At 39.7% G+C, this 53,344-nt stretch overlaps 4 protein-coding genes and 1 pseudogene across 4 annotated transcripts; all 5 read left to right on the top strand.

Moving 5' to 3' along the window:
• The first annotated feature begins 1,333 nt into the window (after positions 1-1,333).
• LOC115825542 (class I histocompatibility antigen, F10 alpha chain-like) lies at positions 1,334-5,354 on the top strand. The gene is made up of 6 exons (XM_030789326.1): positions 1,334-1,697; positions 3,731-3,985; positions 4,173-4,457; positions 4,664-4,942; positions 5,131-5,241; positions 5,341-5,354. Exons 1-6 carry the CDS (start codon positions 1,334-1,336, stop codon positions 5,352-5,354), a joined length of 1,308 nt encoding a protein of 435 aa, XP_030645186.1.
• Positions 5,355-6,747: 1,393 nt separating this feature from the next.
• Positions 6,748-22,450, top strand: LOC115825540 (uncharacterized). Its single transcript, XM_030789324.1, has 12 exons — positions 6,748-6,958; positions 8,581-8,657; positions 12,880-12,946; positions 13,561-13,815; positions 14,006-14,293; positions 14,514-14,523; positions 14,616-14,743; positions 20,503-20,700; positions 20,824-21,105; positions 21,568-21,846; positions 22,085-22,135; positions 22,446-22,450. Exons 1-12 carry the CDS (start codon positions 6,748-6,750, stop codon positions 22,448-22,450), a joined length of 1,851 nt encoding a protein of 616 aa, XP_030645184.1.
• Positions 22,451-26,043: 3,593 nt separating this feature from the next.
• LOC115825538 (major histocompatibility complex class I-related gene protein-like) lies at positions 26,044-29,042 on the top strand (annotated as a pseudogene).
• A 994-nt stretch (positions 29,043-30,036) lies between these two features.
• Positions 30,037-35,351, top strand: LOC115825537 (class I histocompatibility antigen, F10 alpha chain-like). The gene is made up of 4 exons (XM_030789320.1): positions 30,037-30,100; positions 34,158-34,412; positions 34,535-34,822; positions 35,068-35,351. Exons 1-4 carry the CDS (start codon positions 30,037-30,039, stop codon positions 35,349-35,351), a joined length of 891 nt encoding a protein of 296 aa, XP_030645180.1.
• Positions 35,352-37,991: 2,640 nt separating this feature from the next.
• LOC115825536 (class I histocompatibility antigen, F10 alpha chain-like) lies at positions 37,992-41,148 on the top strand. The gene is made up of 6 exons (XM_030789319.1): positions 37,992-38,021; positions 38,156-38,179; positions 38,496-38,514; positions 39,734-39,988; positions 40,150-40,431; positions 40,826-41,148. The coding sequence occupies exons 1-6, from the start codon at positions 37,992-37,994 to the stop codon at positions 41,146-41,148; spliced, it is 933 nt and encodes a 310-aa protein (XP_030645179.1).
• The last annotated feature ends 12,196 nt before the right edge of the window (positions 41,149-53,344 follow it).

Here is a 53,344-nt window from a genome sequence, read left to right as displayed (position 1 = left end):
GGCCCAAAGTTCTCATCACTATTTCTGCGCTTCTTACATTTCAGGCCTCGCTTTATGGGAAAAATACGGTTTAACCTGTTTACCTCTCATCAGCAAAGTCCTTCAGATCCTGTTTTACTATTAACCTACCTCAGGAGGGATCTGCTGGAGAAGGCAGTGAGGCATTGAAGTAGAAGACACTAAATAGCAAAAGAAGAATTAAATATTACCTTTATATTTGTCTTTGACTTGCATATTACTTTTGAAGTAAAACACCTGTATTAGTGACTTAAATGTACAGTCCAGGTACTGTGCTTGGAAATCGTTGTGGATCATGATTTTCCAGTATCTAAGCATGTTTACATGAGTGAAAATGAGGTAGCGTGTTGTTTCAGTTCTTAGTAACGAAATGGTACATTAACTGTAAGAAAGACTCTCATGATTGTTTTGATCTGTTCAGTTACATGTTTACATAATGTGTTTTTTGTACTGTAATTTGGCACACTTACCACAGATGTACTTTTGACTGTCCTGACACTCTGAACAAATATTTAGAATGCTTTTACTTAGTTCTTTGTCAAATGGATGTGTCCTGTGCTTTGCTGTAGCTTTGCTATCTGCCATACTTTAGTATAGCTTACATTACACTTGTACAGAGCTGAAAACTGTGGCTGTCAGCAGTGGATAAGTCAGGACTTCCAGGGAAGTTCAAGGCATGGGTTTATCAGCATGGTATCCTGAGAATACTTCTCTGGCCACTGCTGATATGTGAAGTTCCAATGACCATTGTGGACGGCTTTGAGCAAAACATCAGGCAGTTCTTCTACAGGTGGCTGGGCCTACTGACGAGCCTAAGTCAATGTATGATGTCCTTCCAAGCCAACTCAACCTGCATTGCTGAGGTCTAGCCAACACCCCAGCATGCCCAATATGCCTGGCAAGAGGTTCCGTGGAGGCCTGGGAGAGGGGAGGAACAGGTGGCACCATGACCAGGTGCTGAAGGCAGCAGCTGACACCACGTGCACTGGAATCCAACAGAGCAAACATAAGCTCCCAACAAGGCACAACACCGCTTTTGTCAGGGCAGGAGAAAAAGTTCAGGTGGAACTCAGGGCCTCAACTGGGCTTTTAGCCTCAGCTTGTGATTGGCAGCTGAAGGTGGACCTAGGGAAGCAGCTGAAGTTTCCGGAACACATTGCAAGGACAACACTCAGGCCGGATTTGGTCTTAACTTCTAATGGTTCTAAGCAAGTGGTCATGATGGAACTCACTGTCCCCTGAGAAGACTGGATAGAGGAGGCCCACAAGCGTAAGAAGGCCAAATATCTCGAACTGGTAGAGGAATGTAGAGGGCATGGATGGAAGCCCCGCTGCAAGCCCATTGAGGTGGGCTGCAGCAGCTCTACAGGGCAGCCTCAATGTGGGTCACTCAGTCTCCTTGGCATTAGAGGGTCGCAGGAAAGAAGAGGCACCAAGAACATCTTTGAAGCTGCAGAAAAAGCATCGAGGTGGCTGTGGATCAAGAGGGGTGATCCGTGGTGTTGCGTACTACTTTTACACAAGCCGGGGGCTGATCACCCCCGGCTGGGTCGCCCAGGTGAGGGTGTCTGATGATCTAAGACCCAAAACATCCTATGATCCTGGGTTCATCACTGACGATGTGTCCAAGTCACGCCACCTGGTGTTTCAAGAAACACTTATGGTTACTAAGATGCACAGTGTAGAGTTATGTTATTCAGCTCTGTGGTTTTCTCTTTTGTTGGATTTTGAACTGGTCGTGCAGATACAGGCATTTTAAACAACATCAATGCACAGTATGTTTTCTTACCTGCTATATACTTGTTTACAATGCTTTCTTTATTGAGGCCACTTTTCAAAAAGCTTCTAAATTCTATGTAACACTCCAGTGTGGACAGGACAGGCATCAGAGTGGCCTATGTCTAATGTAACACTGTAAATAAAAGTGGTGTCTTATTTTGCTATGTCCTTTATCTGAGGTGGATGAATTTGATTTTAAACGGTTGCAGTCATTTTGGATGAGACTCCATTAACTCAGAACACGGTGGTAAATGGTGTGTAAAGTTTATGCATTGGAGCCATTTGAGAAAACACTCTGACAACAATAAGGCTCAGAGAGATTTCAAGACCTTGTGAATTAAAAATTAAATAAAATCCTCAGATTTTTACCGATGCAAATGGATTCAAATTCTTTATCGATGTCTGTATACGATTCGGGTAAACATAGTGAGCTGTTAATATTACAGATCTTGAAGAATGCTTGTGTGCTGTGGGAACTTTTGTTTTGTTAAGTAGTTGGAATTCACCTCATGACGACAGGCATTCTGCAGTCTGCGTTTGAAACTGATCAGCTGATGTGTCAAGGAGAGATGTAACATATCAACAAACCCCGTTAACACCCTGATATCCGCTACAGGGATCTTTTTTACTTTCGTTTTCATTTCCAGTCGTGTCAGAGACGTCACGAGAAAAGGACTGTAAATATGATTTATTTAATGTGGTTCTGTCTTCTGCTGCGAGGTCTTCAACAATCGTATGGAAGTGAGTGAGCTGTAAAATTAAAAACATTACAGAAAATCTATGCGAAATATTAAAATATGACTTGTCCTAGCACTTAGAGTCGCAGACTGACAACATCCAGCGAACACCCCACAACTCCACGAGCCATCAGCCAACACGATCGTACTATTTATTTACATTGCATGTCTCTTCTGATATAGGCCTGCGTTAATATTTCGGGACAGTATAAAACGCTTAACGACGCTTAACGTGGAAACACTTAACGCGTTTAAAGTATAAAATATGACAGGTAGACGCTCCAGACTGCCCAGATTTATATCGATTCCATCCTACTAAACACATTTAAAAAGCTTGAGAACGCAGTCAGAGGGTAAATATTTTAAATACTGATTATGCGTTTTCTTTGCGCATGCAAACCGCCTGGCGAGCGAAAACATACATAATAATATAACGAGAGACTCAAACTCTTCCAAGATTACAGCTGTCCTTCAGCACTAACTATATCCAAAAACTGGATGCTCCCTTCATTTTAGCAGAGATAGCGTGTTTAAGGATAAGCCTGGCTTTGAAAGACTTATCTGGCTATGTTTTGCATTGTCGATGTATGTTGTTTGAAATCAACAGGCACAACACAGTTGTTTGGCACGAGAGGAATGTTGTCTCTTGAATGCGTTGTCAGTGACGAAAATATCACCTTTTCATTCTTCTTCATCCCTTTTTATTGCTTTTATTAGTACTTTAGTGGAATACATGTATTAAACAACATTTATTTTAAACTTCTCACGCCCTGGTGCTCTCTTCCCCCCTCTGCTGGTCATTGTGTTACTTCCTGTTTCCCCCTTCTTAGTGAATCGTGAGTTCCACCTGGTTTCAGTCTTGTTCCGTTCACTATAAATACTCCTGGTTTCCCCATCTTTAGTTGCGTGGAATCGCATTATCAACCGTGATGCCTGAATCCTGTTTCAAATGTCTTGTTGCTCTCTGTACTTCACACATGAGGGGATCCGTGGTGACAGTTACCAGGTGGCAGTGTTCACCAGTCTCCTAGAGGATGAGGCACTGATATGGGCAGTTGAGAAAACCCTGCACATGCATGCAGCTAAACATATAAATTGTCAAAGGGGGAGTATATGCTACTTTAACATCAAAAAACAGTGATGATGGTAGTGGTCTATGGTCACATTCTCATGGCTAATTCTGTTTTATTTTACAGATGCACATTCTTTTAACTGCTACTTTGTTGGAACACAAGGCCTTCACCTACCAGAATATTTTGAGGTGTTTGCTGTGGATGATGTGACAGTCTTCTACTATGACAGTAATATGAAAGAAGCAGTACCTGTCCCTGAATGGATGAATAGCACAGCTGCCCAACAGCTTTGGAAGGAACTTAATGTTGGTGCAGAGGACAATATGAATATAATGGAAACGGCAATGAAATCTGCCACTCAGCAGTTCAATTTGACAGGTAAATGGCTTGTTTGATCTTAAAAAAAAAGAAAAAAAGAAATTGACCCCAATGTTCATTATATTCAATAAACCCTCTACATTGTTCATTGTAGCTTATATAGAAATCCTGTTGGTAGACTGTTAAACACTGCTAAATGGTAAAACATTTGCAAATGTAAACTATTAAAATACTCTTCACATTTTAGGTATTTCCCCTGTTAAAATTTATCAGGCCCACGGTGGATGCGACCTCCATCCAGATGGAACTGTGCAAGGCTCTTTAACACATGCGTTTAACGGCAAGGACTTTTTAAGTTTCGACATGGACAGTGAAACATTTATAGCCTCTGTTCCCCAAGCTTTCATCTATAAGAGGCTGAGGGAGAGAGATCCAGCCAACCTTGAAATCATCTCCTCTTTTTACAAAAGGAGATGTACTAGGATCATGGAGATCTTCCTGCAACACGTTCCAGAACTAGGCAGTAAGAAAGGTAAGACATTTTACAGTAAAAACAAATTAAAGAAAAACAAACCCATATAAATTTAAAAAATTCTGAATGAGTTCATCAACATGCAGCCGTTCATGAAATGCCAATAGATGAGGTTTGCACTGTAGAGGTCAACTGCAGCTTTCTTTGAGATATCGAGAGATTATGCTTACTGTTCTTATTGGTGGTGCTGTTTGTTCATTCCACAGTTCCAGAGGTCAGTCTGTTTGAAAAGCAAAGCTCTGCCTTCACAGAGATCACATGTCATGTGACTGGGTTTTATCCACGAACAGTGCAGGTTCAGTGGTTTGGGTCAGACATGCAGCCTGTGGTTGAGGGGGTCATTGAAGGTGAAGTGTTACCAAATGGAGATGGTTCTTATCAGATAAGAAAGAGTGTTGTGATACCAGCAGAACACACAGACATACATCACTACAGCTGTGTGGTCCAGCATAGTAGCATCCCTGGAAATATCACCAAAACTTGGGGTAAGATCCTGCTGAATCCAATACTGATTTATCACTTTAAAGTTTTATTCCTGGGCATGTTAGTTTAAATTTTTAATTTGGAATCTCATAAATATTAACATTAGACAGAAAAAAAAATTTTGTTTTCTGTATGTGCTCCCTTTAAACAATTACTGATAAAATCAAATTATTTCATTTTAAACCCACAGTTGGTAAACAGGACTCATCTGTCATGTTTGCTGTGGTAATACCTGTTGTTGTGGGTGTTTTGGTAATGATTGGATTTGGACTCATGTTCTGGTGGTACCGTAAACGTGAGAGTAAGTATATTTGAGCAGCCTCAGTTATTCTTGAATTTTTGAAATAAAACTTGAGTTTTATAAGTCATTGACTAATCTGTGGTTTTTCTTTTTTTGCAGCCGGCATGCTATAAAATTATTTATATTCATCGCAGGTATGTTTTTAAATCATATTTCCCCCTTATATCTGTTTGTTTTTCTCAGTTTAACATGTTTATGGTGTGAGAGAAAAAATTTCTTCCCTCTAATATTTTTCCTCCTCCTCCTTTGTCCTCTCATACAGCCATCTGACTCATGTAGGACTATTCTCATGTTGTGAATGAGTGACCCGCCTTCCCCTGCAAACAGGAGCATCTTTATCTCTGTTTCTAACTGTGGGTCATCTGCTGTGTTACAAGAAGACGTATGTGTTTTCTGTGTCAGAGATCACAGTGAAAACAGTTGACTATGGTTTCTTTGCTTTTAAATATATATATATAAATATGACACTACCACTCCACTACCACGCCACTACCATGTCACTACCACTCCACTACCACGCCACTACCACTCCACTACCATGTCACTACCATGTCACTACCACTCCACTACCATGTCACTACCACTCCACTACCACGCCACTACCATGTCACTACCACTCCACTACCACGCCACTACCATGTCACTACCACTCCACTACCACGCCACTACCATGTCACTACCACTCCACTACCACGCCACTACCATGTCACTACCACTCCACTACCACGTCACTACCACTCCACTACCATGTCACTACCACTCCTCTACCACGCCACTACCACGCCACTACCATGTCACTACCACTCCTCTACCACGCCACTACCACGCCACTACCATGTCACTACCACTCCACTACCACTCCACTACCATGTCACTACCATGCCACTACCATGTCACTACCACTCCACTACCATGTCACTACCATGCCACTATCATGTCACTACCACTCCACTACCACGCCACTACCATGTCACTACCACTCCACTACCACTCCACTACCATGTCACTACCATGCCACTACCACTCCACTACCACTCCACTACCACTCCACTACCATGTCACTACCACTCCACTACCACTCCACTACCATGTCACTACCACTCCACTACCACTCCACTACCATGTCACTACCACTCCACTACCACTCCACTACCATATCACTACCACTCCACTACCATGTCACTACCACGCCACTACCATGTCACTACCATGTCACTACCACTCCACTACCACTCCACTACCATGTCACTACCACTCCACTACCATGTCACTACCACTCCACTACCATGTCACTACCACGCCACTACCACGCCACTACCATGTCACTACCACTCCACTACCATGTCACTACCACGCCACTACCATGTCACTACCACTCCACTACCACTCCACTACCATGTCACTACCACGCCACTACCATGCCACTACCACGCCACTACCATGTCACTACCACTCCACTACCACTCCACTACCATGTCACTACCATGTCACTACCACTCCACTACCATGTCACTACCACTCCACTACCACGCCACTACCACGTCACTACCACTCCACTACCACGCCACTACCATGTCACTACCACTCCTCTACCACGCCACTACCACGCCACTACCATGTCACTACCACTCCACTACCACGCCACTACCACGCCACTACCACGCCACTACCACGCCACTACCATGTCACTACCACTCCACTACCACGCCACTACCATGTCAGCATTACTGTTGTGTTGAGAATTGTCTGCCGCCCAAGTAATATCTGTTCAGAAACTGACTATAGATGAAAGGGTAGAGGACAGGTATGTACAATGTGTGCCAAACAGTATGTCCCATGTTTAAAAAAAAGGAAAAAGAAAATACGACTATTTTTTAATCCTTAGTAACACAAAGGCACGTAGACTTTAAAAAGTCCCACTTGATTGTTCTGATGTATCTCTGTGCAGATGACCAGTTGTTTGTGCTGTCATTTGGTAGTTACCAGAGTAGAACAGTGCTGACTGTTTGTCTGAACCTCTAAACATACTGCTTTAATCATGTCACTATGTTCATTGTTTCATTTAGATTTGTTCAGTTATTCTGCATCAGTGAGGACATATACTATCGGTTGCCATATTTTAGTGTAGAATACATTATATTCATGGCCGTGTTGTACTTTTCACTGAGGGATTTTTGTAGTGGTTGCAAACACACATCCATTTCAAATACATACACACACACAAGTCATGGACTCATGTAAGTCACTACCACACTGCTGAAATAGTGCCAAAGTGCAATTTGTTTTCTTTTGACACTGTACGTACTTGTTTTGTGTGCTTACTTTATGAAAAGATTTTTCAGATTTAATAATATACAGTAGTATAGAACATGGACAGACTTTACAGTGTTTTAACAAAATTGTGTGAATAAGAGAGCTTTCTGTTTTTGTCTCTTTTATTTGAGCTGGGCGATTTCAGTGTGAAACACGTGTAGTCACGTGTCCCCCTCCCACGATAACCGAAGGCAAACCAAACCGAGACACAATCCAAAATCAAAGTCAACAAATGATGCAAGGTCAAAACATGGTACAGGCAGGTTTGGTAAATAGCAAAGCACGACAAGCCCAAACGGTCAAAACAGCGAGATCTGCACAATACCTATCCGGTATCTTTAAATTCGAGCGCTCCGTCCCTGGCCGAACAGAGGAGGCGGGTCGCAACGCCAGGCCAGATGGTGATTGACAGCTGCTTCCCGCCGCAGCTGGATACCTGTGTCTGGGGAGTATAGTGAGAGAAGAGAGAGAGAGAGAGAGAGGGAGAGAGAGAGAGAGAGGAAAACAAGACGCAAGCAAAACAAATGGATGAAAACAAAACCCAGGCAAAACACATGCACAGTATAAATATTATACTCAAATCAAGAGTGCAGCTCCAGTAAAATTCAGCATTTCTGGTACAAGATTTTTATATCAGATTTTTTGTCCTTTTTAAAGTCATGCAGCAGGTGTTCAAAGAATCCATGTAAAATGCATGTATCGAAAACTTGTGTCACGTTTCAAAAAAGAAAATATGCCTCCATTAGCTCATTGATGCCAGCCCTGAGCACTGTGGTGGTGGATCAGCAGTTGGAACTAACACGACAAGGCTCAGCCCTGAATGAAGTCGTAAGGCAGACTAAAATAACTTACCCAGTCACATCCTCCGCCAGTGCCTTCAGCTCCACTATGGCTCCTGTCCTCTCTCTCCATGTCCTTCTGAAACGCCAGTGAAACTCATTGATTGCTACAAGGATGGTGCATCTGAATATAAAGGTTTCCTGTTGCAGTGTGACTTATGCTTTACTTGCTACCCTTCTCTTTCAGACACCACAAAAGTGGCCACTGTGATTTCCAAATTATCTGGACAAACCTCAGAGGGGTCCACCACAGCTGGGCAGAGAGTAGGTGAGGAGGTCTGATCCCGTGCCTGTTTTGAGTCCCAGTTTCAAGCTGCGTTCAATCATCCTATTGATGTAAAAGAGGGAGGAGAGAGGCTAATCCAGCCAACCCAGGGCGGCTGAACCACTGCCTATCATGTGCCGTCTTTCAGAAATGCTGAGATGAGCCTGCTTTCTGCACCATCTATCGACAGGGTTTGAGGAAAGATATTCAAATGGAGCACCTTTATCTAATTGGAGTGAATTTCTCGTGAAACACTCGCAGCTACCTTGGACAAGACTCTAGTGACGACCCTATGCATGGTGTGCCAGGCTTAGGTATTGGAGCCACGTGTAGGAAACACTCTGTGTATGTCATCATCATGTATCCTTGGCATTAGAGGGTTGCAGGAAAGAAGAGGCACCAAGAACATCTTTGAAGCTGCAGAAAAAGCGTTGAGGTGGCTGTGGATCAAGAGGGGTGATCCGTAGTGTTGCGTGCTACTTGGACACAAGCCGGGGACTGATCACCCCCGGCTGGGTCGCCCAGGTGAGGGTGTCTGATGATCTAAGACCCAAAACATCCTATGATCCTGAGTTCATCACTGATGATGTGTCCAAGTCACACCACCTGGTGTTTCAAGAAACACTTATGGTTACTAAGATGCACAGTGTAGAGTTATGTTATTCAGCTCTGTGGTTTTCTCTTTTGTTGGATTTTGTACTGGCCGTGCAGATACAGGCATTTTAAATATCACTTGTTTACAATGCTTTCTTCATTGAGGCCACTTTTCAAAAAACTTCTAAATTCTATGTAACATTCCAGTGTGGACAGGATGGGCATCAGAGTGGCCTATGTCTAATGTAATACTGTAAATAAAAGTAGTGTCTGATTTTGCGATGTCCTTTATCTGAGGTGGATGAATTTGATTTCATACATTTCCAGTCATCTTGAGTGAGACTCCATTAACCCAATACATGGCAGTAAATGGTGTGTAAAGTTTATGCATTGCAGCCATTTGAGAAAACACTCTGCATTATCAGATTGGAAATACTTAGATTGAAAATAATTTTGTAAATAAATAAGAATTTATTAAATGTCATAGTAGGAGTTTATTAAATATTTCCTGATTACTTAAATAATCGGTATGTAACTGGCCTAGGTCACTAAAGGCATGCAGTCCACTTATTAGTGATCCAAACCTAAGCTTGTATCCTGACAATTGTTAGGATTTATTAAAACATATTTTAATCAGTATTAGCCAGAGCATGCAGCCCAACTCCATGTGCAGGAACTTGCGATCTCAAGACTGGTCTACTGCAACTCTCCACAGACGAGCCTACCAGCCTCTACTATAAACCACTGCCGGTGATCCATAACGCTGTAGTACATTTGGACTTGAATCAAACAAGCACACGCCACACCCCTCCTCGTCTCCCTCAACCGGTTCCCTGAGTCTGCAATTTGCTATTTCGACGAAGCTTTTAAACCAAAGCGACTTACATTTAGTGCATCAATCAGGTTTAACTACCTCATAAGCAAAAGATCGCAGCAGGAATGCAAATGAGTGATTTTTAGTACCCCGCTCCTGTATATCCCGCAACGCTAAAGCAAATATCTGCGAACAAAACCTGCAGTACAGTACGCATAGTACAGAGGATTTTTTTTTTTTTTTTTTACATTTTATAGCATAAAATATAAAACATAAGAGAGGTTACACATCTGCTTGCATTCGGTTACATTCAGAGCAACCAGTGGAACTGCACCTACCTACATAAGGTCCCCCTCGCGACCTATGAACCATACCACCCACCACATTAGGCGAGGGAATGACATTTGGTGATTCCACCACTGCACAGCAGAGAGTCAAAATCTCATCTCTTTTCATGTGTGGTTCTTCAATGGTGGAATCCCATCTATACTGCAGAGTCCTTCACAACTTTCAAGAAACACCTAAACACTTGTTTCTTCTATGAAAAACTTACCAACAGGTCTGCAGACTAACTCATTCCCTTACACTTGACCCCTTACTAGGCCAACTGATCAAATGTAAATTGCTTTTAGATATAATCTCCCTCTTCTGGTTCTTTCGATTAAAATGTTTGGTAAGATGGGCACAGTACAGAATACTTAAGTTTGTTTTTAAGTTAATTTTGTTTTGAACAGAATGATTAGGTTTGTAGGGTGGCAAGGTGGCACAGTGGGCAGCCTCGCAACAAGAAGGTCTCGGGTTCAACTCCTGGCTGGGCGGCCCGGGTCCTCTCTGTGTGGAGTTTGCATGTTCTCCCTGTGACTGCAAGGGTTTCCTCTAGGAGCTCCGGTTTCCTCCCACAGTCCAAAGACATGCAGGTTAGGCGAATTGGAGACACTAAATTGCCCCTAGATATGAATGTGTGTTTGTCTGTGTGTCTGCGATGGACTGGCGACCTATCCAGCGTGTTTCCCCGCCTTTCGCCCTATGAGCGCTGGGATAGGCTCCAGCACCCCCCGCGACCCTAAACTGGGATAAGCGGCTTAGATAATGAGTGAGGGTGAATGATTAGGTTTGTCTGTACATCGATTACACTGACCGTATAGCCTGGGCTTTCTGGTACGCCCGCCGTTCCACCTCCTTTCGGCCCCTCACCAAGCATTCCACAGCTGCTAAAGTCAAACCTACTGTGAATGACGGACCGCTAAATATGGCAGGTCTTTGAAGAACGCAAATCGAAAGTGATATTTACTTTCTTTCTCACGCTCGTATTTCGAATCTTCTTGGAATAGGTGAATGTGACTATGACAAAATTATCGTGTTTATGTTTTATTTTCATGTTCCTTCAGCCGTCGTTCGCGGGTGAGTGGGCAACCATTTTAAATGCGTTATTTATGCTTTAACATGGCATTGAAAGATCATGATGAAATTTTTCTGGCTTTTTATTACAATTTAGCAACTATACAAATGCAATACACGAGTGCTCCGTTTAAGAGCTGGAAGCATTTAAACGAGCTTTGCCGACTTTGACCGAATTTAAGTTGCAGTAAAGTTTGGGTGTTTTGACTGTTTGAGGTAACTTGCGGATATAAGAAAAGGATACTTTTAACAAATGAGCATTATGAACTAAAGTTGATTTTTGTCACTTGAAATCCTCAGTATGTAACGCAGTAAGGTCTTGTCTCAAACTCCATTATTCGCTAAAAGTGGGTTTAGTTCACGAAGGATATCGGATTGATTGTTGCCAAGTTATTTATAGACTGTGCGGGTGAAATTCTCAGCCTGGGCCAAATGAGACTGAGTCCCAACGCCACACGATACCTGTTCTGAGACAAAACAATAGGAGTCTAACAATGAATCAGATGCAGTGTAAGTTTATTGTATAGTTCAAAAGGCATACAACAAACTGAGTCAGGTCCCGGGGAGTGACTGACGCCGTCTCACAAAGCACCGGTTTTTATACACGTTTTCTCAAAAAAAAAAAAAAAAAAAAAAAAAAAAAAGATACACATTACTATGTCTCTTTGTATGTGGGGCACCTCTGCTAGCCCATCTTCACAGACCCCTCTCATCGCTGGTTTATGTTACTTTATTATTGTTTAGTTCCTTTACGTTTACCATACGTCGTCACCAATATTTACTGCCCTGCTTAGTGGTGGAGTAAGATATATCACAAACCTGGAATATTTCACCTTCTCCATATATTATGACTGACCACAGCACTCTGGCAGAGGCGCCGACCTTATCTCACATGCTGTCCCCTAAAGGGCCACACAGGTGTCTTCTTTCTGAACAAAGAGAACTTGATGTTTCTTGCAATACAAAGGATTGTATAGTTATAGCGGTTAATATAAACGATTACATTGGTTCACCCCTATAATAATGAATACATTATTGTTACATTGTTTATCATGGTTGCTACGGTGGTTATCTTAAAGGAGAGTAATATTTCTCCAACAACTAAGTGGGAGAAAACACCTAGCGCTCTGACTGTTATGTGACTGCTCCGTCACTAATGACTAATGTGAACAGAACGCGCTATCTGAGCCCTAATCTATAGCATAGAAATGATGGCGTCTCATTCTCCTCCTGTTTGCGCACATTAACTCTTAGAACAACCCACTGCTGACCCCCGTCTCCAGAGCCTCTGCATCACTCAAATAATCTTTGACCGGTTTCTCTATTTACTTACAGGCACTGTTGCAGCTTATTTTGGATGTGTGGTCACCCATTTGAACACCTTTTCACTTTGAACCCCCCGTTGGGTCGAGGAGAGGTCTCTGAGAGGAGACCAGCATCTCACCTGCTGGTTGTGTGGTGTGCTCCAGCTACTACTGCATGGTGTGTTACTGCACTTTTTTATGGTTTGTGCTGGTTTGTAAATAGACAGTGTAGAAGGCAGTAATGCATACAAGTACTTTGTTTTTGTTTATTTGTTTTACTTAGCTCTTAATGGCTTGATAACACTTTTAATAGATCAGGTTTCGAACTACCAGGAATGTTAGTCATATCACGCATTAGTAGGTGGCAACCATAGTTTTTCCTCATTGCCTTGGCAACACTCCCCTGCAGTACTAAAACCTCTTGCAACTGAAACACAGCTAACTGGTCCAAATGTAAAATTCTCAAAAATCAAACACTTGATTGGTGTACACATAGGTATACACACTTCTCTTTCTTGAAACAGGCCTCCAGAAATCCAAAACCATATTGTAACAGATACAGTTTGAGACAGTTTACCAAAATGACCGTATTGGCAGCATGTTAAATATTATATTGTGTAATTCCATAAACAGAGATAATATCTCGGCATTTTTGATTTGGTATCTCATTTGTGTAGACATTGTTATAAAAAGAATGTTGACTGAAGTGATTGGCATACTTAATAAAATACCTGGTATGACTATGGAGCTCAATTGTCATTGACAGTTGTGAGTTTTCTCGTATTTCAATAGATGTACATTCACTGGATGCAGTTTTTGTTGGATCACATGGCCTTAACCTACCAGAGTATTTTGAGGTGATAGCTGTGGACGATGTGCAAGTCTTCCGCTATGACAGTAATATGAGAAGTGCGGTAACTGCCCCTGAGTGGCTGAACAGCAACGCTGCACAACAGTACTGGAGGGACATGAATTCCAGATCATATCACAACAAATATAAACAGATGCTGGGCATGAAGACGGCAGTCCAGCAGTTTAACATGACAGGTAAATTGCTTGTTTGACCTACAAAAAACAAAACAAAACAAAAAAAACATTATACCCATAGTATACATTGTATTTAATGAACCTTTCATGTTCACTATTGCTAGCATGGACATAAGGACAATATTCAGCACTTTGAATGACAATGTTCATATTTACAACTTTAAACTAATAAAGTCTGTTGAAATTTTAGGTGCCCTCACTGACGTTAACGTTTATCAGGCCCATGGTCGATGTGACCTCCACTCTGATGGAACTGTGAGAGGCTTTTTAACTCATGCATTTAATGGCATGGACTTTTTAAGTCTTGATACTGAGAAAAAAGAGTTCATAATCACAGTTCCCCAAGCACTCCGCTATAAGAGACTGCGAGAGAGAGATCATGCCCACTTTGAAAACCTTGTCTCTTTCTACACAACGAAATGTGCTGAGGAAATTAAGTTATTTTTGCAACACAACCCTAGACTACGTGTGAAGAAAGGTAAGATTTGTGTTCAGTATTAAAACAGTCTGAGAAAAGCAATGCAACAAAAAACGAAGAAGAACAAAAAATCTATGAAATACAGTTTGTCTGAAATACATATAGTGAATTGCTGGTAAATGAGGTTCACACTGCAGTGGAGAACTACTGCTTCCTGTGGAAGATTAAGCAATAGTCTTTTATTTATTTATTTTTTTAAATTTGTTCTGTAATTCCAGAGGTCAGGGTTTGTAAGAAGATTTAGGCCATCGGTAATGGGTTTCCGTGTGTGAAGAAAATAATGAAATGATGTCTCGTTATTGTTATTTTCTTTATTTTGCAGTTCCAGAAGGAAGCAAAGATCTGCCTTTACAGAGATCACATGTCATGTGACTGGGTTCTACCCAAGAACAGTGCAGGTTCAGTGGTTTGGATCAGACATGCAGCCTGTGGTTGAGGGGGTTATTGAAGGTGAGGTGTTACCAAATGGAGATGGTTCTTATCAGATAAGAAAGAGTGTTGTGATACCAGCAGAACACACAGACATACATCACTACAGCTGCGTGGTCCAACATAGCAGCATACCTGGAAATATCACCAAAGCCTGGGGTAAGATCCTGCTGAAAACTTTTCAGTTATTTCTATAATATTCCTGAACTTTTTAAATATTTTAATGTTTGAAAGCTATATCAGGCATCAACATCTGTGTTTTGTTATTGTTTCATGTAGTGGTTAATGCAATGGGACTATCTGGTTTGATCTGTGACAGATTTGGATGAAAGCTCTTACACTGGAAAGGCCATTGGAACACTGACCATCATTGCCATTGCAGTTATGTCAGCTGTTATAGCAGCTGTTCTATTTGTATGTTGGTGGTGCCACGGACAAATGGGTAATCAAGTCTGAACCTCACTGATTCTGAAATTTTAATGCATTTTCTGTTGTCTTGATTATTTATTTATTTAGTTGTTCATTTCTTTGTTTGCAGATGTCACAGATGAAGACACAGCAAAAAAATATTCTGTTAAAGACACAGCTCTGTTATTTCATATGTATATAATCTTCAATTGTTCTTTAACAAACAGTTCAAGAAAGCAAAAATAATTTCCCTTATTTACTACCCAAGCCACCCCTTCTCTGTTTTCCTGTACATCTTGTTTTGTCTATTCCTATTGTAGTATCAAGTGCATGGTGCTGAGCTGTAAGCTGTAACTCGGGGTGTAACTTGTGGTGTAAGAGGAAGAGGAGTTAAAAAAAAAGAAAAAGAGTAAGGATGAAACATTTATCTGCTTTCTGTACTGTGTCTTGTTTTGTTAGAATGAGCTCAACCATAACAGTGCCTTTCTTTCTCAGGTGTCAGGCGTGATGTTGAGAAGGAGCTGATGGAGGGACTGAAGTAAGACACACCAAAAGGCACAGGAAAGATTAAACCTTAGCTTAACTTTTGTCTTAAATTTGCATTAAAACGCTTAAATGTATTGCTGAAGTTTGCAATGGAAGTACAACACTGTGAGCCAATTACTATTGGTCGTATTTGGAAAAAAAAGGTGTCTTTTGGCTTTTGAGCTATTAGAAGTGCAAAGGGAAGTTGATTAAAAGGGGTCTCCCTTGATTCTTTTTTTGTGATCTGTGCTATTCACAAAAAAATGCACTCTGATTTATTGTATCATAATATAACACTGTTTCCCCCTCGTCTGCACCACTGAACACATGACTGTAATTGCCACTTTATGTTCTTTCTCAGATGGACAGGGCTTATGAAAGAACTGTTTTTGTTTTTTGTCCTTGTTTTTTGTCATATGTTACCGTAAATGCACAATGGTAATGTGCCCTGAAAACAAAGTTGCAAAATTATTTCAATTCTACAGTGTGGTTCTTTTCAGTGTTAAATTTTGTATTGTTTGAGACAAATCTATTTTAAATACACATGTAAAAATACTTTGTCTCTGTGTATGCCAGTTTGGATTGTTAGGCTGTATAGAACTGTTAACTTTCTAGAGGAATCTCAGCATTCTCAGGAAGAATCTATTTTTACTGTGTAACTCTATGCAGTGTTGACACATTACAGTATTTTTCTATAAATGGGATCATGGGAGATGGTGTTTAAGTTTTATTTTTGATCAGAATCATGTTGGGATGGACTTTTAATCTGAATGCATCATTGAACTACAATAAGGCCCAGAGTGTGTGAGTGTGAGTGAGATTTCAAGATCATGTATCTGCAAAACGAAATTAATAGAATAAAGTTTTAAGTCCATTTAATAGCCTCCATGTGTCCAGTAATGTATGTATTTACTTACTCTATTCAGTGTAGAATGAAAACTGTTCAATCCTCCCTCTCCAGTTACTCCCTTCCACAACAAACTGAATAAGGCAAACTTGGTATCACACCATCAACCACCTGATCCTAGGCTGTTCCTTTTTCAGTGCAGATACTGCTTGTGTTTATTGCTGTACATACTAATGTCCAGTAGATGGTGCTATGGCAAAAGCTATACACTAGGGAAGACATACTGCAGTGTGAAAGAGAGAAATGAGGACCTGGAGGTAAAGAGAAGACAGGAACATTCATGTTGTTTCTTTTTTTGGGGGTGATTGCTACATGCTCTGATTTGTCACAGTTGTTTGTTTATGCCTGGTGGACCATGCGTTGATAAACATACCGTGAAAGAATGCGGTGTGTCCTCTCCCATACTCGTTTTCATTAAAAACCCAACAGTTTGGCAGGTAAACTGCCCATGCCTGCTCACAGTTACTGCTGATAGGTTCCTCACTGGTGCATGTTGTAGCTTTGGCAGTGGAATTTTGCCTTTGGCAATGATTATTAAATAGATTTAATGAGCAAGAAATTGATCTGTGAATATAATTTCTTTCTTTCTTGATTTTGACCTTGCACTGATTTTGAATTTGAGCTGTTGTCATTGCCATCTTATGTCTTATATTAATTCCTCATGTATGTAAGGAGGACTGCCATTTGTAAGAACTATGTACACTGCTTGGCCAAAAAAAAGTTGCACATTCACCATGGAATTGTTTCAACAAGCTTATTCAACGTCACAACATTTATTTCCATCTGGAGTCGCACTGATTTTTGGCTGAGATCTTGTTGACAACGGGAGAGTCCAACCAGTCTGTAAAGTCTTCTCCAGCACATCCCAAAGAGTTTCACTGGGATTAAAGTCAGGACTCTGTGGTGGCCAATTCATGTGTGAAAATTATTCCTCATCCTCCCTGAACCACTCTTTCACAATTTGAGCCCGATGCATCTTGGCATTGTCGTTCTGGAATGTGCCCGTGCCATCAGGGAAGAAAAAATCCATTGATGGGATAACCTGGTCATTCAGTACATTCAGGTCCTCAGCTGACCTCATTTTATTGCCGCATAACATTGCTGAGCCTAGACCTGACCAACTGAAGCAACCCCAGATCATAACACTTGCCTCCAGAGGCTCCAAATCCAAATTGCAACTTTTTTTTTTTTGGCCAGGTAGTGTATGTCAATTGTTTATCCGGTTTTAGGGCCTCATAGCTGTAGGCGAACAGACCTGTTGTAGTTCTGTTTCCGGACTGACTATGTGTGAATTGTTATAGTGTATATTGCTGTATATTACATATTAGAATAAAATCATTATGCTCAAATCAAGGGTGCAGCTCCAGTAAAATTCAGCATTTCTGGTATGAGATTTTATATCAGATTTTTTTTTCCTTTTCAAAGACATGCAGCAGGTGTTCATAGAATCCATCTAAAATGCATTTTTCGGAAAAAATTGTGTGCCATGTCTCAAAAAACAATATATATGCCTCCATTAACTCAACCCTGTTGATGCCAGCCCTGAGCACTGTGGTGGTGGATCAGCAGTGGGAAGTAACATGACAAGGCTCAGCCCTGGATGAAGTCATAAGGCAGATTCAACAACATACCCCAGCACCTTCTTCTCTAGTGCCTTCAGTTCCACTGTGGCCTCAGGATTCTCTCCATGTCCTTCTAAAACACCAGTGAAACTCACCGATTGGTGCATCTGAATATAAAGGTTTCCTATTGCGGTGTCATTTATGCTTTACCCGTTACCCTTCACTTCCAGACGCCACAAAGGTGACCACTGCGAATTCCAAATTATCTGGACAAACCTTAGAGTGGTCCACCACAGTTTGGTTGAGAGGGGGTGAGGAGGTCTGATCTCACGCCTGTTTTAAGTCACTGTTTCAAGCTGCGTTCGATCGTTCCGTTAATGGAAAAGAGGGAAGAGATCTATTTCCTTTATCTATTTTGAGTAATTTTTTTTTCTGTGAAACACTTGCAGTTATCATGGACAACACTGCAATGACCCAATGCATGGTGGCATATAGTGTGCCAGGCTTAACTATTGGAGCCCCGTGTGGACACACTTTGTATATATCATCATCATGTATGATTATGGTCCAGAGAGAGAGAGGGAGATCTCAGCACCTTGTATTATAAAATAGACTGAATGGAATTCTCAGCTTTTTACACTAAATTGGTTGAAAAGTAATTAATAGGCATTTATAGTTCATATAAGGTGAATTCAAGACTCAACTGCAAGAAAAGCCTGTGGTGATGCAATGTGCGCTATGGCGCAAAACCAGTCTCGGTTTTTCGTTTGGTGAAGAAATGACTGGAATTCACTTCAAAGAGAAAAGACAACACCGCATACGGCGGAAGTAATGTGGCTCTGTATTGTTTCCAGATTAATTTAACGTTCGTTTGAGCCTCCGAGATTTTTTTTTCAATTACATCTTTTTTCCTTGTGTGTGCTTTCCGTTTAAGACTATTCGCGTATAAGGCGCGAGTGTCCAAAAATAAAAGCAACTCTGCAAGTCGGAGTTACAAAATGTAGGCAAAGCTGCTGTGTTTCTGGTTACATTCAGGTGAGGAACTCTTTGGGTGCTCAGTTTGCAGACACACCCTTATTTAGCCCGGTGTATCTCCTTTCGGTTTAACGCAGTCTGACTGTTCTCCGGGTGCCTGACGATAGAAGATTGTAGACATGAGGAATTTAATGTGCTTTTTTCTTATTTTAAAATTTCTTCAGCTATCGTCTGGAGGTGAGTTCCATATCTCATTTAAAACTTGACAAACAGTCCATGTCATGAATTAAAACTTCAGGCTTCTTCGTGTAGCCTTACCAAGTCCGACGGGGATCTCTGCCATTCACAGCCTGCCTGCGAGATCATCCCAAGCCAGCTGTTCGATACAGCCCACTGAGACATTTCATCAGTTTTATAAAGGCGTTGTAAAGTCACCTCCTTCGGTAATAGCGAACGCCGCCTGTCACAGTGTCTTGTGCCAGGTGCTTATGACAGGAGGACAGGAGGAAGAACTACGCACCACGAGAGAGAGAGAGAGAGAGATGAAAACAACAACAAGAGGAAGAGAGCCAACACAAACAAAACCACACAACAGAAACTCGTCATAAAATATTAACAACGCCTAATTATTTCAAAGGTCCACAACAACTTGAACCATTTAGTGCGAATGAATGTACATCGTGTTTGAATATTTCGCTTTGTGCTCATTCCATTTTGAGAGTAAGCCAAATGGTAGCCTACCTTATCTACGGGTCAGTTCTACCACTAACACGTTTTCCAGTTCTAACGAGTAGGCAGCGTTAAATCTACATATATATCCTAATTTAATCTTGAGAAGATTTCGCCAATTTTGATACTTTCGCACGAGAGCATATGTCACTGCTGTAAACGTCTTTACTGGAATCGTTTTCAATCACAATAAAGTACAGTTTACCAGGATAATGCTTGGCTGGCACGATAAACATTATATTGTAAGCTACAATTAAAATGACTGAAATATAAATTATTTGTTTTGCTGTTTCCCTTTGCTTACTCCTTAGGTTGAAAACAGCAGTAACTTCAGAGAGAAGCCTATTAGACTTCCCTGTTGAGCATAAACAGTCACGGTGTTGTAGAATATTACCGGGCTTGTTCAATCTGTATGAATTCAGATTACTGAGTTTTAAAATTGCTGAAATCTGGTCCATAATCTATGCAATATGCTACACATGGTTTTAAAAAAACATATTTTAATCGTTTTCATTTGTGCAACAAACAGATCACTCTGGTTTAAAAATGTTCTGAAATGACATTTTTAGTTTTCCTGTTTGTCTGAATGGTCACAGAATAAATTCTGTAATATTTTACAGATGTACATTCACTGAATGTTCTTGCCGTTGGATCACATGGCCTTGACTTGCCAGAATATTTTGAGGTGTTAGCTGTGGATGATGCGCCAGTCTTCTACTATGACAGTAATATGAAAGGTGCAATACCAGTCCCTGAGTGGATCAACAATGAAACTGCGCCATTGTGGAATAATGGCATTGCCAGAGCACGGTTTAACAAAGAACTTTTAGCAGCAGGTCTGAAATCAGCTACCCAGCAGTTTAACTTAACAGGTAAATGGCCTATTCCACCTCAAAAAACACCATGAACATTAGACTTGCTATGTTTAGTGAGCACCTTTTGTTCATGTTTTGAAGTAATGTATTTGAACCAATAAATACTATTCAACATTTTAGGTGCTTCCACAAACATATATCAGGCCCACGGTCGATGTGAGCTCCATCCTGGTGGAACTACACAAGCCTTTTTAACTCATGCATTTAACGGCAAGGATTTTTTAAGCCTCGACACTGTGACCAAAACATTTATAGCTGTGGTGCCTCAAGCCATCCTCTATAAGACGCTGAGGGAGAGAGACCAAGCCGACGTGGATTTTCTTGTGTCTTCATACAAAACACGGTGTTTTGATATAATTAAAACATTCCTGCAACATGACCCCAGACTAAACATGAGAAAAGGTAAAATTCTAAAGTCCAGATTTGTCTTCATGACTGAACAAGTCTGTTTTTAACAGAGAAGTACATGTTTCTTTTAGTTGTCGGAAACTGACCAAGAAACCAATTCAAGAAATTACTAGAAATTACTACAAATACAGCATTAGTGTCGTGGTCAGTACATGAAGTTTACACTGCAGTAGTCTTGAAAATGAATGAAAAAAAAATTAAAAGAAGGAAAGAGGATAAGCTGCTAATTTCTACATGAGAGTGATGTTGTATATGGTTATTATCTGTCTTTTTTCATTCATTCATTCACTTATTTATTCATTCATTTGTTCATTCATCCATTCATTCATCCATTCATTCATTCATTCATTCATTCATTCATCCATTCATCCATTCATCCATCCATTCATCCATTCATTCATTCATTCATTCATTCACTCATTCATCCATTCATTCATTCATTCACTCATTCCGCAGTTCCAGAGGTCAGTCTATTCGAGCGGCAAAGCTCTCCCTTCACAGAGATCACGTGTCATGTGACTGGGTTCTACCCACGAACAGTGCAGGTTCAGTGGTTTGAGTCAGACATGCAGCCTGTGGTTGAGGGGGTTATTGAAGGTGAGGTGTTACCAAATGGGGATGGTTCTTATCAGATAAGAAAGAGTGTTGTGATACCAGCAGAACACACAGACATACATCACTACAGCTGTGTGGTCCAGCATAGCAGCATTCCTGGAAATATCACTCGAACCTGGGGTAAGATCCTGCTGAATTCGCAGATGAATTCACAGTTTTTCATTTTAATAATCATGTCACAGATTTGTTGTTTAAAATGCTGTAAATATCCACAGCATAATGGAGAGACACATTCTGTATTTTTTGTGGCTAATGTGAATGAAAATCAATAAATCCAAATGATTTCATGTCATGTCTGCAGTAAGTAAAACAGACTCATCCATCCAAGGTGCTGTGGTTGTGTCCCTTTCATGTGCAGTTGTTGTGTTTGGATTTGGATTCATGTTCTGGTGGTTCTGTAAACGTAAGGGTAGGTATGTTTGCTAAAATAAGACATCTAATTTCTCAAATTTATGGATAATATAATTTTGATCTGACTTTGTTATTGACATGTAAAACCCTTTGAGACTATACTTATAATAATAATAATAATAACAACAATTATTATTATTATTATTGATAATGATAAAATGTGATTATCGCTGGACTTAATGCACTTATTATTGCTTAATCAATATTGTTTTCAATCTTGCAGTTTCCATCATTTAAAATTAAGATTCATTGTCAATACAGGCAAGTCTTCAATTTTTTCTCTCATCTCTTTGTGTGTTTGCTTTTAGTTTGATATGTGTATGGTGAGATAAATATTCATTTCTATCCTCCCTTGTCCTTTTTTCCTCATATATACAGAGAACACAAATAAGAAGTTGCAATCTCGTGTTGTGAACGACTGGATCATCATCCACTGCAAAGGGACAGTTCTTACTCCATCTGTCCAAAGTCCCTGCGCCTTAAGCCTGGCCTCTGAAGACTCCCTCTGCAGTGTACACTAATGTGTCACGTCTCTCCAAAGAGGCTGGATGCACATGCAGATCAAATTTTCTCTTTATTTAAAGTAACAAGAATGTCCAAGACTTACAGACTCCAGAACAGAACCATGGCAGAACAAGAAAATAAACGTGACCTGGAGGAAAAATCCAAACAATGCCAACACAAAGAAACAGAGGAAACCAAGGAGTACTTATATCAAACTAAACAAGATACAACTAACTAAACACAGGTGAGAGCAATGATTGAACAAAAACTAAACAGGACTGAACCAAAAACTGACGGGGGGGGGGGGGGGGGGGGGGGAACAAATGGATAAAAAAGGGGGACACAGGAGACAGAGGGACCAGGGCGTGACATAATGTGCCTCACTATAGCATAAGTGTCAAAGAGTAACAGACCTCTCTTTTCTCCCCCTACGATGCTACATCACGTTCCGTTCCTTAAAGATAAGCTACATGCTAACTCACACACAGGTTTAATATCTGTGGAATGGAACTTTGTGGACAATTAGACAGTTCCGTATCAATGGACAATCTGTAATTCAGCACAGTTAATATTAATGACATATTGTAATGATGTATTTTACTCTGACGCTCTCTTGAGGGATATTTTTATTGTTACTGGCCTATTTCTCATTTTAGATAAGGACTTCTCACCATCTTAGCAATTTTGTCATCATTTCTTCATTATTTAACAGACCCTTTATGTATGTGTTCTTTATGTGTCCCGTGACCTTTGGGTAACCTGGTCACTATTATAAGTGCTTTTGTGTGTGTATGTATATATTATATATATATACATACACAAACAAACCTTATATATATATATATATATATATATATATATATATATATATATATATATATATATATATATATATATATATGGTATATACAAGCATCTCATTTTGTGATAGGAATCAATAGCTTCTTTAACATTGTGAGAGAACATTAGCAGAGAGAATGTATTCCTAGCCTATGTCAGAGACCCAAGATAAGGACTTTAGGGATTTTAGGAGTTACAAATCCATGCAAGTGAGAGAATCTCAATGGATGTTTGTCTTCTGCATACCGTTAGGACATGGGACAAGTGTGAACAAACCAGGTCTAAAGGAATATGTTAAGATACTGTCAGCCAGTTTATTAACGTACTGACACTATCAAAAATAAGGTTTTGAAAAGATATACGGTCATTTTTGGAGAAGTATGGCCTTCACAGTGATTTGTAAATAGGTTTACTGAATATGTATGTGATATGTGAATATGGTCTATTTGTTTTCTTCTGATCATGTGCATGTGTTTTTTTTTGTATTTGTATTTGAATTGTTGTTATTGCCATATTATGTCATATATTTCAATCCCCACGTATGTAAGAACCATGTGTGTTTAGTTTTTAAGACCCTGACCACTCAATAAACACATTATAATTAATAATTAACCAGTTCCTACAGTTCAATTGGTGCATTCACACGCCATCATAATGAATTCTATCGTCCAGTTTATAGCCCACTCTCCAGTGTTTTCCTACACTTGAGAACAGTAGTTCTTTTTCTGCCAGGAATTTAAGATGATATTAGAAATGGATACTTGAGTAAGTGGGTACTTGGGTAGTTGAGACAATGGGTAACTCCTTGTTGAAAAGGGTCATTTGACTAAATTCTCTTTTCCTCTTAAACCCCCCCCCTCCCCTTACTATTACAGCTTATAGTACTGAACACCTGGCATCAGTTCAACACAGGTAACCACCTAGTCTTACAGCCTCATAGCTTTAGGCTAATGATCTTTTTGTTATTCTATTTAAAAAACACCTCCTCTGTGTATGAGTGAATTGTAAAAAGTCATAAGTGTGACATTACTGTATTGAACACAAGTGTGTAGTGCCTGCAGAATCATATACTTCAGCTATGATACTTTATTCCATGTCAGATTTTGTTTTGGATCAATAAACACATTCTAACCGAAACCAGGCAAACATATAAACACATGAAAACAGGTATGGTGTATTCCACAGTATGTAATATGTATGTACCCCGATACAAGACAAATATATAACCTTTGCGCAAGTTTTTCTTATGACCAAGCTCATTTGCAGTGTTTGTTGTGTAATTGCCTCTCAGTATGAGCATTAGCACAATAAACCATTATGTTACGGTAGGGAAGAAGAGTAAATGCAATTTCACTTCCCATGCAGGATCCCCTGTCTACGATCTAATGAAAATAGTCTTTTACATCTTTCCACTATGACTTCCCACTATGTCCTAACCACAGAAACAGAGCTAGGCAGCAGATCAACTGGAAATCTATTAATCCATTTAATATCTGCCGTTGCTGAAGAACGCTGTGGGAATATCTGTTACCATTGCTTGATTATGTCTGATGGTGGTGTTATAGACAAAACTGATGCAAATTTGCTCTTTCACAGTGACTTTAAATTCTATTATGTATGTTACTCTCTCTCTCTCTCTCTCTCTCTCTCTCTCTCTCATATATTGCTCTTGTGCCTAAAATACTGACAGGTAAGGTAAAGATTATGGTTAAGAGGTAAGAAGGATTTGAGTAAGGGGACTTCTTTTGTACAATGCTGGGAAGGTTACTTTAAAAATGTTAAATTACCAATTACTCTACAAACAACAAAGCTCAGCCATATGAAAGCTGTACTTCAGAGAAGAGTAGCTAGCCACTACAAAGCAAACGTAACCTGCCACATTGAAGCTACTTCTTAACTGATGTGGTGTCTGAAGTTAATTAAAAATAATGCTTGTAAACTGCCAGCTAAACAAGGTTTTCTAATATGTGTTTACTAGAAAACATTCAAAACAGTGTTGGTGCAGCATAAAACGATGCGCATATTTTGCCAATACTACAGTGTATAAAGTTGTGTCCTGTGTATCATTTCTATAGAGCCAAATGACTTGAACACGAATTATACGAATTATGGAGTACCAAACAATGCCTTTACTTCTTTTCAAGTACGGGAAAGAAGAACTGGGTATTTGAGAATCCAGTTTGGAGACACACCCTCATTTAGGCTACAAGGTTACATTCCCTTTCATTTTCACTTCACTGAATTCTGGCTGTTCTTGAGTACCTGAGAACAGAATATGATAAACATGAACAGGTTACGACTGTGCCTCTGTCTTCTTTTAAAATTATGTCAACAATCGTACGGAGGCAAGTGGTTTACAGTTTTAAGATTCGTTACGTGATGTAAATGTACTTTAAATGAGTATTAAATATATCTTTACTTGACCCGTGTGCAAATGTCGCAAACAGGTTTAAACGTCACAAACGTCTTTAGCTGACTGTACTTGGCCAGGGAGTTGTATAGGCTATGTAGAAGAGCCCGGAGGGATTCAATGGCCTGTTTCAATTACATGTCTTTGATTCGATGAAGAAGGGTGAGAAAGGGACTTCCTTTCATTCGACCATATGCGATAATTTTGCATATGTTCGAAGGTAGCATGAAATTCAGAACGCCATCAATGAGCCTTATTTATTACAGCGAGATTACGAATCAAAGGTCCCTTTTTTGAAGTCCGGTCGATTTCGACGCGCTTTAAAACGTATTAGCCCCAAACGAACAAACGAGAACTGACTGTGATTTTTGTGAAATAAAGATGCTATGACGGTTTCTATGTTACGTTTTGTCTTCGTCGTTGAATATCTATGCATGACAAAACGAATGCTGTGTCAAGATGATGTGACAATATTACTTGGCGGTCTCACAAACCCATCGATCTACCTGTCCGTCTATCTGTAAATCTATCTAATGTTTAACTAAGTAACATTATTGTATTCTTTAGCCATGATGACAGTTGATACATTAGAGTTCCAGTTATACAGAGACGAATAGTACTGGTGTCACAACATTGCATGTCTCTCTAAACTAGAAACTAGGAAAATACTTCTTTAGATGTTGACTTGTATTTTTTTCAAATAGTAATTTCTTTCTCTTTATACTCCAGATGTACATTCAATGGAAAGCTGTCTTGTTGCATCACAAGGCATAGGCTTGCCTGATTATGCTGAGATTTCAGCAGTGGATGAAGTGCCAGTGTTTTACTATGACAGCAATGTGGAAAATATACCACCTGTACCTAAGTGGCTGAAAATCGCAAATGCACAAGAAGAATGGAGAGTATTCCACTTCCAAGCAGAACGCAACAAATATAAGATGACTCTGGGTCTGAAGTCTGCCATGAAGCAGTTTAATTTGACAGGTAAATGGCTTGTTTGCCTTAATATTCATTATCTTCAGTGAAACTGCTGAGATCATTATTGCTTATAAAGAAATATAGGCTGTACAGCAGTCCTAATGGGTATTTCATTTACAAATTTAAACTAATAACTATTTTTCATATTTTAGGTATTTTCTCTGACATTAACATCTATCAGTCATACAGTCGATGTGACCTCCATCCTGATGGAACTACGCATGCCTTTTTAACCCATGCATTTAACGGGAGGGACTTCTTAAGTTTTGATTTTGACAGTGAAACATTCGTAGCCTCAGTGCCCCAAGCAGTCATCTACAAGCAACTGATGGAAAATGATACAGACCAAGTCAAATCTGTTGTCTCTTATTATTAGAACATATGTGCTGAACGAGTCAAGTGGGCCCTGCAACTTTTCCCAGGTCTACAAATAAAGAGAGGTATGAATGTGTCATTTTGTTCTGTGGTAATTCGCTGATCTGTGTGTTTGAAATGAGATATAATAGGGTTCAGATACCCTGCCCAAAAAGAATCAGTAACAGCTATGTAATATACATTTAAACAGTTGAATATGTTAATTACCAGGCAAATGTTGAGTTGGCAGGCAAACCTTGAGTTTATCACCTTGAGTTACTTGCCAAAAGATGAAGTTTACACTGCAGTGGTAAACCGCTGCTTTCTTTCTGATACTGATAATGTTTACTATTCTTGGTGGGGTTTTTTCATTCATTCCACAGTTCCAGAGGTCAGACTATTTGAGCACCGAAGCTCTCCCTTTACAAAGATCGCATGTCATGTGACTGGGTTCTACCCACGAACAGTGCAGGTTCAGTGGTTTGGGTCAGACATGCAGCCTGTGGTTGAGATTCAAGATTCAAGATTCAAGATTCAAGAGTTTTATTGTCATGTGCACAGCAGAACAGGCAGTTACACTGTACAATGAAATTCTTACTTTGCTAATCCTCCGTTGCCAGACAATATATAAATAAGTAGAAAAAATTCTTAAATGGGAAGATCTTATATGGAGACATATAAATAGCAAGTGAAAAAAGAGAGAGGTGAGGTAGATATAATGTGCAAATGTCGCAGTACAAGCGCAGTATGTGCAAATGAGGTAGATTGAGTGTGCAAATGTCACAGTACATGTGCAGTATGTACAAGGGGGCAGAGAGCAGCAGTCATAAAGTGCATTGTGCAGTATTGCATGATGACAGTGGTGGGACAGCAGCACTAACAGCTGTCTTGTGTCTACAGAGTTTACAGAGTTTAGTGTTCGTTAAGTAGTGTGTGTTGCAGTCATTGGTCCTCCAGTCAGAGAGGTTGGAAGGGGCCATGTGTGAAAGAGTCATTCACAAGCCTGATTGCCTGTGGATAGAAGCTGTTTGTCAGTCTTGATGTTCTGGACTTCACACTTCTATAGCGCTTGCCTGATGGTAGAAGTGTGAAGAGGTTATGTTGGGGGTGTGAACTATCCCTGATGATGTTGTGGGCCCTCCTGATGACCCTGGTGTTGTAGGTGTCCTGCAGCAGGGGGAAGGCCGCTCCTGAAATGGACTGTGCAGTTTTAATCACGCGCTGGAGAGCCTTCCTGTCCTGTGCAGGGGGTCATTGAAGGAGAAGTGTTACCAAATGGAGATGGTTCTTATCAGACAAGAAAGAGTGTTGTGATACCAGCAGAACACACAGACATACATCACTACAGCTGTGTGGTCCAGCATAGCAGCATCCCTGGAAATATCACTGAAACTTTGGGTAAGTTCCTGATGAAATCCAGAGATGACTTTTTTTCAGATAGAAATTTGAAAAAGGTAGTTTCACACGTATTCCTTTTTTCATTCCATACTTGTCTGTTTAAATGTCATAAATATTTGTGTTAGAAAGGCAAAGCACTTTCTATTTTCTATACGTTATTCCTATGAGCAAAAATCAATAAAACTGAATTATTTCATTTCACATCTGCAGTTGGGAAAAGGGATTCATCTATTGTGTTTGCTGCGGTACTACCTGTTGTGTTTTTCTGTGTAATTATTGGAACTGGATTCATGTTCTGGTGGTGCCACAGACATAAGGGTAAGTATATTTGATCAGCCTCAGTTATTCTTGGGAGTTTACATGTTTTACTGTTCATTGACTAATATGCTCTTTTTTCCTCTTTGCAGCTGAAATTTTGTAAAATAAGCTTTCATATTCATTACAGGTGAGCTTTTCAACCATATTTCCCCCTTTCAACGGTTTGCTTTTACACTTCGGTATGTGTATCATGAGAGAAATATTCTTTTCCTCTGATATTTTTCTTCCCTCTTCCTTTTTCCTCCCTCATATAGACACATCGATCACGTATTTCTGTTTTCATGTTGTGGATGAATGGATTATGGTCCACTGCAGAAAGGAACATCTCCATCTCTGCTTTGAGCTGTGGGTCGCCTGCTGTGTTTGTTGTTAGAAGACATATTTCTTGGATATATATATATAAAAAACTATGCAAAGTTGAGAGTTTATCATGGTTATTTAGCTTACTGATATATATTTTAGACCTACTGTCAGGCAGGATAAGTATACGGATTAGTTATTTTACTGAGCCAAATACCAGCCTGCCAGCTGCAGTGGTCTCACTACGTTTCTCTTCTGATCAGCTTGCCCTGTGCATTAGTGAAGTTTTGTTATCTGCCATGTATTAGTATAAAATAAATTATAATTATGGACACTAAGGTTCAAAGTGCAGAATTATCTTTTTCAATTCTGTGGTTCTTTTCCTTGTCAGATTTAATATTGCCTGTATGGACACATCTATTTCAATTATGTATCTATGTAGGTCACACTCAGTGTGTTTGCTCTGCTTCATTTTGACTGTTCCTGTTTGTACACCCTGGTTTTATTGTTAAAAGAAACTCAACTCAGCACATGCATCCAATGTCCTTGTGACAACGTATTTCATATGAAACATTTGCAGTCATCTTGAACAAGACTACATTGCATGGTGATAGACAGTGTGTAACGCTTATTGTCACGGTCTTCAAAAGGCAGGACGCAAGTGCAGATATGATTAAAGAAAAGTTTAATTTCTTCCAGATGGGTAGATACAACAAACAGGTATAAAGTAAAGCAAAGCAAAAACATGGAACACGGTAGAAGTTACAGAACTACAGGGGACACACTCAGTAATCACCATGGAGGTGAAGACTTCGCAGAGACAGACTGGAGGCAAGGCGTGTAAATACAAGGTGGAGACAGGTGAAAACAGGTGAGAGAGATAATGAACGGATGAGCTGGTGATTAGTAGACCGGCGACGCCCATCGCTGAATGGTGGAATTGGAGGGGGGGAGGCGTCTAAGTCGTCACACTTATGAGTAGGAACTGGACTATCCCAGAACAGGAGAAACATATGGACCAGCCATCATAGTTTGCATTTTATATATATACACACACACACACACACACATACACACATATATATACTTAAGAAGGTGTATATATACACCTTCTTAAGGTGTCAGAGGAGTGAGGTGTACAATATTTATATGTTGTGCGTGTGTGTGTATTTTATATATATATATATATATATATATATATATAAAATACACAAAAATACAAAACCTCCAATGTCAGTTGCCGTAAGCTCGTAGCAACCTAACTGAAGGTAATTGAAGTCATTTCCAGCAGGTCTCAAAGCAGTGACCAGGTATTCCAATTGAGAGAGCAGTCTTCCAGTATGATAGCTAATGTCCCTGTCCTTGAATGGATATACAGCACAACTGCACATGGAATATTGGAGTAATGTTACTTCCAAACCAAATAACATGAGGTTTGAGGCAACAACATCGAGATCAACTTATTCCAATTCAAACCCATTATATTTGTTACACTCAAATAACCCTTATTGTTCATGTTTGGAAGCAGTGATAATATTTCATATTATTGAATGGTAACCTATATATTTACAAGTTTAACCTAGTAAAATTTTTGGTGTCCCCACTAATGTTTACACTTGTCAGGACAACAATCAAAGTGAACTTTATCCAGAAGTCCAGTTGGAAGTGTACAAGCTTTTTACCCTATTTATTTCACATCAAGGATTCCTTAAGCCTTGATGTTCAGATTAAACCATTTATATTTGCAGTTCCCTGAGAGTTTCTCTGTAAGAGGTTGAGGGAGACAGATCAAATTGACCTTGATGTAATCAGAATCTAGAAATCACCACTGGAGAACTGTCGTAGTGTTGATAGTTGACAGAAGCACACCAACAAAGAATGCAGAAAATCCAAAGTTACAAAATCAAAACTGAGACCTTTTTTTTTTTTTTTTTTTTATACAGAAAATATTTAACAAAACACTCTGTGAGAGTAGAAAACAACTTAGAAGACATAGAACAGAAATGATTACAAAATCACAATCTGTTTCTTACAAGGTTCAACTGAGACTGGGAACAGACTGAAAGGTAAAAGTAGCTTAAATAGCGAGCACAAGAAGACATAGGTGAAACCAATGACAGAATGAGCTTCAGTATTTCAGAGGATCAGGGCGTCTCCTGGTGGACACCTTGAGAATTGCCTGGAGCTGTGATACTGGAAAAAACTGCTTCTTCCTCCAAAGCAAAGGCTGCTGATGAAATTGAAATGTTCTTGCAGCCTGCCCCTGGTCTACCACAGCAGTGTACCTGTAACCCTCACTGAAACCTGAGGTAAGATCCTAGAGGTAGGCTGTCAAGTGCTGAATAAATATGTTTTTAAGTTCAAGTTAAAATTTATTTATAGCCCAATATCACTGTTTACGGTCTCAAAGAGCTTTGCATGCCCACAACAAATAAAACAGGCTGAATGTTCTCTTTTAAATTGCATACATCTCATTTCAAATTCTGTAATTATTCACATTAGAATGACAAGAACACATACATGTGTTTTATATGGACAAAAATGAAATATTATGTCTTATTTTATGTCTGATGTTGGTAAGAAGGACATATTCCTTGTAACTGCTGTGACCAGTAGGTGATTTGTTATTTTTTAACAGGGGGCATGGCCCAATGGCCAACAGGTGCGATGGCCCAATGGTCATTGACACTACTCTATAGAGTATATAGGGGAAGGGCAGGTTAACAAGGGGGATGCATATTGATCAGTTTTCTAACAAGGGGGATGGTATCCCGCTCATCCACCTACAAATCGCCTATTTGCTATGACTATACTTATTGCTACATTGGATTCATGTTTTTTAATTCTTTGCACACCCATACACCCACAGACCCATCTGTGTGCTTTCACAGCAGTTGTCGTTAGTTAGTGATGTAAAGCACACGGTGCGGGTGGGACAGAAAACATTTTGGAAAACCAGCCCCTGCGTTATCTTCTTAATCCCTCAGCAATTACAACTTGGCACCTGGGTTGGACTTGGTGCAGCCATAGGCCATCACTTTTTGTGTCCTTTACCTGAGTTAGATGATTTTGATGTGAAAGATTTGCAGGGGCAAGACAGCAGTAACTCTCTGCATGATGGTAGATGGTGTGTAAAACCTACACAAGAAAACAGTCTGAATTTGTTGTCAGACAGCAAAAAGCTGCCACACAAGAGATAGATTTCAGCAGCTTTCATTATGAATTTTAATGAATGGAGCCATCTAAATCAGTAGAATGGAATAATGGGTATTTACAGTTTTAAAAAAACAAACAGAGGAACCCTGAATGAGCGAATTTGAAAGTACTAAAATTGAAAATCTTAAAGAATGGATCGTAATGAAAGCCCATGGTGATACAATGTGCCTCATGGTATAAAAATTAGTTCATTTTTTTTCTTTTGGTAGTGGTGTGACTGGACTTTAGCTGAAGGTGAACAGAGGACCACAAATATCAAAAGCAATGTAATTCTTTCACAGTCGTTTGAAGCCGAGTGGGCTACAATGTTCCGATAACCATTTTCCCTAAGCGCTTTCCGTTCGAGAGTAGCGTTGAAAGTGTCCCAAATAAAAGCAAATACGAGTTACAGAGTACCATACAATGCCCTTCTTTCTTTCCAATCACAATTATGCGAAAATCGAGTGTTTGGGTGCTCATGTCAGAGACATGCCCTTGTCTAGGCTGCAAGTTGCGCGTCTACTTTCATTTTCACTTTAATATTGACTGGCTATTCATCGAGCGCCTGAATATAGAAAGCTGTAAATATGAAGAACTACATATGTTTCTGTCTTCTTTTAAAATTTCTTCAACAGTCGTTTGGGGGTGAGCGAGCTATAATTTCAAGAAACTGACACAAACTGGTCTATATATATTTTTGACATCTGTGCGAAGGTCTCGTGTTGGTCGCAATGTAACTCGCTGCTCACCGATTGTTAATTGCTAGTCTCATTGTCCTCACCTTCGTTTTCCGTTCAGTAACACTTACCGTTTAATTCGCAAAAAGAAATCTAAACATTAACTTCACTGCAATCTGTAAGTGTCCGCCTAAGGGCGCACTAAACCCACTTTTTTCGTATGCAGCGTGGAAAGAAGCAGTGGGAGATTTTAATTACAGGTTTTTGATGCCGCGGAGGGCAGTGGGGCATCGAACTATGGTTAAATGCAATGAGTTTTCTCAAGTGCAATTTTCATTTGACTGGAATTCATCTCAGGAGGGCCTTCATTTAGGAACAGTGACTCTAACTGAGAGATGCTCCCTGTTTGGGCCTCTAAGGTTTATGTTTCATAACCCTGACAACAAAGTATTTAAAATATAAAGAACTTATGTCTTTTTTTCAGTCTTTGAAATCCACACGCAGATGTAGCCTGCTTCCATTGTGAGGGTAGCCCTAAGATAGGCTTTCCCAACACGGCTCGGTTCAACTACTGACATTTTTTCGAGTTTTCCAGAGACTAGCCTACAGCGTTAAATTCACACGTAAATAGCTAATATCCATCCTGGGAACATCTCACCAATGTTTTTGAACTTTTTCATTAAAAGTATATTTTAACATCACAGTATATTCACACATTCTCTGGTGGAATTGTTTTTAGTCATTCAGCTTACTTTTTACCAAGATATGTCGAGGTGTTCAACAGTTATTCATTTTTGTTCGTGTTGCTTTAGCTGCGTATTTGCTCATCGAATTTTACAACAGATTTTAAAGCCGAATTCTGATTCTTAAACTATGAAATATTCTACAGTGTACAGCATAGTAAAAATGTTTGTTTGTTTAATGTGTGTGCAAGGAACATTTCACTGCAGTTTGAAAATGTTATATCTATTCCAATACGACGTCTTAATCTTTGCAGTTTGCCTGCATGGTCATATTCTTAGAATGATTTTTCTCATATCTTACAGATGTACATTCACTGAATGCTATTTTTGTTGCGTCACATGGCCTTGACTTGCCAGAATATTTTGAGATTATTACTGTGGACACAGTGCCAATCTTCTACTATGACACCAACATGAAAAGTGCCGTACCTGCCCCTGAATGGATGGACAGCACTACTGGACAACGGTACTCCAGGAACATGAATTCCAGAGCACATTACAACAAATATAAAACAGTGCAGGGCCTAAATTTGGCCAACCAACAATTTAACTTGACAGGTAAATGACCCATTTGATAAAAAAAAAAAAGTTGAATGTCTATAAGGAACATATTTAATACTTTGAATGGTAATTTATGTGTTTACAAAGATAAACTTAAAAAAAAACTGTTGAAATTTTAGGGGCCTCCACTGGTATTAATATTTATCAGTCCAATGGTCGATGTGAGCTCCATTCTGATGGAACTGTGAAAGGCTTTTTAATCCATGCATTCAATGGTAAGGACTTCTTTAGCCTTGATGTTGAGAACAAGGCCTTTATAGCCACGGTTCCCCAAGCAGTCCTCTATAAGATGCTTAGGGAAAAAGATCCAGCCGACCTTGAATACCTAGTCTCTTTCTACAAATCAAGGTGCACTGAAGAAATCAAGATGCACTTGCAACATGATCCCAGACTACGCGTGAAGAAAGGTAACATGTGTGTTCATTGCTGAAGCAATCTGTCATTAACAGAGAAATAGAAATAGGTGTTGTCTTTTGATGAAATGAACTGAGAAAAGTAAGGCAACACAAAATGAAAAAGATGAAAAAGTTGAATTGACACATAGACAGCTACGGGCAAGTGGATCAAGTTTGCACTGCTGTGGACATCTACTGATTTCTACAGAAGATTGAGTGACAGTATTTTGTTATTCTTGTTTTCATTTGCTCTGCAGCTCCAGAGGTCAGGGCTTTTAAGAAGAAGACGGAAGTCATATGTCATGTGACTGGGTTCTTCCCACGAACAGTGCAGGTTCAGTGGTTTGAGTCAGACATGCAGCCTGTGGTTGAGGGGGTTATTGAAGGAGAAGTGTTACCAAATGGAGATGGGACTTATCAGACAAGAAAGAGTGTTGTGATACCAGCAGAACACACAGGCATATATCACTACAGCTGTGTGGTCCAACATAGCAGCATCCCTGGAAATATCACTGAAACCTGGGGTAAGATTGTACTGTGAAGTGATGAGTAGTTTTTTTTTTTATTCTTTTTATTCACAGATATCTCATTTACAATCCTGTAAATGCTCACATTAGAACGACAAATTTTGTATCTTGTACATGCTTCATATGAACAGAAACAGATGACATTTATCAGTTTTTTGCAGTTGGTAAAAAGGACTCATCCATAGTGACTACTGTGGTGATACCAGTTTCTGTCCTCTGTTGTGCAATCGTCCCGTCTGGATTCATGTTCTGGTGGTGCCACAAACAGAGAGGTGAGTGCATCTGATTAACCCCAGTTATTCTTGCATTTCAAATATTTTACTGTTCGTAATAGTTAACTAATGGTTAATCGGTACTATTTTCAATCTTGTAGTTGGCGTCCTGTAAAATTATCATTCATTATCATCACAGGTCAGTTTTTAAACCCTTTTCTTTCCGCGTATAAGTGTTCCGCTTATAAGACTTTAACAGTCTTATTTGTGTATGTTGAGAGGAATATTCAGAATATTTATCTTCTCTCTGTCTTATCACTCATACAGTTAGGACAAATAAAGAGAAGTGTTCTCACACTGAAGATGAATCATCGTCCAGCACAAAAGGGATCACCTCTGACTCTACTGGTTGAAGTTTTATTGTGCATCAGATTTTATTTATTTATTTGGATTTCAAATGTATAATATCCAAATACAGATGCACATAGGGACACCTGAGCAGCAGATATGGCCTATTATTATCTTTTTCTCTCCACGTCCATCTCATTCTCTGCAGATTTTGTGTACATTATGTTTTTGTGTCTTCTGAAAAAAAAACCCATATCCAAACATCTTTCGTCAGTCACTATCTTTCCAACAGTTCATTTCTTATTCTGCCAGTCTTCTCAACCTCCTCTGCTCATTTCCTGTGTGGACACCTCCTATGTTTACTGTTGTACGTATTAATGTCCAGCAGGTGGCGCTTTAGTAGGAGGTGTAGTGTGGAGGAGACGCTCTACGAGAGAGAGGGAAAGAAAAGTAAAAATGAAATAGGCACTGGGACCTGGTTCTCTACACTTTAATATTTTACTAAGATAAATACAACCATCAGAGTATCCTTCCTTCTCAGGTGTCTTCTAAAATTCACAGCACAGTGTCTGACAAAATCATCTCATCACCTTTTTCTTCACTGCTTCTATTTCAGGCCCCAGTTCACAACCTGAAATACAGGGAAATGCAGTTTAATGTACTTACCTGTTATAAACAAAGTCCATGTGACTCTCTGTTTTACTATCCACCCACTGTGGGAAAGTATTGTTTTCTTGTCATTGTTTGTTTGTTTGTTTGTTTGAACCTCTGAACACTCAGCTTTAATCATCTCACTGTGTTCTTTGTCAAGTGGACGTGTTCTGTACATTTGTATAAAATGGATTATTTTAATCAGAACTAAGGTAGAAAACACAGAATTATGTTTTTCAACTGTATGGATGTTCTGCCGGTGTCTGTTCTAACATGATTATCTTTGGTGTTTTTAGTAATTTTTTAGCTCTCATGTTTAGTTCGGACTAACAATGTCATTTATGTAATAATGCGGGGAAACCATTATTAAATTAGGAATGTTTTCAGTCTTGTATGGTGATATAATAATATTTTGACCAGTTGTGAAGGGCATAATTTTGTCACAGTTTGAATGACTGGTACTGGTTTTTTTGAAGGGGGGGGTCATGTTCTTTGTCTTTGTTGTGTGATATTTAGAACTACAGCATCTATCAATCCATTGTCTCATGCCAGCTGAGTTATGCACATAATTAATATATTTGTTCTGTAAGCTGCGTTGGGAAAAGACATCTGCCAAATGAACAGATCTAAAAAGTAATTTTTTTAATTGGTTATTTGTATGCATCTATTTCAAGTACACATATACAAACACGTGTCTCTGTGTAGGTCACTGTTAAAATTACAAAATTGCAAATTTTATTATTACATTGTTCATACTTGTTTGCACTTCTTACTTTGTGAAATAAACTGTGCACTGTGGACATATTTTACAATGCACTCTGAATCAGTCACCAGACTATCTTTATTCTACACGCCAGCCAGAGGAGGAAGGGTTCCCCCTGCTGAGTCTCGTTTCCTCCTAAGGTTTCTTCCTTCTATTTGTGACTTTATAGGGATTTTTCATTGCCACTGCCCCCTTGGGCTTGCTCACTGGATATTCAAATACCCTTTGATGATACAAAGTGTCTGATGGCATACAATTTAGTCTCAGTTTTTCTTTTGGCAAAGAACTGAATGGACTTCATCTCATAAACATTATGATATTGACCACCCTACAAATGTGGCTTGTTATCCAACTTAGACATACAACTTTGATTAGGCTGCAGAGGATAAATCGTTCTGTTTCGCCTTTGTGTGTTGTCCTTATATGTCCTTGACAACGTAAGAACTGGGGACTGTAAATGTAATGCATGTAATTTATGTGCTCATGCAAAGATGTAATGCAAGACTTTCAGTGACAGGTAGTAATGCAAAGAGGATGACCGACAGATAGATGAGGCATTCGAATGCAGAATTCTCTTAAATGTCTCAGTTTACTTTTGTTAAGGAACGTTTGATGAGGAATTAATGCAAGAATACGTTAAAGAATATAATCCGTTGCCTGTATCTGCAAGTACACAAGGCATGGATATTACGGCTGAATTCACGGAGAAAGTACCCTTATTTAGGCTACAAAAACGCCATCTTCCTTCACTTTCACTTTCGAATGCGCTCCTACTGATTCTGGGATGCGTTGGAATAGAGGACCGTCAATATGAAGCATATGATATGCTTCTGTCTTCTTTTAGAAATTCTTCAACAATCGTGTGGAGGTGAGTGGGTTATAATTTTAAAACACTAGTATACATTTACTCATCTTTGACATCTGTGCGGAAGTCACAAGTTCGTCGTAACGCCGTGATACAAATCGCTGTGAATCCTTATTTATTGCTCGCCGATTACAAACCAGTGGTCTGGGTACCTGTTTATCTGATTATTTACGCTACACAAGTTTATCTTTGGCGAAAGAAACAGGCATGAGACGCATTTTTTCAGAATAAATGTAACGCACGAGTTAGCATGAAATCCCTATTTATGTTTAGTTATTTCCCCTTTAATATTCCTCCTGTGATTTCGCCTCTTTCCCAGAACAGATCCTCTGATACAGGTAATGCTTTCACAGGATTTGATAAGCCATCGTACTTTTCGTCTTTCCATTCCTTCGTCGATATTTGCCTTCCTCACACATCAGTGCTACAAAGATGCGATGCGCATGTGCACTGTTTTTGTGTTCACCGTGTCCTCCTCGAGGAAGAGAGTGCAGGCTTAAAATAGATGGGTTCTCAAACCAGACTGTGCGTGGCTTTAAGCTACTGTTTCAAACTCCAACAGCATATAGGCACAACAGAGTTAACTTGTGTAATGGTGACAGAGAATCTGTAAATTGATTACAGTATTACAGTATTAATCGAGATCGCACCTAATTTTCAGAATAAAACAAAAACATAAGATTTAGCCCCACTACTTGTATAAATTAGACTTTGCTTTTCATGTAATGTGCTGCAAGACTTTGTGACTTTCAGTGTCACTTTGAAATAAATTGAAATAAGTTGAAAAAAATAATTTCAGTGTTACTTTCATCACAGGACAATATATAACAGGTCTGAACAGAACAGGAAAAGTATGCCATACAGGAGCATGTAGAGATCCAGCTTCTAAGAGTCACTCAGTAGATATGAGTCTGCTTACAGAGTCAGCCCAGCAAACATAAGGACATAAGATAAAATTTACGAAGCTTTACTGATGATTTGGGATTACAAGCAATGAATGCTCTTAGACATGAGCAAAACACAAATTTAACAAAGAGCAAAATACTTAACAAAATACTGAAAAGAAGCCACCAGCATGAGCCAAGCCCTCTGAGACCTCTAAACAGGATTACTCCAAGACTGGGCACTAAACAAAGAGCCTCAGGGAATTTAACTTCTCTAAACAATGAGAAACAGGATAAGAAACTAATAATTCACAAATTAATAATCAGGGTTTGTGGCAGGTCTAATGGTGTCATCCAGCTCCCTCTTGTGGTCAGTATGTGGTGTGACACATCAGTGTTAAATTGGTTGAGTGAAGTAGTGGAATGGGAGTCTTGAATACATAAGATTCTTGCATTCTGCAAATGGCAGTTTACTGTGCTATGGACATGTTATTTTTATGCTGAAATCTATTGCTTTAAATTGTTGCAATTATGATGACAGTCTTACTGTGAATTCTCTTATATTTTGCAGAAGTTCATGAGCCGATACTATTTTTGCTGGATCACAACATGTAATCTTTTTTTTTTAAACTGGGAAATAGTCTATAGTCATATTCTCTGTTATATGTTACAGATGTACATTCTATTACCTGGCATTGTGTTGGATCACAAGGCCTTGGTTTGCCAGATTATTTTGAGGTGGTAACTGTGGATGATGTGACAGTCTTCTACTATGATGGCAATATGCAAAGTGCAGTACCTGTCCCTGAATGGCTGAACCACACAAGTGCACAGCAATATTGGGATTTTATTACATCAAGAGCAAATTTCAACAAAGAAAAAATATTACATGGTCTGAAATCTGCCACTCAGCATTTTAACTTAACAGGTAAATGGTCTGCTCTATCTAAAAAAAAAAACAACAAAGAAAAAAACAACAAAGAAAAAACCCACTGTATATGTAATACTTGTTACATTCAGTAAATGCTTGTCTTTCATGTTTTGAAGTTATTAATTTGTACTAATAAAGGTTGTTAAAATTTTTTTTAGGTGCTTCCTATAACATTTACCAGGCCCACAGTCAATGTGACCTTCATCCAGATGGAACTGCACGAGGCTATTTAACTCATGCATTTAACGGCAAGGATTTTACAAGCTTTGATATTGAAAACAAAGCTTTTGTAGCCACGGTGCCTCAGGCAGTCCACTATAAGATGTTCAGGGAGAGAGATCAGGCTGATATCGACTTCATGTTCTTTTTCTACAAAACGTGGTGTATTGACGGAATCAAGGAGTTCCTGCAGCTGGACCCCAGGCTCCATGTGAAGAAAGGTAAAACTGTAACGTTCAGACGTGTGTTCATGACTTATATTTAACATGGAAATAGAGTTGTTCTCTTTTGCAATCTGAAAAAGTATGAAAAAAAAGTCTGAATTATCAAACACCCTGTATATTCTATATACCTTTACTACTACAGAGTACAGGAATAGCACTGCAGTAGCCAACAATATCATTTATCATTTAAAAAAATGAAAAACAGAAAAAGAAGTAAAGAAGTGTTGTTTGCTCATTCCATAGTTTCTGAGGTCAGGTTTTTTGAGAAGTGAAACTCATCAGTCATTGATTATTGATCACTTAATTAGAGTCAAATTACTTCCAATCATGCGTGATATAGTGATCATGTTCACTGTTCTTATGGTGATATTTTTGCCTGTTCATTCCACAGTTCCAGAAGTCAGATTATTTGAGAAGAAAAACTCTGCCTTCACAGAGATCACATGTCATGTGACTGGGTTCTACCCACGAACAGTGCAGGTTCAGTGGTTTGGGTCAGACATGCAGCCTGTGGTTGAGGAGGTGGATAGTGAAAACAAAGTGCTACCAAATGGAGATGGTTCTTATCAGACAAGAAAGAGTGTTGTGATACCAGCAGAACACACAGACATACATCACTACAGCTGTGTGGTCCAACATAGCAGCATACCTGGAAATATCACCAAAACTTGGGGTAAGATCCTGCTGAATCCAATACTGATTTATCACTTTTAACCTTTATTCCTGAGTGTGTCAGTTTAAATTTTTAAATATGAAAATTAATATTAATAAATAAATGATAAATTATAAATATTAACTTTAGATAGGCAAACATATTCTGTCCTCTGTATGTGCTTCCTTTGAGAAAAAATAAATAAAATCAAATTATTTCATTTCAAATCCACAGTTGGTAAACAGGACTCATCTGTCATGTTTGCTGTGGTAATACCTGTTGTTGTGGGTGTTTTGGTAATAATTGGATTTGGACTCATGTTCTGGTGGTGCTGTAACCGTAAGGGTGAGTATATTTGATCGATCTCTGTTATTCTTGAATTTTTAAGATAAAACAAGGGTTTTTTGGTAGTTTTTCTTTTTTGCAGTTGGTATTCTGTAAAATAATTTATATTCATCACAGATATGTTTTCAAATCATATTTCCCCCTTATATCTAATTGTTCTCTCAGTTTATTGTGTTAATGGTGTGAGGAAAATTTCCTCCCTCTAACATTTTTCTTCCTCCTCCTTTGTCCTCTCTCATACAGTCATCTGACTCATGTAGCACTATTCTCATGTTGTGAATGAGTGGCCTGCCTTCCCCTGTAAACAGGAGCATCTCTATCTCTGTTTCCAACTGTGGGTCATCTGCTGTGTTACTAGAAGCCATGGGGCAGCTGTGGTCTAAAGGTTAGCGAAGCGATTCCCAGGACCGGCAGGAAAACATCCACGGCTGAAGTAGTCTTGGGCAAGGCTACTGGTGTGTAAGGATGGGCTAAATGCACAAGTCAAATTCACTGAAGACAGTTAACTTTGGTTACTTTGTTTTTAATATATATCTAATTTTATTTATGGACATGAAGGTACGAAGTGCAAAATGAAGTTTTTCAGCTGTGTGGTGCATTTCTTTGAATTATGTGCTGGTTTTACAGACATATCTATTTTAAACAAATCAAACACTCGCTATGAGGATAAGTAATAGAACAGCTAATTAGTTTAACTCTGTTAAAATATCACCAAGATGTAATGTGTGTGTGTGTGTGCGTGCGCGCACACATGATTTCACAGGTCTTGAATGCTTGTTTTTGTGAGGACCTGACTGGAATTCACTTCATAAAGATTCATATTCAGCAGATTATATCTGAAAGGTAATGTGTCAGAGAGGAGCGCTGTGTGTCCAGGTTTGGAAATACAAGTGAATTACCTTTCATTTTCAATTAAACTTCTAGTCCTGCTGTGTATTGTGACACCTACCACGATAGGATTGTAAATATGAAGAATTTAGTATATTTTCATCCTCTTTCAAATTGTCTTCAACAATCTTTCATGGTCAGAGGGATTTTATTTTAAAACATGACAGAAGTTGTTCTGTGTGAATTTTTTTCTGGTGACCTATTGTTCACAGTGTTTGCTTTGCGCAATCACTTTTATCAAAAAGCATCTAAATACTAGATAACACTATACAACATTTGCAGATACTTTTATTATTAATGTAGTATTACCTTACAGATTAATGTAATGATAATGCATTTCAAATAAAAATTACTTTTTGTTTTTGTTTTGTGCCTTATGTTAGTTGAATGAATTTGATTTGAACTATTTGCAGTCGTCTTGGAGAAAACTGCTGTGACCCTGTGCATGGTGGTAGATAGTGTGTAAGCTTTGTGCATTCGAGTCATGAGTGGAAACCCTCTTAATGTTTTGAAATGTATCATCAGGCAACAATATAGGCCCCAATATGGAGAGAGATCTCAGCACATTGTTTTATAAACTGCTCCAAAAGGAATTTGTTCTTTTTATTAATGTAAGTGAATAGGCTAAATGGCTTGAGAACTCTGAGAATAGTAATGGCAGGCTCAGATACAACATGTTTCAAGACACAAAATCACAACAGTTGTAAAACTGGTAAGTTTTGTAAAGAAGAAAAAAAAGCACTTTAATTTTATCCTAAATGTGAGCCTGTAACTGTGTCTAAACTGAGTCCTTCCTGATCCTTGTGCTTAATCCAGAATCTCTCCCTGACCCCAATATCTTTCAGTCTGTCTAATAAAGTCACCCAGACTTACACATGCATCCAGTCTCCTGTGAGTTAACTGACACCTCCAAACTCCCCTGATTATCAGTCTGTCTGAAGATTTATTTTTTAACTAATTAGTGTTAGAATAACTTAATTGCCATGGTACCTAAATGTGTCAGTCATGGTTGAAGAGCACAGCTCCAGAAGAGGATTGGATTGGAAGGATATAAATGTTCTCGCATAGAGCGAAAAACAACATCATGCGACAACAACAACAAACAGCCAATGTGAGCTGTGAAGTCTGTCTTCAGACAGGTTAACTTAAGGTAATGTACTCAGTGAATTTTTAGAGTTCATTAAAATGATGGCAAACTGTCTTCTAAATGGTAGCATGTTAGAATATTAAGAGTCTATTTTAGGTTAGATTTTGCTTTGCTTTTTTTTGCATTTAAACTTGTTAAGTTTTGCTTAAGGCATGGTGTGAAATTCATTCATGTAAGATACCGACCTTTTTTGAGTGTTTCAATTTAAAGTAATTTTCGTTAGATTGTTACTAATATACACACTAATGACCAGTAGATGGTGCTGTGATTGTAGGTGAATCTTGGGGGACAGTACTTGAAAGAAGGGGGAGGGACAAAATAAAGACAAAAGTAGGAAGTTTACGTTGTTTTTGAATTTCTTTTGTTTTGTTACAGCAAACACAACCATAACAGCATCCTTCCTTCTCAGATGTCTTAAACTGGGCATGTCTGTAAATTCACAACAACTCAGGGCTTTGAGGAACTGTCTCAGCACCTTTTTTTTGGTCCCTGCTAACATTTCAGTCTCTACTTCATGGGAAACTTCAGTTTAATCACACTTCCCCTTATCAAAAAAGTCTAAGTCTGTCAAACCCTGTTTAACTATCCACCCACATCAGAAGGGATCTGTTGGAGTAGGTGTTGTGGCCTTGAACCAGGAAACACTGATCAGTAAAAGAAAGAATAAATATTACCTTTACTCATGAATGTTTCCATCTCATTTGAAATAAAATGCTTACATTTATTGCTTACATTCACAGTGCAGGTAAAACATTGGGTGTAAAATGCGTGTGCCATAATTCAAGGTTAGTCACATCTGTCATATGCCTGTGGCAGTGTTGTTATATTGACAATCAACACTGCTCAAAGGTACTCTGAGTATAGCATGACCAGCTGATTGATGGTCCTGGTCTTTAACTGGGGGTTTATAAGGATTGCTTTATTAAGAAGTTGATCCTCACAAACACACCGCAAGAGCTTGTGCCCCTCAGCCAGATGCTAAACAATAAGATATAAAATAAACTCCAAAATAACTTTCCGAAACCTCCAAAACTTTGTCCGTGATTAATTTTTTCCACCACTATGACCAAGAACTGCCATGAACAATAGATGGTGCAATCGAATTTCAACATAATAGCGCGTTTTCATTTTTTAAGAAATGATACGCTATCATAAATCAGTACATATGAACACAAAAAGGGGACTCACTAAAATAAAAATATAACTCAATTAAAGGTTATTTACACTGAGGTATTTGTAAACAAGAAACAAGGACAAGTAAAGCTATAACAAAATTTTTCAGCCCAGGTGCATCTTCTCATACAACCAAAAGATGGGTGGTGTTGATCTGCTTGATCTCCAGTTGTCAAGTTACATAGCCATAGTTTGGTCAAAGAACTAGGGATGGGACATCTTCTGATGGTCTCTCAGTAGTGCAATGGTGAATAGCTGGGTTTTCCCATTGTCATAGGTGGTGACATTGACCTGTTGACCTTCCAGCGGTGTGTTGCACCGGGTCTCTTGCAGCAGTTTCAGAAAAAAAAACAACAAAAAAAACCCAAAACAAAACTTGGCCACAGTGCAAGAAAAGCACATCAGTTAAGCATGCAGTGGCAAGGATTGATAATGGGAAACCCGACAATGAGACCTCCCCTTGCAGCACGACCGCCAAACACATCACGGATCACTTCGCTACTAAAGATGAAGAAACTAATGGAAAGAGCAAGAGCAGCTGGTTTACCAAACAAGCAGGTTTAAAACAAAACTCAGGCAAAGCAGTAAACAATAAAGCAGGCAAAACAATAAACAGCAAAGCAGGCAAGACAATAAACCCAAGCAGGATGATACAAACCAAACAAACTCAGGCAAGCAAACTGACCAGGCAGGCTGCCTGATCAGATAAAACAACAATAAATCAGGTAAAACAATAAACGATAAACAAACGTAACAAAATAGTAAACTACAGGCAAAACAGCAGTGACTATGACCCTAAAAGACAGTGCAAAGATGATTGAAACTTACAAATCGTTTCTGATAAACACTAAAACATCAATAAATAGAATCAAACTATTACCCGGGTAGCTGCACAGTAGCACATGCTATTCCTAAGTAACAGCACATTTGGTAAAACTAAATCAGCTAAAACAACACAAATGGTAATAAGTTGCTTTGATCCTTTATTGGTTACCTCAAGCCATATACCCAATTTGTATAAATTGATGGCTATAGCGTACTCACCCACTTAAGACCAACACTCGACCTAGGACACTGGAAGCAAGTCATCAAAATTCTTAGCAGAGACTAAGGCGGCCTGTCTGCAAAACACCATACCCACAGCAACACCGGAAACCCCAAAAGCATTCATAAACCCAGATGTGGTGTGGGCATTTATGGGTTAGGATTAAAATCAGTGCTGGGCGCTACACCGGTTCATCCAGGACACCAGTTTTAATTTCCCAACGGGGTGGATTTAGGCATGGGCGACATGGGCAGTCGTTCAGGGGGGCATCTTGCTGGCGGCGGCACGGGGCGCCCACACACACACACACACACACACAAAAATTCAGAACAGTGACATCTGCATACTGGGTGTTGATAATGGCTGAGAAATATAGCCCTTTTGAATACTGTACCTTGAAGGATAATATTGATGCACATTAAAATTTGGATTTTTTTTTTTGTTAAATGGAGACACAAGGGAATTGTAACTGATCAACAGGCAGTTTAACACTTGAATACCTTGGCTTGAAGGATAACATACTGTGATTTAATATTAAGCTTGTTTCTTACTTGTGCAATAGAATATTTGAGAAATATTTCTTTGAATACTTACACACTTTGGGTATTTAGGGTAAGTTTATAGTGTTTATAGAACTATCTTAAAATATTCTGTTTTGAAAAGGAAGCAATGCTAAAGTTGTTGGCATATCTCTTTATTTTTAAGTTTTCTTTTTACTACGGCGCAGTTTGCACAATAAAAATTGTTTACATTCTGCAACTGTTTCATGCGTACTGATTCCTTCATATATTGTATCATCTTGTGGGGCCAAGCAAACCCTACGGTGATCAAAGCCTCATTATATACATGATGAAATTAAAATGTTTTTATATTCTATGTACTCCTGACAGTAGAATGAGCCACTACAAACCTATCTAAAGGCCCAGTCATGCAAAAATAAAAAAATAAAATAAAAAAGAAAATACCGTGATATACTGTGAAACCAACAGATCTTAAAAAAACACCACGACAGGGGCGGATATAGACATTTTGGGGCCCAAGGCAAACACAGGCATGGGGCCCTCCACATCCCTTGTTCTCCCCCTTTTTCAATCCTTATTTATCTAAAGTCACTTTCTGATATGAATTTCTATTGTATGGTGTCCTAGCTCAATGTTTGAAAAAAGATATGAAGAAACGAAACGACCGACAAATTTACTGTCAAGTTTCTGGCAAATATGACAATTAATCGTCATGCTCTCTCTAAAGAAAACAAAACAGAAAATGATCTCTTTAACACACTGACACTAACTTTAATGTCCACAATGGATTATTAGACAACACTGAGGGAAACAATTCTGAGATTTTGAGAATAAAGTCATAATTTAACAAGACTAAAGTTGTTATTTTAGAAGGGAAATATCAGAAGCGCAGGCTACCACCTACGTTAAACTGACAAACATCAACATTTTGTGAAATCATACTTTAAGTATAGGTTTCACAAACAACAAAATATTTATGATTGGCACATCAGCAGTGTGTGTGTTTGTGTGTGTGTGTGTGTGTGTGTGTGTCACGGCACGACGCCTGAGACAAACAGCGGTTGCCAGAATCAAACTGCCATTGACTGTCCTCTCGTCTGTTTTGTTGGTTGCTGGTAATGTATTTTCCTAAAAATTATGTTGTTTTTATTCTCATTAAATAATGGCTTTATTCTCGATAAATTATGACTTTATTCTCGTTAAACAATGAATTCATTCTTGTTAAATTACGGCTTTATTCTCAAAATCTCTGAATTTTGTTTTCGCTCAGTCTGGCCCTAATACTCCGTCATAAACGTTGCTACCAGTTCACAAAAATAACGAGTACATACCTTACTTAAAGCACTGAGTTGGCTATGGTCCTCCTGAATCATTCCCGCAGACGCACAGTAAAATCACGGAATAGTTCAATGTAGCAGGAAATGAGGGGGACCATGAGACACTCCTGAATAAGGCATTCTGATGCCATTTTAGCGTATGGGTTTTAGGAAAGGCATAATTAATTAGCAGAAAGTAAAAGAAAAACTTTCTTAACTTTCTTTATGAGGTGTTTTATGGGGCCTACAGCAATTGCCGACCTTTACCTAATGGTAAAGTCTGCCTCTGTACAATGATACAAATTTTTGGTCATACTGCCCAGCACTAGCTAAAATGGATAATTGGGTAGGCGTTTCCCTACCTAACATGCTAATTGGGAATCTGTGGTAGACACAGTGTTAAGGGGGAAGACTTCTCCCTATTGCAAATATTTCAAAGAACTATTTGTTTGTGTCTACTAAATCAACACTTAGTGTTAACTAATTTTATGAGAAAATAATTAAGCTGGATAGTTCACAAGACAAATATCAAAAGATGCTCTTTCAAAAAAAAAAAAATAAAATAAAATAAAATAAAAAAAAGTGGAAGAAAAAATTGAAGGTGAACCGGCTCCAGTTTGACAGACTTTGCTTCCTGGATGTTCAATTCTGCCGCAAGTCCAACCTACTAATGGAGAAGGGGTCTTGTATGTTACCTGACACACTCTTCTAACAGGCCCAAGTGGTTCATCACAACTGCCCCAAGCCCTCAAGTCCATCACCCACTCTTCCAGATGTTAATAACCTGCCTCAGCATCAGACCACTCCACCCTTGCTATCTGTTAATGCTCTAGTTGACTTCATGGATTAATCTTCCATGAGACATTATCTGTGTTGTTTAGCATTTACTCTTATAATTGCCATTCCACAGTTGGTTCTTGTTTGTTCTCTGACTTCTTGCCTGGTGTGGAACACAATAAACAACGTTCAAACCAGTACCTTAGAGACTACCATGTCACTACCACGTCACCACCGTGTCACTTTAACATCACTACCATGCCACTACCACGTCACCACCGTGTCACTTTAACATCACTACCATGTCACTACCACGTCACCACCGTGTCACTTTAACGTCACCACCGTGTCATTTTAACGTCACTACAATGTCACCACCACGTCACCACCGTGTCACTTTAACGTCACTACCATGTCACCACCACGTCACCACCGTGTCACTTTAATGTCACTACAATGTCACTACCACGTCACCACCGTGTCACTTTAACGTCACTACAATGTCACCACCACGTCACCACCGTGTCACTTTAACGTCACCACCGTGTCACTTTAACGTCACTACAATGTCACTACCACGTCACCACCGTGTCACTTTAACGTCACTACAATGTCACCATCACGTCACCACCGTGTCACTTTAACGTCACTACCATGTCACTACCACGTCACCACCGTGTCACTTTAACGTCACTACCATGTCACTACCACGTCACCACCGTGTCACTTTAACATCACTACCATGTCACTACCACGTCACCACCGTGTCACTTTAACGTCACCACCGTGTCATTTTAACGTCACTACAATGTCACCACCACGTCACCACCGTGTCACTTTAACGTCACTACCATGTCACCACCACGTCACCACCGTGTCACTTTAACGTCACTACCATGTCACTACCACGTCACCACCGTGTCACTTTAACATCACTACCATGTCACTACCACGTCACCACCGTGTCACTTTAACGTCACTACAATGTCACTACCACGTCACCACCGTGTCACTTTAACGTCACTACCATGTCACCACCACGTCACCACCATGTCACCACCACGTCACCACCTTGTCACTTTAACGTCACTACCATGTCACTACCACGTCACCACCGTGTCACTTTAACATCACTACCATGCCACTACCACGTCACCACCGTGTCACTTTAACGTCACTACCATGTCACTACCACGTCACCACCGTGTCACTTTAACATCACTACCATGCCACTACCACGTCACCACCGTGTCACTTTAACGTCACTACCATGTCACTACCACGTCACCACCGTGTCACTTTAACATCACTACCATGCCACTACCACGTCACCACCGTGTCACTTTAACGTCACTACCATGCCACTACCACGTCACCACCGTGTCACTTTAACATCACTACAATGTCACTACCACGTCACCACCGTGTCACTTTAACGTCACCACCGTGTCATTTTAACGTCACTACAATGTCACTACCACGTCACCACCGTGTCACTTTAACGTCACTACCATGTCACCACCACGTCACCACCGTGTCACTTTAACGTCACCACCGTGTCATTTTAACGTCACTACAATGTCACCACCACGTCACCACCGTGTCACTTTAACGTCACTACCATGTCACCACCACGTCACCACCGTGTCACTTTAACGTCACTACAATGTCACTACCACGTCACCACCGTGTCACTTTAACGTCACTACAATGTCACCATCACGTCACCACCGTGTCACTTTAACGTCACTACCATGTCACCACCACGTCACCACCTTGTCACTTTAACGTCACTACCATGTCACTACCACGTCACCACCGTGTCACTTTAACATCACTACCATGTCACTACCACGTCACCACCGTGTCACTTTAACGTCACCACCGTGTCACTTTAACGTCACTACCATGCCACTACCACGTCACCACCGTGTCACTTTAACATCACTATCATGTCACTACCACGTCACCACCGTGTCACTTTAACGTCACCACCGTGTCATTTTAACGTCACTATAATGTCACTACCACGTCACCACCGTGTCACTTTAACGTCACCACCGTGTCACTTTAACGTCACTACAATGTCACTACCACGTCACCACCGTGTCACTTTAACGTCACCACCGTGTCATTTTAACGTCACTATAATGTCACTACCACGTCACCACCGTGTCACTTTAACGTCACCACCGTGTCACTTTAACGTCACTACAATGTCACTACCACGTCACCACCGTGTCACTTTAACGTCACTACCATGCCACTACCACGTCACCACCGTGTCACTTTAACGTCACTACCATGCCACTACCACGTCACCACCGTGTCACTTTAACATCACTACCATGCCACTACCACGTCACCACCGTGTCACTTTAACATCACTACAATGTCACTACCACGTCACCACCGTGTCACTTTAACGTCACTACCATGTCACTACCACGTCACCACCGTGTCACTTTAACGTCACCACCGTGTCATTTTAACGTCACTACCATGCCACTACCACGTCACCACCGTGTCACTTTAACATCACTACCATGTCACTACCACGTCACCACCGTGTCACTTTAACGTCACCACCGTGTCATTTTAACGTCACTACCATGCCACTACCACGTCACCACCGTGTCACTTTAACGTCACTACCATGTCACTACCACGTCACCACCATGTCACTTTAACATCACTACCATGCCACTACCACGTCACCACCGTGTCACTTTAACATCACTACAATGTCACCACCACGTCACCACCGTGTCACTTTAACGTCACTACCATGTCACTACCACGTCACCACCATGTCACTTTAACATCACTACCATGTCACTACCACGTCACCACCGTGTCACTTTAACATCACTACCATGTCAGCATTACTGCTGTGTTGAGAATTGTCTGCCACCCAAGTAATATCTGTTCAGAAACTGGCCATTGATGAAAGGGTAGAGGACAGCTGGCAAATTGTGCATGGTTACAAAAGGGCTGGAATCTGCAATTGAACGCCTATATAGTGTACTCTTAATGTAGGCCAGTGACTGGAGGTCCAATGTGGCTTTTCTATTCTTTTATTTTCTTATCTGTGATAGCAAGCAAACTGTTAGCACTATGACAGAAGTTACAAGCTTATGACTCATTTCTAGACTATTTCTGAACTCATTGTGGCAAGGACTGTGAGTCTATCACAGGTCTGTCGTTGACTGATATGTAACTCTAGGCTCACTGTGGGACAGGAGAGGTACAGAGAAGCAGGAGAAGTGTGTGGGTGTTTATACAATGCAGGTATGTACAATGTGTGCCAAACACTGTGTGCTATGTTTAAGAAACAAAAAAGAAACAGTATTTTTTTATCCAGATTTTAATAATATGAGGGCACAAAGACTTTAAAAATTTAACTAAGAGGAGGAAACAAGAGGAACAGGGAAACAAACCAGACTCATAACTAGAGGCTGACAAAATGAACTAATGATATGAAAAAGGAACAGAGAGGAACAAAAAGGGACAGGGCATGACATGGCTGTAAACACACATCCATTTCAAATACATATGCACGGGTCATGTAAGTCACTCTTACACCACTGAAACAGTGCCAAAGTGCAATTTTTTTTTTTGACACTGTACGTACTTGTTTGGAGTGCTTACTTTATGGAAAGATTTAACAAGAATGTAATATAAAGTATGCAACATGGGCTACAGCATTTTAACAAAATTGTGTGCATGAGTACTTCCAGGTTTGTCTCTTTTGAGCTGGGTGATTGATATGAAACATGCAGTCACGAGACTGAGATTGTATGCAAGTGTGGTGAGGGGTAATAAGGGGAGAATGAAGAAAAGACCGACCACGCCACCTGGGGACTTACGCCCCAGGAAATGCCATTCCAGAACCCGGAGTACGGTTTTGAAAATTAATAAGGCACGCAGACTCGTTACTGATACAAGACAGAGACGTGTTCAAAATAAACCGAATAGTTTATTAAAGGAATCAAATCGATCAAAAAGCAGGGACTGGAACTGCTGTGGAAGAAAGGGAACCAAAATAACCCAAAACACAGGAGTCTAGAAATACAGGGAACAGAAACACTATTACAAATTAAACAAGGCCTTCACAAAACTGAAAACAGTATTAAACCCTAAAAAAAAATATGTAAAATACCAGCCCACCGGAAACTAAACTGGAACTGAGGCCACTTGTGGAGAGGCAGACTACAATGAGGAGTGCTACCCTTACCTTACGTGCAACACAATCCTCACCGCAAAAAGAGTAGAGCAATCTGCCTCTGTGACCCAGTGCTCCTACACACATGCAGCAAGTGAAGGGACCCCCCCCCCAAAATGTGGCTCTCTGTCCACTAAAAGAGGAAAAACAGGAACTAATACAAAAGAATCACAAATAATAATCCAGTAGACTTAAACAAGGACAAAGCAAAAGGGCAAAACAAGGACAAACTAAAAGGCAGCTAAAAGCAAAACAAAGACAACTAAAAGGCAAAACAAAACTACTAAAAAACAAAGCTAAAGCAAAACAGCAGCAGGTGAACTGCCTCGGGTGTGAGGTGCCAACACACAGGATCCCTCCAAGCTGGGCAAGGCAATAAACAATATCAATGTAAGTCCTTCGCTTGATAGTATAACTGACTATTATTAAGGGCACATACCTTGGGAGCTCAAACACAAAGTATACTCTGCCAACAGGTCAAATCAAAGATCTTTGCAGGACCACCAAACACCACCAGCCGACAAAGAGGCAGGAGCAAAAAGGGTGAGCGTATACTACCAGGTGTTTTATATAGCCCAGCTCTAATTAGAAAATTGGCTGGGGGAACAAAGCCTAGGGCTGTGTTCGCTATCCCTAAACGTGGATACTACTTTGGTACTAGGGAAGCGTTCCCCACCACATAAGGTTCAAGCTTTAAACCCACACAGAAATACTGTTTCTTCACATAGGAACTGAGTTAGTTTAGTAATGGGTGTTCTTGAAGAACAGATTCTACTAAAAGCCTGTGGTTATGCAATGTGTCTCGTGACATAAAATCAGTT

The sequence above is a fragment of the Chanos chanos genome, chromosome 12 (assembly GCF_902362185.1).
Source record: "Chanos chanos chromosome 12, fChaCha1.1, whole genome shotgun sequence".
Classification (NCBI taxonomy): domain Eukaryota; kingdom Metazoa; phylum Chordata; class Actinopteri; order Gonorynchiformes; family Chanidae; genus Chanos; species Chanos chanos.
This window is presented reverse-complemented; position numbering and strand designations above follow the sequence as displayed.

Coding starts and splice junctions, on each gene's coding strand:
- LOC115825542 (XM_030789326.1), top strand. CDS start 1,334: ATGGATGGAAGCCCCGCTGCAAGCCCATTGAGGTGGGCTGCAGCAGCT. Junction 1,698..3,730: donor TATGGTTACTAAGATGCACA/GTGTAGAGTTAT, acceptor TTTATTTTACAG/ATGCACATTCTTTTAACTGC. Junction 4,943..5,130: donor AAATATCACCAAAACTTGGG/GTAAGATCCTGC, acceptor TTAAACCCACAG/TTGGTAAACAGGACTCATCT.
- LOC115825540 (XM_030789324.1), top strand. CDS start 6,748: ATGTCACTACCACTCCACTACCACGCCACTACCACGTCACTACCACTC. Junction 14,744..20,502: donor GGTTGAGGGGGTTATTGAAG/GTGAGGTGTTAC, acceptor TTGACTTGCCAG/AATATTTTGAGGTGTTAGCT. Junction 21,847..22,084: donor AAATATCACTCGAACCTGGG/GTAAGATCCTGC, acceptor TTTCATGTGCAG/TTGTTGTGTTTGGATTTGGA.
- LOC115825537 (XM_030789320.1), top strand. CDS start 30,037: ATGGAGGTGAAGACTTCGCAGAGACAGACTGGAGGCAAGGCGTGTAAA. Junction 30,101..34,157: donor TAAATACAAGGTGGAGACAG/GTGAAAACAGGT, acceptor CATATCTTACAG/ATGTACATTCACTGAATGCT. Junction 34,413..34,534: donor CCAACAATTTAACTTGACAG/GTAAATGACCCA, acceptor TTGAAATTTTAG/GGGCCTCCACTGGTATTAAT.
- LOC115825536 (XM_030789319.1), top strand. CDS start 37,992: ATGGATATTACGGCTGAATTCACGGAGAAA. Junction 38,022..38,155: donor CGGCTGAATTCACGGAGAAA/GTACCCTTATTT, acceptor GTCTTCTTTTAG/AAATTCTTCAACAATCGTGT. Junction 40,432..40,825: donor CAGGCTCCATGTGAAGAAAG/GTAAAACTGTAA, acceptor TTCATTCCACAG/TTCCAGAAGTCAGATTATTT.